The sequence below is a fragment of the Vigna angularis genome, chromosome 2 (genome assembly GCF_016808095.1).
Source record: "Vigna angularis cultivar LongXiaoDou No.4 chromosome 2, ASM1680809v1, whole genome shotgun sequence".
Taxonomy (NCBI): domain Eukaryota; kingdom Viridiplantae; phylum Streptophyta; class Magnoliopsida; order Fabales; family Fabaceae; genus Vigna; species Vigna angularis.
Genome location: NC_068971.1, coordinates 8,418,856 through 8,490,944, shown reverse-complemented (window position 1 = coordinate 8,490,944; position 72,089 = coordinate 8,418,856). Strand labels below are relative to the sequence as shown.

Sequence of the window (72,089 nt, the reverse complement as noted above, 5' to 3'; positions counted from 1 at the left end):
GCAAAGTTGTAAGTTTGGGGGTATTTTAATAATGCTAAATTATACCATATTTTAAGCATCATTTTAATGGCAAAATCAACTCCTTTCTTACTTATAACTTGCTTAATCCTCTTGTTTTGTCTTATTTTCTAAATAATTGTGTTTTTGGCTACTTTGATGTACTTTCATCAATAATCCCTTATTTTGTAGCTAAAAATGAGCTTGGAAGACTCTCCAACAATGTCTAAGGCTGAACCAACCACTAGAAGCAAGCAGATCTGCAGAAAAAGTGAAAATGATGCAGTGCTGAAAAGTCAGGCCCAAGCCCCCCCTGGTTGAGGGGCGCCCAAGCGCGACTGAGAGGGTGCCCAGGCGTGACTTTTTCCGAGAGGCTTGCGCCCAGGCACGACTGAGAGGGCGCCCGGGCGCGACTTTTGCTGATGTGTCAGATCCAGCTTATTTAACCCAGAAACGCGAAGGGGTTTTGGTCTTTGGTCATTTGGAGGCGCGATTTCACGGGTGGAGCTCATGGAGGGCGTGAGGAGCTTGTAGGAACATCTCCTCCTCTTCCTTTGGGTCTCCTTCTTCTTCCATCTTCCATGTTTGTAAGCTTTAGGGTTCTCCATGGAAATGGAGAGCCAAACCCATCTTGTTGGGATTAGTTGTATGTTGAGACTTTGGCAAGTGTACCAAATCGTTCAAGTAATAAAACCGGTAAGACCGGATATCGTTTCCCAAGAGACTCGTGTCCTAGACAATCGTATAATATCTAACTAATTTAGACTAAAGAATGATTCCATGTTTTTGGGCTTTTCATGCAATTAAAGTAAAGATAAAAAGTAAATGGTAAAAGTGATCTTTGATAACGCAAACACTTAGAAATGGAAAGATTAGAAATGATATGGAATGATATTGTTGGGGGTTGATTTCACCTACTTCACTCTTATGTATAGAAAATCACTTCCTCTTCAATAATTAGCCAATGTCAATCTTCTAATTTACTCAAACCCAATCCCTTGGTAGAGAGAGCCTAGACTTACTTCTTAAACTCCAATCCCTTGGAAAACCTAACAAGTTCATCCGCTTTAAGAATTGAGATTCAAGACAACCAAAGGTCCTAGTTCTATCCCTAGATACAATTTCCTTTAGGTGTTTAATCCAGTTCTAGATTCACCCAATATTTCCCAATATCAAACAAACCCTAAAATCATGATATGGTTGAATTACTCATACAAGCTTTAAGTAGAGGAATTAAACACTAACAATCAATGAAAGAGGCATATAATCATTCAAAACAACTGTAATTACATAAAAGATCCGTGGTTACATCAATCCCCAACAAGAATGAAACTAGCTCTCCATGAATGGAGAGCTTGAGCTTACAACAATGGTGGAAATGGAAGAAGGAGGAGGACCCAAGGATGAAGAAGGGCTGTTCCCACAGCTCCTAGCTCGCCTCTGGACGCTCCAATTGAGAGAATTTGTGTCCGGGATGCCAAAGATGCAAACCCCTTCGCGTTCCAGAACTAAATAAGCTGTTTCTGCCAGATCAGCAAAGGTGGCGCCCGGCGGCCCGACAGACAGGCGCCAGGCGCGTCCTCGGTCAGCATTGTCACGCCCGGCGCCGCCTAGGTCAGTAGGCGCCCGGCGTGACTCTCTGCAGCAGCCTGGGTTCTTCATCTTTTCAGCTACTCTTCTCTCTTTTCTTGGGTTTTGGCAATGTTCTTTGGTGAGTATCTTCTCCCAGCTTCTTTGAATGGGGATTAGCCATCAAAAGGGCTAATTACAACTTATGATGTAATCACTTACAAATACAAGAAATTGAGTTAAACAAGACTAAAAGTAAAGGAAGAGTTGACAAATTCCATCAATTTGATGTTGGATAATGAAGTAAAATTGGTCATTATCAACTCCCCCAAACTTAGAACCTTGCTTGTCCTCAAGCAAAAGGTAAACTATTCTAGAATACAATCATTTAAATGCATTGGTTTCAAATTTGAGATATCCTTTAAGTTCAAGAAGTGAAAATCCTGCGTTAGCATCTAATAGAAAGAACATAATGGATATATACAGCTGTCATCAATCAAGCACAACAGAGGTGTTCACCTATCAACAATTATGATCACAATGCAAAGGGTGCAAAAGAAATCAACAAACATGACAGAGTGTTTCACTTGATGTATGGAATCAATCCTCACCTGGAAAGTGTTTCACTCTAATGCACTGGTGTATAGGGGTGTATAGCGCTCACTCTACAATCATATTATCACACAATATAACTTTGCCTTTCGTTTCAATCAATTCAAAACAATTTACACGCAAGTTGATGTCACAAGGACTTTGATTGGCTTGTGTTGTGGTTGGGCTAAGAAAGAATCATGGTTTTTCTGGAAATCAACGGTTCTTGAGCTGAAAAATTACCTAATTCACTTCATGCATATAAGCTTCTCCTTTGCTCCTCATGTATCATAACCAATTTCAAACTTACACCCAACTGTTTTTCATTCAGTACTTTTCTTTTTCTCTTTTTCTTACTTTTCCATCTTTGTCTTTTTCTCAATACACCATCATTTCCCCCCAAACTTGGATTATTCTGCTATAATGCAGATGCATGTTCTATTCAGCTCAAGGTAAAAGGTTCAGGGAATTTTCAATAAGCTTAAGGTACAAAGAGGAAAGATCTTTTTACATTTATGGTTGAATGGCTAATGTATATGTAAGGTGAGAAAAGAATGCCTTGATCAAATTCAACAAGCAAGTAGATAGTTCAAATTATAGAAACTCAGGCAAAGTCAATTGTGATCTAGCATGATAGCAATCACACAGCAAAAGAATATGAGGCACTAAATCTCACCCTGTTAATTATGATTCCATAATCTGCTAAACACAATGTCATGAATTTTGACTGCAATCGACTCCCCAAGCATTAGCATAACTCAGTGAACACATCAACAATCAATGCTCAATCAAATAAGCTATTTCCACACGTTCAATCACATACAGAAAGCATAACAACCAGATTTTCACACATCAACTCATACTGTCAAACCAAATGCATAAAAGATGTTTATGAACCTAAACGTAAAATAAAGACTGAAAACAGAAAAAAAAAATAAAGAAAAAACGACTCCTGCTGTGATGGCTATTAGTCAGTCTGAGTCCTCGTCCTCGTCTACCTCGTCATCGTCATCATCCTCCTCCTCGTCGTCATCGTCATCCTCATCCATAGCAGCAGTGCCAGCCTGAGGTCTACCCCCCCCAGCAGGAAAGGACTGGTCCCCAGGCCAAGCAACGAAGGCGCTGTATTGATCCGATGTCATGAAACCTGGATGGGATGCTGCATAAACATGCCTCATCATCTCTGCATGGGCCTGGCCAATCCGATTTACCGCCTCCAACTTTGCATTAATCAATGCAAGGCTCAAGTCTGGCATCTGTGAAGGATCAGCTGGAGGTGATGGTGGTGGCGGAGGACGTCGGGGAATAGGTCGCTGTCTGGCATGTCTCCTCGGCGATCTCGGTGGTGGACTGGCAACTCCATCATCTGCATCCAAACAAAATTGGGTATAATACCCCATATCAATAGGTCTCCTAGGATGCTCGAATGGTGGAATAGTGATGTCCACTCCTTCTTGTTTACAGAGATGGGTGATAAGAGAGGGATGTCCAAGGGGAGCTTTTGTAGAATTCGCACAGTTGCGTATCTCATTTGCGATTAGCTTCCCCAAGTTCACAGAGCGTCCAGTGAGAATGGCATAAAGGATGACCGCTCTGTTGACTGTGACGTCAGAGACATGCGTGCATGGTGAAATGTTGGAATGCACCAGAGGCATCCATAGGCGGCTGAGAGAATGCAGGTGCACTCTCTTGATATGAAGAGGTTGCTGCTGCCTATTTCTTTGAAATGATCCTCCTGCAATACATAGGGTCTGTTCAATCTCTTCATGATCTAACTCAGTCGCCATCAGCTCGGCGTACCCGCATAGCTCATCATCATCTTCCCACTCTGTGTTTAGGAACTCATTAATAGCGTCAGCACTAAATGAGATCCGCTGACCACGCACATAGCTCCAGAAAGGTTCTGAGTCCGGAGAGAAGGATTTTGCATTGGCATAAAATTCCTGGACAACTGCAATATTGGCGGGATCTGGGTACGTGCATAAGGAGCTCCATTGCCTCTCCAAAATCTCATTGGAGAATTCTGGCACATCTTGAGGGAGGAGGGTTACTTTTCTCTCCATTAAGAGTTTTCTGCTCTGAACATTGGAGAAGTGCTTCTTATGTTCTGGGGTTAAGAAGATAGCAGAATATATCTTCTCCTTCCTTTTGTTTTCCCTAAGACCAGCAGTAGTCTTGGTTCGCTTAAACCCAGATGAAGAAGCCATAGCTGCAAAATAAGGTAGAGTTCAAGAGGATAAATGTGTTTAGATTCATGAGTAAATTCATCATTAGCTTACATCATGATGTACCAAATGCTTTCAATGGTATGCACACAAACCACACAGTCAAAACATATCAAAGAAAAGCCCTGATCAGTGAAGAAATGAAGCCAAAGCAGCAAAACAACAAAAATTCTGGTTGTTGTCAGGGGTGGTCACGCCGGGGGCCGCACAAGTCAGTAGGCGCCGGGCGTGACAGCATTTTATGCAGATTCAAGCTTTTTGCTTCTCAGCTGCTGGATTAGTTTGAGTGAATGAGATTAAGCTTAGATGATGTAATGATGCATAACTTAGTGAAAACAAATCATCAATAGCCAAGGCACAAGCAAAACTCCATGAATCAACACACTTTTGCTACTTTAATATAGGTCAAACTCAGATATCATCACAGCTCAGTCAAAATTTCAACAAAAACAACAATTAAACAACAAACAAAAGCTGCAGGACACACCACAACAAAGTTCCAAACATGGGCAGAGGAAGTCGCGCCCGGCGCCGCACAGCCTGAAGGCGCCTGGCGCGACATGCAGAATTGGGGAAAACCCAGATTCTGCATTCCAGCCACTGTGATTGTGTGTGTGTGTTCGAATCAGACAATGAAAGCAAGAATTTGAGTCCTAACCAGCAGCTATCACATACAACACTCTAATTGAACTGAAATTAAACTACCCTAGGTCAAATTCAAACCATGTACATGATGAACAACCAAGGCTAAGCATTGTGAAGGAATAAACAATAGAAAAGAGTGAAAAGCTTACTTGATGCACAGAGAATGTGATTAGGTTGGTGTGTGGATTTTTGAATTGGGAGAGTGCTTGGGTGGAGATGGACCGAGAGTGAGTAAAGAAAGAATGAAGGGGTTCAAATGGTGGTGGCAGCAGCAATGTGGTGTGTGGGCTGGAAATTTGTGAGAAGGAAGTTGATTTAGGTGAATTGGAGTGGAGAAGAGTGAAAAACGTGAAGTGGAGAGAAATTAGAAGGAATGATAGTGTGTGTGAGGAGTTTCTGAACTGAGAGGAGTGTTAGGGTGAGTGTGGGGTGAAAAGAATTTGATGGGCCAAGCCCACTCTGAACTCAGACTTAAGTGAAAATAATCTGCTGCAGAAGTCGCGCCCGGTGCCTAATGGGTCATGCGGCGCCGGGCGTGGGATCGTGACCCAGCCAGATGCTGAATCTGAGAAGTGATGGTCAGAGTGGACGAGCTGGCGCCAGGCGCCCTCTAGTGTAGGAGGCGCCGGGCGTGAGTTTCTGCAGAATTATGCAGAAACTGATTTCCAAGCTACCTAACTCTGGTTTTTGTGAATTTGAACTTCAAATCACTTGAGATGCTCCAGAATCATATATTATCATTAAACAAACTTGTTCAAAACCCAAGGAATTGAATTTGAGCACTCAAGTTGGAAATTGAAGTCGATCTTTCAAAGTTTTGAAATTCCACAAGTTAGGCAACATTTTTGGCTCTTGGCTTAAGAAAGGCACTTTGAAAACAAGTTAAAACAGCCCAGAAAACAGCCAAAACAGTTTCACATCTCTAATTCACATCAATGCACTATATCCTTCAACAATCTAACAATCAACTCAAAAATTCACCTTGGTTGTTCTTCACACAAGCATGGTTCAAAACAAAGACAACACACTACACATTAAAACATACAATCAAACAATCAAACAACACTCAAAAATTAAAAACAAACAAGAGAAAAGGGTAGAAAGTTGGGTTGCCTCCCAGTAAGCGTTTGTTTAACGTCATTAGCTTGACACCATTAAGCTCAAGTTTGATTTTTGATGTTGGAATGCTTCTTCTTGTCATGACACCAACATCCTCTCAGCAATTTCCTAGTCACCACCTTGACTCTCCTAGAATATGGAGCCTCTATCTCAAGCACTCCATTTATCTTTATGTTCTTGATGACCCATAACCTATTCTTGAATCTCACTGGTTTGCCAGGTTTGGGTTCATCGCTTTCTATCACAGAATTTTGGTGGACTAGTTCTTCTTCTTTTTCTTCTTCCTCTCCCTTTACTCTTGGGGATAAACAGCTGAAGCTCCTCTTGACCAACTTGGCAGCTTGCTCTGTTAGACTAGTAATTGATAAAATTTCATCTGTAGCTTCAAGACTAGTCTCTTTTTCATGATTTGGCTGCTCAACCCCAAAGACGTTGAAAGTCACCTCCTCATCTTGGTCTTTCAATTTCACTGTTCCTTCTTCTACATGAATGACAACCTTAGCTGTCTTCATGAAAGGTCTTCCAAGGATGAGTGGTACATCTGCAGATTCCTCCATGTCCATAACTACAAAGTCCACTGGGAATTGGAGTTTGTCTATTTTGACCACCACATCTTCCACAACACCATAGGGATACTTGATGGATCTATCCGCCAGCTGCAGCATCATTCTCGTAGGCTTGACTTCAAGACCACCAATCTTCTTAAGCATAGATAGGGGTATCATATTGATACTAGCCCCCAAGTCAACGAGAGCTCTACCTATCTCCTGGTTTCCAATAGTGCATGGAATGGTGAAACTCCCTGGATCTTTAAATTTTGGAGGAAGAGTCTTCTGCATGATGGCACTGCAATTTCCCTGCACTTCAATTGTTTCCTCATCTAAATACTTATTCTTTTTGTTGAGGATTTGCTTCATGTACTTTGCGTAGGCAGGAATTTGTTGTAGTGCTTCGGTCAATGGCATGGTAATCTCAAGTTGATCAAATATTTGCTTAAACCGAGCCAATTGTTTCTCCTTTCCTTTAGCAGATGGAATTTTTGGGTAAGGAAGGTGTTTCACAATCTCTTTCTCTTTTTGATTTTTTTCTTTTTCTTTCTTTTTATTCTCTTCTCCACCTTCAACAATCTCTTCTTCAATTATTTCTTGATCTTCCTCTTCATTCTTTTCTTGTTCTTTTTCTTCTGGCTTTACTTTTTCTTCTTCTTTTCTTCCAACCTCTTTCCCACTTCTTGTGAATATTACATTACATTCTTCCTTGGGGTTGACTTGCGTATTTGCAGTAAATTGTCCACCCTGTTGGTTTGCTAATTGCTTAGCCAGTTGACCAACTTGCACTTCCAGATTCTTTATAGATGCATCAGTGTTTTTCTGGTTTTGGATGGACTGCTGGATGAACATTTGCAAGGTATCTTCTAGCTTTGATGTCCGATCATTTTGAGATGGATAGTGTTGAGCAGGTTGATACGGATTTTTACTGCTAGAAGCTTCTTGATTTTGTCTCCACCTTTGATTGGAAGGATTAGGGAAATGATTGTTTAAGAAGTGTTGTCGTCCTTGATTTCCCATATAGTTAACTTCTTCAGGTTGGGACGTACTAGGACTTTGACAATGACCGTTGGGATGGTTATCTCCACAAAAATCACATCTCATTACTTGATGATGTGGTTGAGGTTGAGCTTGCATTGCCTGCAACTGCTGAGGAAGCTTGGCCATATGTTGAGTCAGGAGCTCCATTTGTTGGGCAAGAAGCTTATTTTGTGCAAGTAGTGCATCCTGAGCACCAAGTTCATAAACTCCTCTCCTTTGTACTTGCATTCTCCCATGTTGACTCCGCATGTCAGTGGAAGCCATATTTTCAATCACCGCAATGGCTTCATCAGCAGTTTTAAATAGTACTGAACCACCAAAAGATGCGTCTAATATCATCTTTGTATGAGGTTGCAAACCATTACAGAAAGTTTGCACTTGCATTTCTAGACTGAATCCATGGCTGGGACACTTTCTCAATAAAGACTTGAATCTTTCCCAGGCTTCACATAGTGGTTCCTCTACTCCTTGTACGAAGGTAGCAATGGCAGCCTTCACCTCTGTGCTCTTTGATGGTGGAAAGAAGCGTGCTAGAAATTTATATTCCACATCCTCCCAGCTCGTAAGACTTTGATTAGGCTGTGACTGGAGCCAAGCCTTTGCTTTGCCATTAAGAGAGAATGGGAAGAGTCTCATGTATAATGCTTCTTCGTCCTCCCCTTGTACACCCATAGTGCCACACAACTCATAAAAGGTGACCAAGTGCGCATGAGGGTCTTCATTGTCCAGGCCAGAAAATTGGTTTGAACTGATGAGCTGGAGTAGAGCAAGCTTCATTTCTGCCAGCTTGTCACTCATAGTGGGCCTCACAATGCTTGAGAAATTCCTCGGGCTTGTGTAGGTTATTGAGTCCCCTATGGTTCTCCTTGGAGGTGGTCCTGCGCCAGCCATCCCGTTCACAGAAGAAGAATCAAAAGATTCTATTTCTTGATTGTTGAAAGAAGATGAAGATTGCGGGGCAGCTTGTTGACTTAGAGCTCGCTGTCTCCTGGTGTCGCTATTGTTTCTACGAGCTGTTTTCTCGATCTCAGGATCCACAAGGAGTGGTTCAGATGACACAGTCCTCCTTGTACGAATGTTTCCCTGCATACACTAGAAAACAACCAAACTCGTGCCACAAGTGAGCCCAAAAATAAAGATAATAATTACAAAAAGATAGGAAATTATACACAAAAAGATAAAGTCTAAAACGGTTAAAAATCACACAAAAGTCTAGTTTAACACGGGTCCCCGGCAACGGCGCCAAAAACTTGTTGAGACTTTGGCAAGTGTACCAAATCGTTCAAGTAATAAAACCGGTAAGACCGGATATCGTTTCCCAAGAGACTCGTGTCCTAGACAATCGTATAATATCTAACTAATTTAGACTAAAGAATGATTCCATGTTTTTGGGCTTTTCATGCAATTAAAGTAAAGATAAAAAGTAAATGGTAAAAGTGATCTTTGATAACGCAAACACTTAGAAATGGAAAGATTAGAAATGATATGGAATGATATTGTTGGGGGTTGATTTCACCTACTTCACTCTTATGTATAGAAAATCACTTCCTCTTCAATAATTAGCCAATGTCAATCTTCTAATTTACTCAAACCCAATCCCTTGGTAGAGAGAGCCTAGACTTACTTCTTAAACTCCAATCCCTTGGAAAACCTAACAAGTTCATCCGCTTTAAGAATTGAGATTCAAGACAACCAAAGGTCCTAGTTCTATCCCTAGATACAATTTCCTTTAGGTGTTTAATCCAGTTCTAGATTCACCCAATATTTCCCAATATCAAACAAACCCTAAAATCATGATATGGTTGAATTACTCATACAAGCTTTAAGTAGAGGAATTAAACACTAACAATCAATGAAAGAGGCATATAATCATTCAAAACAACTGTAATTACATAAAAGATCCGTGGTTACATCAATCCCCAACAAGAATGAAACTAGCTCTCCATGAATGGAGAGCTTGAGCTTACAACAATGGTGGAAATGGAAGAAGGAGGAGGACCCAAGGATGAAGAAGGGCTGTTCCCACAGCTCCTAGCTCGCCTCTGGACGCTCCAATTGAGAGAATTTGTGTCCGGGATGCCAAAGATGCAAACCCCTTCGCGTTCCAGAACTAAATAAGCTGTTTCTGCCAGATCAGCAAAGGTGGCGCCCGGCGGCCCGACAGACAGGCGCCAGGCGCGTCCTCGGTCAGCATTGTCACGCCCGGCGCCGCCTAGGTCAGTAGGCGCCCGGCGTGACTCTCTGCAGCAGCCTGGGTTCTTCATCTTTTCAGCTACTCTTCTCTCTTTTCTTGGGTTTTGGCAATGTTCTTTGGTGAGTATCTTCTCCCAGCTTCTTTGAATGGGGATTAGCCATCAAAAGGGCTAATTACAACTTATGATGTAATCACTTACAAATACAAGAAATTGAGTTAAACAAGACTAAAAGTAAAGGAAGAGTTGACAAATTCCATCAATTTGATGTTGGATAATGAAGTAAAATTGGTCATTATCATTGTAGCCTTTGAATTCTTGTGTAATTGTTGAATGATTTGATTATATATATGCCTTTTCTATCAATTGCTAGTATTCTTGTTTCCAATCTTAAAGCTTGCATGTAATGGGAACGTTCATGGCTTGATTTTGGGGTTTTATGGATTATGGGAACGTAAGATGAAATCTTGAACTGAAATAAGAGTCCTTGTGGGTCATTGATTCTAGGAATGGAAGATGATTCACATGTTGTCTTAGATCCCAATTCTTTAATGCGGGTTTTACTTGTTAGATTGCCAAGGAATTGGGGTTTGATAAGGAAAACCTAGGCTCTTTCACCTAAGGAATTAGGACTAGAGTGTTTTAGTGGATTGACTTTAGTAAATTGATAGAGAGGAGATAAAATTGGTTATACACAAGAGTGCATTGGTGAAAACTAGCCTTAACAATGTCATTTCATACCATTTCTAGTCTTTTCCATTTTCAAGTGCCTTCAATACCAAAGTCCAACCTTGTAATTATGTATGAATTTACATTCCTGCACTTGTTCTGTATATTGTTGTTTTGTTATTGAGTCTATGTAAGTTGTTAATCGCACAATTCTCTAGTATTACTAGTCTCTTGGGAAAACGATACCCGGTCTTACCGGTTTATTACTTGAACGATTCGGTGCACTTGCCGAAATCGAGCCCAACAAGTATTTTTTGAGCCATCAAGTTTTTAGTGTCGTTGCCAAGGATTTGGGGATTGAACCCGAGTCCTAGCAACGGCTAACAAGTTAAATTGGGCCTCATCAATATCCGGTCTTACCGGTTTTATTACTTGAACGATTTGGTACACTTTCCAAAGTCTCAACAAGTTTTTGGTTTTTATATTTGGGCAATAAGTACTAGGCTGATGCATACGATCGCACGAGTACTCATATCGAGATTTATTACATTAAATGTTTTTTAAAGTTTTATATATTTTTTTATTATTTATCATTTTTTTTTCCTTTTTTGAAATAAAACGAAATGAACAAATTCACTAAAACGAAGGGGTGTGGGGGTATCTTACAAGGGGTTACATCAGTAAAAACTAATAACCAAACAAATAATAATAAAAAAAAAAGCGCCAAAAACTTGTTGAGACTTTGGCAAGTGTACCAAATCGTTCAAGTAATAAAACCGGTAAGACCGGATATCGTTTCCCAAGAGACTCGTGTCCTAGACAATCGTATAATATTTAACTAATTTAGACTAAAGAATGATTCCATGTTTTTGGGATTTTCATGCAATTAAATTAAAGATAAAACATAAAGGGTAAAAGTGATCTTTGATTATGCAAACACTTTGAAATGGAAAGATTAGAAATGATATGGAATGATGTTGTTGGGGGTTGATTTCACCTACTTCACTCTTATGTATAGAAATCACTTCCTCTTCATTAATTAGCCAATGTCAATCTTCTAATTTACTCAAACCCAATCCCTTGGTAGAAAGAGCCTAGACTTACTTCTTAAACTCCAATCCCTTGGAAAACCTAACAAGTTCATCCGCTTTAAGAATTGAGATTCAAGACAACCAAAGGTCCTAGTTCTATCCCTAGATACAATTTCCTTTAGGTGTTTAATCCAGTTCTAGATTCACCCAATATTTCCCAATATCAAGCAAACCCTAAAATCATGATATGGTTGAATTATTCATACAAGCTTTAAGTAGAGGAATTAAACACTAACAATCAATGAAAGAGGCATATAATCATTCAAAACAACTGTAATTACATAAGAGATCCGTGGTTACATCAATCCCCAACAAGAATGAAACTAGCTCTCCATGAATGAAGAGCTTGAGCTTACAACAATGGTGGAAATGGAAGAAGGAGGAGGACCCAAGGATGAAGAAGGGTTGTTCCCACAGCTCCTAGCTCGCCTCGGGACGCTCCAATTGAGAGAATTTGTGTCTGGGATGCCAAAGATATCAAAGCCCTTCTAATTTGGGGTTAAATAAACCCAATCTGCCAAATCAGCAGCAGGCGCGCTTGAGACCGCGCTCCAGCGCGCAAAAACAGGAAAAAGGGTGCTCCAGCGCCCTTTTGTAGGGGGCGCTCCAGCTAGCTCCAGTCCTGGTGCAGAGCCCGCTCCAGCGCCCATGGAAAAAGGGCGCTCCACCTAACTTTTTCCAGATTCTGGTTCTTCATATTTTTGTTGTTTTCTTGTTTTCTCTGGTTCCAGCACTCTTCATTTGATGCAGAGACTTCTTCCAACTAATTAACTTGTATAAATAAAGGGGTTAATGATCAATTTATCTAATTAAAGCTTAAGATGAAACCACTTCTTAAACTAAATGAAAACTAGGATTTACAAGGTAAAAAGGATGAGAAAGAGTTGATATTTTCTCTAATTCAATACTGAATTCATAGTAAAATATGCCACTATCAACTCCCCCAAACTTAGAACCTTGCTTGTCCTTAAGCAAAAGGTATCTGACTGTCAACAAAACATATTTCAAAGATTACAGTTGGATTTATAATACATTGCTTAACGTGAAACAACTAGAAATGTGTATCATGTTAGTTTTCCACTATGATGCTCACAACACGATCAATCAATCAAATGCCATAGTTTATAAGAGATCAACAGTCATGGCAGGATGCTTTACTAAATTATGTAGAACTAATCCTCACTTAAGATGGTGTTTCACTCTAATGCACTGGTGTATAAGGATGTGTGTCTATCACTCTACTATCAAATTGTCACACAAATCAACTTTGCCATTTGTTTCAACCAAATTAAACACATTCACAAGTAAGTCAACATCACAAGGACTTTCATTGGCTTGTATTGTGGCTGGGCTAAGAAGGAACATGGTTTTTCTGGATAACAAAGCACCTTGAGCTAAGAGATTCAACAATTGCAATCATGAATAAAAGTTCTCTTTTGCTTCACTTAGATTACCACCAATGTCGAACTTAAATCCCAACTTTCTTTCATTCAGTTCTTTTTCTTTATCTTCTTCTTTCTTCCTTTGTGTTACTTTTGTATCTTTCAAATTTTTCTCAATTCATCCTTTCATAACAACTCCCCCAAACTTAAATCATTCTCCTGTAGTACAGATGATTTCTCTATTTAGCTCAAGGTAAGGAAAATAGGGAAATTTCATACCAAAAACTTGATGATGCCCAATTTAACTTGTTAGCCGTTGCTAGGACTCGGGTTCAATCCCCAAATCCCCGGCAACGGCACTAAAAACTTGTTAACTCAAAAAATACTTGTTGGGCTCGATTTCGGCAAGTGCACCGAATCGTTCAAGTAATAAACCGGTAAGACCGGGTATCGTTTTCCCAAGAGACTCGTAATACTAGAGAATTGTGCGATTAATAACTCATATAGACTCAATAACATAACATCAATATACAGAACAAGTGCAGGAATGTAAATTCATACATAATTACAAGGTTGGACTTTGGTATTGAAGACACTTGGAAATGGAAAAGACTAGAAATGGAATGAAGTGACATTGCTAAGGTTAGTTTTCACCAATGCACTCTTGTGTATAACCAATTTTTTCTCCTCTCTATCAATTTACTAAAGTCAATCCACTAAAGCACTCTAGCCCTAATTCCTTAGATGAAAGAGCCTAGGTTTTCCTTATCAAACCCCAATTCCTTGGCAATCTAACAAGCAAAACCCGCATTAAAGAGCTGGGATCTAAGACAACATGTGAATCATCTTCCATTCCTAGAATCAATGACCCACAAGGACTCCTATTTCAGTTCCGGGTTTCATCTTACGTTCCCATAATCCATAAAACCCCAAAATCAAGTCATGAACGTTCCCATTACATGCAAGCTTTAAGATTGGAAACAAGAATACTAGCAATTGATAGAAAAGGCATATATATAATCAAATCATTCAACAATTACACAAGAATTCAAAGGCTACAACTAATCCCAACAAGATGGGTTTGGTTCTCCATTTCCATGGAGAACCCTAAAGCTTACAACATGGAAGATGGAAGAAGAAGGAGAACCCAAGAGGAAGAAGGGAGTGTTCCTACGAACCCTAGCAGCCCTCCAAGCTCTCCTCTCAGTGAAATCGCGCCTCCAAATGACCAAAGACCCAAACCCTTCGCGTTTCTGGGTTAAATAAGCTGGATCTGACACATCAGCAAAAGTCGCGCCCGGGCGCCCTCTCAGTCGCGCCCGGGCGCCCTCTCAGTCGCGCCCGGGCGCGAGCCTCTCGGAAAAAGTCGCGCGTGGGCGCCCCATTTCTCACGCCCGGGCGCAAGCTTCTCGCAAAAAGTCGCGCCCGGGCGCCCCTTTTTCACGCCCGGGCGCGACCAGCACACAAAACTGGCACCTGGTCACTTTTCTGTGCAGAAACTGGCCCTGGTGCAGTCGCGCTTGGGCGCCCCTCAGCCAGGGGGGGCTTGGGCCTGACTTTTCAGCACTGCATCATTTTCACTTTTTCTGCAGATCGGCTTGCTTCTAGTGGTTGGTTCAGCCTTAGACATTGTTGGAGAGTCTTCCAAGCTCATTTTTAGCTACAAAATAAGGGATTATTGATGAAAGTACATCAAAGTAGCCAAAAACACAAATATATAGAAAACAAGACAAAACAAGAGGATTAAGCAAGTTATAAGTTAGAAAGGAGTTGATTTTGCTACTAAAATGATGCTTAAAATATGGTATAATTTAGCATTATCAGGCTTTAAGGTTCAAAAAGAGTCATTTATCAATCAAGGTCGAAAGGTTTTGAATTGGTTTCTTTTGGCAATATGTGGAAGAAGTAGGAGAGCAAGATGGCCTTGATCATGTGCAACTAACAAGCAAATGGTTCATATCAGAGAAACTCAGGCAAAGTCAATTGTGATCAAATATGATGCAAGAAAATTCTAAGGCACAACATCTCACAAGGTCAACTCGAGGTTCCACAATAACATCAAGCAACTGCCATGAATAATGATCTCAGTTAAGCATACAGCATTCTCAGACTTTCTCATGAAGGAAGCAATACAATTTGAACTAAATTGACCCATCTCAAGCATCATTTCATATCAAACCATAAGCATTATGAATCAGCATAAGTCTAACAAGCCAGATAACTAAAACAACTTAACTAAAATTGAAAAACAAAAGCTAACTAGCAACCAAAGTAAAAGAAAGCAAAATAAAAGGTCTAGTGACTCATGATTTGTAGCTCATTGTCAGACTCCTTCATTTTCTGCACCACCTCCCCCAATAAATTGGGTTGGTCCCCAAGCCATGCTACTTGGGTCGCATATTCCTCTGTTGACATCTCTACTTTGTGGCGGCGTTTGTTTTTATTCTCTTGGATTTGGATGAAGAAGTCATTTCTGCACAAAAGATTGAAAATAAAGTTTGCAAATGTGAGCTCACAATGTATGTATTTGTAACAAACAATCATTAGATCACATGATCATGAGTTCACAAGGTCAAACGCACACTAAATATGCAAGAAAAATCACGAAACACAGCCTGAAGCATGAAAAATTTGAAGCAGAAGAGAAAAATAGAGTTGCTGAAAAATCTGGTCTGGTTGGAAAAAGTTAGCTGGAGCGCCCCTAAGCAGAGGGCGCTGGAGCTAGCTATGGGTCAGAATGCCAGAAAACTGGATTCGTGCTGAGCGCGCTGGAGCGCCCCTGAGCAGAGGGCACTGGAGCGCCATACCAGATTGCAGATTTGCAGAATTTCACAACTACACCTACGATTTTTGGAATTTGGCACTTCTTGATGCTCAATTCAGCCCAGATTAACATGTTTTCACTATACAAACTTGATCAAATCCATAAGGATTGAAATTGAGTGCAAGAATGCCAATTTAGGTGCACACTTCCAAAGCTTTCTAATTCTACAACTCAAGGCTTCAAATTTTACACTTTAAACATACCTAAACTCAACATAACCATTCAGAACATACTCAATCACACTAGAACACATAAAGACAGATTGAACAATTCTAAAACACATCAATACACAATAAAACTCAACATTACACTAGTTAACCATTAACAACACAAAAACTACAATTGAAACTAACATGCTCCAAAATAACCAAATCAAATCAAAACATTCTAAAGTAAATTCAAACAATCAAAACACACTCAAATAACAAAATCACACATATAGAAAAGGTTAGAAAGCTGGGTTGCCTCCCAGTAAGCGCTTGTTTAACGTCATTAGCTTGACACCATTAAGCTCAAATTTGATTTTTGATGTTGGAATGCTTCTTCTTGTCATGACACCAACATCCTCTCAGCAATTTCCTAGTCACCACCTTGACTCTCCTAGAATATGGAGCCTCTATCTCAAGCACTCCATTTATCTTTATGTTCTTGATGACCCATAACCTATTCTTGAATCTCACTGGTTTGCCAGGTTTGGGCTCATCGCTTGCCATCACAGGATTTTGGTGAACTAGTTCTTCTTCTTTTTCTTCTTCCTCTCCCTTTACTCTTGGGGATAAACAGCTGAAGCTCCTCTTGACCAACTTGGCAGCTTGCTCTGTTAGACTAGTAATTGATAAAAGTTCATCAGTGGCTTCAATACTAGTCTCTTTTTCCTGTTTTCGCGCGCTGGAGCGCGGTCTCAAGCGCGCCTGCTGCTGATTTGGCAGATTGGGTTTATTTAACCCCAAATTAGAAGGGCTTTGATATCTTTGGCATCCCAGACACAAATTCTCTCAATTGGAGCGTCCAGAGGCGAGCTAGGAGCTGTGGGAACAGCCCTTCTTCATCCTTGGGTCCTCCTCCTTCTTCCATTTCCACCATTGTTGTAAGCTCAAGCTCTCCATTCATGGAGAGCTAGTTTCATTCTTTTTGGGGATTGATGTAACCACGGATCTTTTATGTAATTATAGTTGTTTTGAATGATTATATGCCTCTTTCATTGATTGTTAGTGTTTAATTCCTCTACTTAAAGCTTGTATGAGTAATTCAACCATATCATGATTTTAGGGTTTGCTTGATATTGGGAAATATTGGGTGAATCTAGAACTGGATTAAACACCTAAAGGAAATTGTATCTAGGGATAGAACTAGGACCTTTGGTTGTCTTGAATCTCAATTCTTAAAGCGGATGAACTTGTTAGGTTTTCCAAGGGATTGGAGTTTAAGAAGTAAGTCTAGGCTCTCTCTACCAAGGGATTGAGTTTGAGTAAATTAGAAGATTGACATTGGCTAATTAATGAAGAGGAAGTGATTTTCTATACATAAGAGTGAAGTAGGTGAAATCATCCCCCAACAATATCATTCCATAGCATTTCTAATCTTTCCATTCCTAAGTGTTTGCGTTATCAAAGATCACTTTTACAATTTATGTTTTATCTTTAATTTAATTGCATGAAAATCCCAAAAACATGGAATCATTCTTTAGTCTAAATTAGTTAAATATTATACGATTGTCTAGGACACGAGTCTCTTGGGAAACGATATCCGGTCTTACCGGTTTTATTACTTGAACGATTTGGTACACTTGCCAAAGTCTCAACAGTTATCCATCGTGACGTACCTCTCTTTCCTAGAAGTCTACTCGACAAGTTTTTAACTTAAATCCTATTAACAGATTTTGCACTGTTAAATTATTGTGCAATATATCTTGTTGGAATGGAAATGTCTGATGAATTCATGTTATTGTGGTAAATATGAAATTATGAATTATAATTGTGATGATTGTATTTTATTATATTGCAATTGAATTTATGCATCTGATCATGATATGAGTATTATGGGGAGATTTTGTAATGGTATAATGTGAGTTGAAGAATATGAGTATGATATGAATCTCATGGAGAGATTCTGTAATGTTATGGTATTAGTGTATATGTTGATGTTGAGGGTCCTGTAGTCGGAGGTTATCCTGATACTCTAATAATCATCCAATCTCAAGTAGAGAAGGATGAATTATGTGGTGAGAGGAGCAGGAGGTCCTGGTCTATGTGCCGGTTTTGGACATAGTGAGGGGACTAACCTTGTGAATGGTATGAAGTATTTTGGAAGTGTATTTGTAAGAAAAAGTAGAAGTCATCACAAGTGCATAACCTCCCGTGACCGCTCATCAACGTATCATCCGGATGAGTGTCTATTGGGTATTGTGACGTTTATTGGGGATGGTGGGATAAGTGTCTTATAGGAATTGTGGTATGATGGTATGAGGATGTCTGACATAAATATTAGATGATGTTTATATCAAAGCAATTATGCATGTTTTATAAATGATGTGTTGCATGTTAGCTCACCCTTACTTGTTTGTTTGTGCCGAAAAATCTTATCTGTGCGATAATCGTATAATTCGTTATACGGGAGCAGATGGAGGATTGTTGCGTGATCCCGTGCAAATGAAGAAAGAAATGTAAGAACAATTAGAAGGATTTAATTTTATATTTGCAGTTAAATCTGAGCTTAAAACATATGTATAGATTTAAGTGTGAGATTACGGGGTGTTACCGTAAATGTATTATTATTACAATATTTAAATTTTGAATTTTTAAAGTGTGAATTTTTGGGATGTTACATTAATGGTATCAGAGCAGTTCGTTCATAGGATGACCTCTGTGTTGTGGGTTTGTCGTGTCTTCTCTGTGAAGAATTGAGTGTAAATGGTATGATTTACCATTTCCTCCGAGTCTATATAGTAAGGTGTGTATCTAACTAGAAGTTTTGAGAACAGAAAACGTCTTGATAAGAGTAATGAGGGTGCACACTCGTGACTTTTACCATAGATGATTTTCCTTTCTTAATTCTGAAGGTTAGAGTTAAGAAAGAGTTAGAGTTTCAGTGTTGTTTCCTGTAGTAATTTCTGTCTTGTTCTTGCTTTTGTGGTAGTGTAATATGCTCTATAGTAGTAGAGGAATGCATATTCAAGGACAACTTGAGTTGTATACCTTTATTAGAATTGGTTTAAGCCTTTGAGACAAATTCTTGCCTCGAAGATAAGGAGTAGAAGACTAAAAGTTTAGGCTTTGGAGGACGAGTGAAGATATTGGAGTTTAGAAGTAATGATTTGGGTGAAGAAGTTTTCAAGAACAAAGTCAGAAGGTCATATATCGTACGTTTCACAAGAAGGGGTTGAGTTCAAAGGCTAGATTAAGAGAAGCTTTGGATAAACATGGATGTAGCAAGGTTTGAGAAATCAGTTTGGTTTAGTATATGAGTTACGTTAGAAGTCAGAAGAAAGGAAAGTGTTGGTAAGAAATGGAGTGGCATTGTGTGAGATTGGTAACATGGATCGATGTATTAGTGATTGTTGGAATTTGAATAAGAAAGTGGTGGATGGCCTAAAGTTCAAGTTAAGAAAGGAATAGGAAATTCTAAAGTGGACTAAGGGGAATAAGTATCAAGAAAGGAAGTAGAAGAAGAAGATTTTGAGAGGCAGTCAGATAAGGCATAATTTTCAAGTTGAGAGAACATAAGGTCTTTGAAGAAGAATGAAGTATTGTAAGGATCTTAAGTTAAGTGAAAAATTTGAAGGACATGATCAAGTTTTATCAGCAAGTGGATGGTTCAGAGTCAAGTTTAGTTGGGTGTTTCAAGATTAGTAGTTCACGCAGAAGAAATGTTTGAGCTTAGGCTAAGATGAAAGGTTTCAAATGATAAAGGAAGAAGTACCTTAGAATGTCGGTTTGGTAGGAAAAGTATAAGATTAGAGAATTAAGAGCACAATAGAGGAAGAAAGGAGAAGAAAAAGGTTTTAGAACAATTGGTAAAGGGTGGTTACAGTATAAGTGGTGAAAGAGGGCATTGTGAATGATCAGAGTATGGGTTGGTTGAGACATTCATAGTTATGAAGCTGCATGTGGTGGTAACATCAGTTTTCATCAGGTGTGGTTATGGTTTTAAAAAGAAGTGTTGAGTTTAAGGAGAATAAATGATAATATATCAAAAGCGGATCAAGTTAAAAACATGTAGATTAGGGATTGTAAAGTCAAATAGAGTTTAATGAAGATAAGTGGAGAAGAGAAGATTTCTCAAGGTTTTTGTGAGGTCATTGAAGTTTTGAAGAAGGTTCTTCATGGGTGAACATTTTTCTGGTTACAGCAGTCATAAGGGAAGTGTCCCTTGATTCGACTAGTAAGTAAGGGAGTTTGAGGATCAGAGTAGCGTAGTGGATGATGGTGAGCATGTTATTGTCAGTAATAGGCATTCATGAAGAGCTTTCATAATGATGGATTGCTGGTTTGTGAGGGACGAGTTCTTTGAAACAATATTGGTGTTGTTATATGAGAATGAGTTGGGAGGGTTTGGAAATCTTTAAGAGTCAGAAGTGAGTTTAGGTATGGAAGAAACAGGTATCAGGCAGATAAGATGAGTAAGCCTACGGTTTCAAGCTACATGATCGACTTTAAAGTGAGGAACTATTAATGGTTTTTTTTTTTTACAGGAAGAGTGGGTCAGTTGGCGAAAGAGAAAATTTGAGCTATGATTTTGAGTTATAGTGGATTTCTCAAAATGGTTGAGAAAGCATAGTTGGACAATCCTAGCTTGAGATGTATCATCAGTTGGCTTGATACTAATCAAGTTAGTAATCTCAAGTCGAAGAGGTTACAAATCTAAGTATGAGTGCAGGCTAGTGGATCAAGAATTGCTTATGGTTCAGGCTGGCAATTTGAATGGGTGGAAGTGGAGTGTTCACTTTGTTTTGTTGTTGCAACGGAGCAGGATTTTGATTTATACTACTCGAGACTGTAAATTAGAAAAATAATGCGGAGTCTTTTTGGTGGTCTGGAATGAAGAGGGATGTGGCCCAATTTGTCGCTTCTTGCTTAACGTGTCAGAAAGCTAAGGTGGAGCGTCGAAGGCCTGGAGGTTTACTGTAGCCGTTGGATATCACGGAGTGGAAATAGGATAGCATATCCATGGATTTCGTCACCCATTTACCTGCACGGTGCGAAGTCATGATGCTATATGGGTGATTGTATATCGGTTGACCAAGAGCGCTCATTTCTTGACAATCAACATGAGAATGTCTACGTCGAAACTGGCGCAACTGTATGTTAAGGAAATAGTGAGGTTACATGGGGTGCTTTCGAGTATTGTATCAGATAGAGACCCGAGGTTCACATCCAAGTTCTGGCAAACCCTTCAGAGCGAGATAGGAAGCAAACTACATATGAGCTCGGCTTATCATCCCCAGACAGATGGACAGTCCGAAAGGACGATCCAGTCACTTGAAGATTTGTTGAGAACTTGTATCTTGGATCACTTGGGGATTTGGGATGAGGTATTACCCTTGGTGGAATTCACCTATAATAACAACTACCATGGTAGTATCGACATGGCACCATTTGAGGCTTTGTATGGAAGATGTTGTAGAACACCTCTTTGTTGGTGATGAACGGGTCGCACCGCACACAAAAGTTGAGCATAAAAGAAATGCAGTATAACTAGGAAGTGACTCCTAGGTCGTCTCTCAAGGACCAATTTTGGTGGTTCAGTCTCAGATTTATCACGAAGTGGGGGGGTTGTGAAAGTTTTGATGCAGAAAATTAAATAAATGCAATGAAAATAAAGTTGATGAAAATGTAAATCAAGCGGTGCAGTAAAAGTAAAACTGAAAAACATAAATCACAGAAATAGTAAAATTCAGAAAACGGTAAAAACGAAAACGGTAAATTCAGAAAATGGTAATTTGCAACAACCAATAAACTTTTGACAGAATGTAAAATGCGCAATTGGAAATAAGGCATGAACTGAGATGAAATTGAATTGAGCAGAAACTTGCAGTAAATTAGAAAATGGCAGTGATTTGATCAAAGCTTTAAACGTGCAGATGAAATTTTAAACACAAGGTAATTCGCAAATGAAAATAAAGATTTAACAACATTCAACTGAAAAATACACTGGAAATTAAGATTCAACTGCTGGAAAACAAACCCCAAAACCTCCCCAAGGGGGAGGGGGAAAAATCAAAGCCAAGCACAAAACGTAAATTGCTTCCTAAATCCTACTCCTAAAATCTACTGAGTTTTTCCTTCTCTGCCTGCTGCTTCATTTATAGCCCAAAACTCATACCAACTCCCGTGACTTCTCATCTTGCCCGTGACCTTCCAGCTTCTTCTCATTTTGCCCGTAGCTTTCACGTTTGTCTCTAATATGCAACTCCTTATATGTGCCAAAGTCAAGAAAGTGGGACCCTTACTTGTCTTCTTCCTCGGCCGTGAGCTACTCCTCTTTTCCAGCCAACCATTTGCAAAGAAACCGTGAGTATCTTCTTCTTCCCAAAACCGTGAGCCTCCTCATCTCACCAAGCTGCCGGGTTTTCTTTTCTCCAAGACCAAGCCGTGACCAAACTTGCTGCTGCATCTCAAAACCGTGATCTTCAACTCCTAGGTGGTGGCTGGAATACAGCACCGTTTTCCATTTCAGTTTTCACACGTCAAGCCCCTCTTCTTCAATCGCCGTAGCTGCTTCCTTTGCTGGACTTGCTTGCTTTGTGGTGCTGTTATGGAGTTGCTGCTGGATATTGCCTTTTTTAACTAAACCAACCGAAGCATCTCCTCTGCTGCCATGGCTTTGCTGGATGTGCTCTCTATTCATCAACCGTGGAATCCCATCCAAACCTCCGTGCCTTCCTCCCTCTTGGTGGCTGGACTTCTTCTTCAAACTCAGCTGCTGGACGTTGTTGCTGTGTGAAGGCTGGTTGTGACAAAACTGCTGCTCTTTTGGTGGTTCCTTCCCAACTTGACACCACACGCTTCTTGCTTCCAGCCGTGACAACCTTCCTTACCGTCCAGCCAGTTTCCAAAGTAAACCATGCCTCCACTTAACCGTGTGCAGCTATCCATGTGCATCCCATGCTCCTCTTTAATTGCTCATGGACCATGTTGAAGCTTTGCTGCTTTATAAATTGGAAATAAGACTTGAAAGGTGTTCCCCAAGTTCCGCGAGGGTGGCGGCCAGCTGCCAAGCCAATGATAGTGCTTCTACAAAAATACTTGACATGATTCCCCTGGACCGTCCCTCTTTTCTCCAAACTTTCCCTGTCATCTTCACTAAAAATATTAAAGAAAGGAAATATGGCTGCCACCTCTTTGTCTCCTAGCAAAAAAAATGAATATTAAATAGTATAACATGTGGAATGCATGCACGGCTGGTGTGATGTTATAAGCTAAATGATTATTTAAAATTCAAGAAAAGAATTGCTTAGTGCTTGCTTTCTCTTTCACGTAATCATTTTCTTTTTCAAAATAAAATCACCTCCTCCTAAGCAATTAAATGCACGGTGCTGCTTTCTTTTTAAAAGAATATGAAATTCACATCTTCTCAAGCCATCTTCGAACACATAATTAAATAAATTTTCAATTTCTCATTTTAGTTTAAATTGTAATTTATGAGAAATTTCACTTTTGAAGTCCCAAAATATTATCCAAAATTTTCTCTCAAATTACTCATACAAATAATTAGCTCAGATAATTCAAAATAAGTAAAATAAGAATTTCTAATCGGATTAAGCTCAATTCAGTAAAATAGGAAAATACTGGACAATTAAGCACAATTCCGTGATTAAATCTAGCACAATAAACTAAGTGCAGTGAAGAAAATAATGATTCATCAGTTGGCTTTAGGAGGAAGAAGCAGTGTTGACGGGACCAGAGATAGTTTAGCAGACTACAGAAAAGTGAAGCTTATACAAGAGAGGATGCGGGCATCTCAGAATAGGCAAAAGTCTTATGCTGATCGGAGGCGGAAACCGTTGGAGTTTGCCGTTGGGGATCATGTGTTCCTTCGAGTGACTCCTACTACTGGTGTAGGAAGAGTCATTCGTGCTAGGAAACTATCTCCTAGGTATCTTGGTCCGTATCAGATCCTACGACGTATAAGACCGGTAGCTTATGAGATAGTCATGTCACCCCGGTTAGCAAACTTGCATCCGGTGTTCCATGTATATCAATTGAGAAAATACGTATCCGATCCTTCTCATGTGCTTGAAGTTGAGAATGTGCAAGTCAGAGAGGATTTTTCAGTTGAAGCGCAACCAGTAAGGATTGAGGAGAGCCAAAACAAACAACTTAGAGAAAGAACTATCAAACGAGTCAAGGTCATCTGGAATGGTATAACAAACGACTCTAACTGGAGTTAGAGGAAGAAATGAGAGAGTCATATCCTCACCTATTCACTGGTAAGTTCAATTTTCGGGGACGAAAATTTTTGTTGTTAGGGAGAATGTGATGACCTAGGGAGAGAGTTTCATTTTTTCCAAAACCACTTCCTCTCTCTAAAACTTCAACACATACTTCCTCTGACTTCTCTCTAGATTTCCAGCACCTTGAACCATAGGAATTCAATTCTGGTGCTACCAAGGCGTTCCCGGAGTTGAGGGCTTCATTTCAACCGAACGTTTTCGTCGTTCCGATCGGGGCAGCGTGAGTTATTGGTTGTATGATAGTTGTGCTTGGAGAAAACCAGGTAAGGGGAGCTAGGTCCTTTTCTATGGGTTGTATGAACATTACATGTGCTGATCTATGTGTTACTATATTGTTTGGGTTGAAATTGTAGTTTTGTTACTGAGTCCTCTCGGTAAAATCTAGATCCTGACCTATTTACCCGTTAGATCAACATGAAAATTTAATATATGCCCCCTAAGATCTATTACCACACTTTGACCGTTCGGATTTTTAATTGGAAGTCTGTACTTAGAGAAATAAATTCTGCATGTTCGAGTAATTACCCCTGCAATTTTGTTACTGAGTCCTCTCGGCAAAATATAGATTCTAACCTATTTAACCGTTAGATCAACCTGAAAATTTAATATATGGTCCCAAAGATATATTACTACATTTTGACCGTTGGGATTTGTAGTTGGAATTTTGTACTTGGAGAAACAAATCAGCATGTTTGAGTAAATTAATCACCCTGCAGTTTTGTTACTGAGTCCTCTCGGTAAACTCTCGCTCCTGACCTATTTAACCGTTAGATAAACCTTAAAATTTACTATATGCTCCCTAAGATATATTACTCCACTTTGACCGTTCGGATTTGTAATTGGAAGTCTGTACGTAGAGAAATAAATCCTGCATGTTTGAGTAAATTAATTACCCCTGCAGTTTTGTTACTGAGTCTTCTCGGTAAAATATCCATTATGACTAATTTAACCGTTAGATTGAGCCCAAGCTTTAGTATCTAGTTCAAAAGATATATTAAGTCATCTTGACCGTTCAGATTTGTAATTAGATGTCTGTGCTTAGAGAAATTAGTTCCGCATTTTGAGTATAACCTAAAACCACTTAAAATTCTGCACCTGGGTTACCTCGGTAAAACCTCAATATCTATCTAGTTAACCGTTGGATTCACCTGAAATTTTAATATGTAGTTTTTAAGACATATTGAATTATTTTGACCGTTCGGATTGGAAATCGGAGTTGCAGATTTAGAGATATTAATTTCGTATCTTCTCAGGGATCTCAATATTGCTTAATCTCTGTTTTTTTTTCTATATTGAAATTCGGTGTAAATTTTATATGATGTTGTTTTGAATTTGTAAATAAGAAATTTGTTAAAAACTAGTTGAGGAACACTTTGCCTAAGGAAAGACTTGGTGCTTAAGTTATCCATCGTGACGTACCTCTCTTTCCTAGAAGTCTACTCGACAAGTTTTTAACTTAAATCCTATTAACAGATTTTGCACTGTTAAATTATTGTGCAATATATCTTGTTGGAATGGAAATGTCTGATGAATTCATGTTATTGTGGTAAATATGAAATTATGAATTATAATTGTGATGATTGTATTTTATTATATTGCAATTGAATTTATGCATCTGATCATGATATGAGTATTATGGGGAGATTTTGTAATGGTATAATGTGAGTTGAAGAATATGAGTATGATATGAATCTCATGGAGAGATTCTGTAATGTTATGGTATTAGTGTATATGTTGATGTTGAGGGTCCTGTAGTCGGAGGTTATCCTGATACTCTAATAATCATCCAATCTCAAGTAGAGAAGGATGAATTATGTGGTGAGAGGAGCAGAAGGTCCTGGTCTATGTGCCGGTTTTGGACATAGTGAGGGGACTAACCTTGTGAATGGTATGAAGTATTTTGGAAGTGTATTTGTAAGAAAAAGTAGAAGTCATCACAAGTGCATAACCTCCCGTGACCGCTCATCAACGTATCATCCGGATGAGTGTCTATTGGGTATTGTGACGTTTATTGGGGATGGTGGGATAAGTGTCTTATAGGAATTGTGGTATGATGGTATGAGGATGTCTGACATAAATATTAGATGATGTTTATATCAAAGCAATTATGCATGTTTTATAAATGATGTGTTGCATGTTAGCTCACCCTTACTTGTTTGTTTGTGCCGAAAAATCTTATCTGTGCGATAATCGTATAATTCGTTATACGGGAGCAGATGGAGGATTGTTGCGTGATCCCGTGCAAATGAAGAAAGAAATGTAAGAACAATTAGAAGGATTTAATTTTATATTTGCAGTTAAATCTGAGCTTAAAACATATGTATAGATTTAAGTGTGAGATTACGGGGTGTTACCGTAAATGTATTATTATTACAATATTTAAATTTTGAATTTTTAAAGTGTGAATTTTTGGGATGTTACACTCTTTCCAAATTCATTAAAGTACTGAAAGCCTAAAACATTAACAGTTTCAACATAATAATTAATTCCAATATTATCACTTATTCTTTCATCTCGTAAAGTTGACTAAAGTTCAGTTCTCAACATTAAAACTGTCATGAAAAATAAAACCACCTATTTTTTTCCATCATTTAATTTTCTTATGTATCCTAATTTTTTAATTTTTAATAATGACGTAAAATTTACTTTACCCAATTATTTTCACTATATATTTGAATTTTAACACTGTTTACCGAACTTTACTAATTACTATTATGTGTCATCCAATTTTATTTTATTTTAATTATTTAACTTGTTTTTTAATTAATTTAATTCTACTATGCTATTTCATTTATAAAATGAAATATATACAAAATTACATAATATACAAATTTGTTATATAAATATCCATATAATATTATGTTGAAAATATTTCCTTACAATAATTTTAATTTATTTTTATTTTTATAATATAATGCATAAATATAACTCTCCTTTTCTATTATATATATATATATATATAATAAAATATAATTAAGAATGTATCTAACTTATCCATAGATACCATACTTTTTATCAAAACTTACTGTGTATATGCTTTTTCATAAAATTATATATGTAAACACACACACACACGTATATATATATATATATATATATATATATATATATATATATATATATATATATATATATATATATATATATATATATATATATAATAGAGTGATAGATAGATATTTATTGATTCCTTATTTTTACAACTTTTGCTCACTCTAGTTATATATAGCATAGTGTAGACTTTTGGGAATAACATTATATAAATAACAATGATTGAGAGAACAATATAAGTATACACAACATTTTACCACATCAACTCCATTCTCTTTCCCAATGAGCATCATATTCAAATTCACGCTCAATATATGAATGGTTTGAGATTTGTTTAATTTCTAGATATTTCAGACTAGGAATCCAAATCTTCAAATCATGTAGGTAGACATTCAATTGCTTAAGATACTTCAGACGCAATATTTCCACACAATCTAAAATAATGTCATCCATACATTCCAGTTTTCCTCCAGTTATATATTTAGCTCACGTGCTAGTATATGTGATCTTCTAATGGACATTGGAAAACATCCTAGAAGACTCTTTCCAGGAAAACATTCAAGATGCAACTTTTTCAAACTTACTGGCAAATGGATACCAATTTTAGCATACCTTGGGTCAGACACACTCCAAGATATTTTGAGATGCTTTAGTGATGGAAAATTTTGCAAACTTCGGAACTCCCCACCCCATATCACGGCCTCACTTCCAATACGTATGCTGAGTCGCCTTAAATTTGTCAAATTATAAGCAAGATCTGATATTGTGCAAGGAGTCTTTTCATAAGCAGTTATTAAAAATCCTCTGAGTACTTGGAGATTAGTGAGCTTCTCAATCCCCTTTGGCATTCCCTCCAGCAAGCAACAGTCAGACATAATCAGATGTGTCAGACTTTTCATTGATGAAATATCATTTGGTAGTCTTTCCAAATTATGACATGCCTTCAGATCAAGAATTATTAGACTCTCAAGTTCACCAATGGAGGATGGCAGCTCGAATATGTTCGAAATCCCACGAAGACTCAGATATTTCAACTTCTTTAAATATCTCAACTCTTTCAAGAATTCTTGACTCCCAACTTCAATGTGATGCAAAGCTGAATCTTGCCAACGTCCTAGTTGAAGCACCTCTAAATCTTTCAATTCATCGGTGACCCATTGCGGTTTAAAATTTAGGTAACTTGAACCAATATTAAAAACAGTACGTATAGTGTGACCAAAATACCGATCACCTAGTTTAACTCTTTTTTGCTCAAGCTCTAACCCATCTGCTTTAATTTGCGGATAAAAAGCTCCATGACGGATGTCAGGAAGAATTTGAAATTTTTTGACAAGGGGATCCTTTCTATTACCATAGTGTGCAATCACCTTCAATTTCAAAAGATTATCAACCACAATCTCACCCAATTCCTCCGCTGTTTTCTCCTTCGTATTTTTAATCAAACTCTTTCCGATCCACAAATTAATTGCATTTCTTTTCCTTATGACAGCGTTCTCAGGGAAAACTGAGAGAGACAACAAGCAAGCTTTTAATAAATCGTCTTGCAAGTTAAAATCTTCTAGAGTCCAGCGCCTCTTCGGTTGGAGTTGCACCAATTTTTTTAGTAAGGCAAATATTTTTCCACCCTTGTGATCCTCCTCCACAGATGACTCATCGAAAACAAGAGTTGGGAGCAACGTGAGAGCAGAATCTTTGATACTCTTGCAAATGCCCTCCATGTCTTCATCCAGCTTCTTACGGTCTAACCTGTGAAGATGGTTATACACCTCTGTCAATGTGTCAAGCAGTTTTTCTTCATTCTTCTTCACTTCCACAAACACATCCTTTATATTGTTCAGAACCAACCGCAACTTCTCCAACTCCCCATCAAACGATTCATCTCTTCCTCTTTCATGGAATTTCCTCCTTGATGTCGTCAACTGCTTCATCAACACACCTATGGCTTTCATCTTGTTTGTTCGAATTGACATTTTACTGCAAACAAACCAATATACACAATGTCACCCAATTTTTCCTACTTCGATTTTTTTTTCTGTGTATCTATACACTCACACCTACCTCTTTAGAGGCGAAGACAAGTATGAAAAAAAAAATAGAAAACAACAATTACAATAGCAAACACGTTCTGGAGATATGCTAGACTCTTTCGAATAATGTCAATAAAATAAAAAGCGAGCATGAGTATAAAACTTGCTGGTAGATTATACATCATGCATGAACCAACTATAGTTTTCATTGCTAAGCTATATAAAAGATCAAGCTTATAAGAGTATCATCAAGATGAATAAACAACATTCTTGATGAATACTGTAAAACATAATATAAATAAGCTAAATAAAACTCAGATCAATCTTTCTCTACAAATAAAACAACATAAATTATACGCTCAAAATTATTTAATTCAAAGGATATACAACAGTAGAAAGTTTGAACTCTAAGATCTGACAATAGGTGTATGGAGTAACAAATGATATAAAAATCTTTAGAAGCATCATCGCACAAAACATTATTATTTCTAATTAATTTCAATAACAAAATGGATTTGAACCTCTGAAAGAATTGGGTCCAAAGAAAAGCTAGATGTAGGAATGTATTCAGTCAAAGAGATAATCTCGTCCAACTCTTTTCAGTTACACCCTGCTACTCACAACAACAAAAATCTAGCTTTAGAAAAAGTGCAATCGAAGCTAGTCATATGATTGAAAAATGGACATTAAGAAATTATAATAATCAATCATAAAGCAACAAAAGAGAAGTTGAGGTACATTTACCTCACACCAGGAGGAATTTGAAGAGAAGGATCCTATTTTAGCACAGAAATTGGGGAAAACATCTGCAAAATGTTGTGGAAGATCGCGGTTAGAACAAGCTCATCAGATTGTTAGATGCTTTAAATAGTTAAAATATAACCTAAAATAATTAAAGATAGTTTTGAAGGAAAGTATACTTGATATGGAGGGACTGCACATTCTGAGTTTAGTGATCCAAAAAACAAAGTATGTTTCTTCAAGCTTCGTTCTTTTCATAAAAGAGACAGTCTAAAATATTTGTTATGCTTTGGATATAAAGATTTTGATTAGTGACTTTGAAGATAACTCAGCAAACGGATAGGTTCTAATCATGACTCTAATATCATGTTAAGAAATAAAGTTTAAGTTTAATTCAACCCCACAAAACCAGCTTATAGAATAAGGTTTACATCCACTTATAAACTATGAATTAACCTTAATCGATGTGGAACTTCCAACATAACCCACTACTAAGTGCAGGAACAAGAGCTTGTGATTGTAGAGTGTAGCCCACGCATTCTTATTGGGGTTCATGGGCCCTCTTCATCTCCGTTTATTAAGTTTATTAAGTGTAAGCATTTCTCTTTTATAAATTAAAAATTATTAATATTTAAAATAGTTTTTAATTTTAAAAATTATAGTTTTTTTTAATTGGAGTCTAATATCTAAAATTAACTGCCAAGATTTTAATAATTTACTATTTTTTTTTTCTAAACTAGTCTCTATTTTAAATTAATTTTAACCATAAAGACAAAATTATAATATTACAATGTTATCAAACTTATTAAATCACTTACAAACTTTTCTTTTATTTATTTACACTATGTTTTTCTTAATCCAAATAACTTTCCGCTTGTTAACCAATTTTTTCCCAAGAGGGATATTATATTTATATAGGTTATGAAAACCTCAGCCTACTATAGATCAATTTTGAAATTCATTATTTATCATATTGATGTCATCATTTTCACAAAAAAAAATTGCATATTTTTCTCCAGAGTGTAGACATTGATTTAATAAGTTTGTAAGTTGCACACAACTGGCTTTTGTGACATTTTCTATTCATACAACATTTATCCATAACAAATTGCAGCAATGATTTGAGTCAATATTATCAAGTTTTTATTGTACTATATATTTTATGTACCTTGTGGAGGAAAAAAACTGAGATTACACATTAAAATGGATGAAGTATACGATTTAAAAATTGAAATTATATATATAGTTGTCATTGACCAATGATTCTTGCATACCATGCAGCATGTAACGTCAAAGTGAGTGAAGAAAATAGTAAGATGCCAAGCTTATAATATGAAAGGTAAATTGAATATTATTTTAAGTTTTTAGTGTTCATAAGGGTTAAAGAAAAACTAAAATCAACTCTGAAAAAGAGAAGCAAGACTAGCAGTATTTTGCTTAAGTCTTTGTTTAATTACTTAGAGACAAAAGCCACATCAATCTTCTTCTTTTCATCGTTTTCAATTCATTATTTTTTTAAGATCTTTCATGACTTAACGAAATAACATTATCTTTATTTATTTTTCTTTAAATTAAATCCGGAGACTATTAAAGGAAATTGTTGTCTTTGGTTTATATGGTCTTATATCAGACAACCCAAGGGACAAAACAATAAAACTTAGGGTTTACTTTGACTTTTCATTTAGCACCATTGAAAATATCATACCTAACTTATATTATAGTTTATAATATATATATATATATATATATATATATATATATATATATAAGTGTGTGTGTGTACACGTAATTATTGTTTACAAAAGTTTTATAAGGACGTCGATTATAAAATAAATAAGTAATTTTTCTATTAGAAAATATGGTTTTGGGATATTATTCGAAATTTCGAAAAAATGTCTTACAAAATCGTTTTTTTTTTGTAAAATAAATATTTTTATTCCTAATTAATGTTTTAGAATATGTTTATTTCCGGATATAATGAAAAAGAGGAAGAAGAAGAGACTTGAGCAATATATATTATAAATTTGCAAAGTTTTAATGGTACGCAGTATTACTATTTTTAGGTCAAGTATATTTATAATGGAGATAGTTCCTTAACTCTTTAAATATAGACTTTTCTATATACAAGATTTGAATCTGAAATTTATTTAAGAAATTAAATACACAATTTGAATTTTTATTTGATAAGGCTAGAAAATGTCATAAAAGAAAAGGATGTAATTACAGATTTCAAACTAGAAAAAAAAACATATTTTCCGTGAAAATTTGACTAGCAAGAATAAAATATTGTAAGAATATTTACAAGGTCGTTTATTTTTTTTTATGTAATTACAAAACCAACGAACAAGTATAGTAAGAAAAATGGTTTAAAAAAAACGTGATGTGATTGGATAAGAGATTAAAAAAGATATTATTGTAAAAGTAATTTATATATTTCTTGTTGTAAACTTTTGAAGGGAAATCATGTGTATGCTATTTATACGAAATTTCAACTCATTTTGAGTTAATTTATTATTTTTTTATTATTATACTAATACAAGTAATTATTGATTTTAGTAATAGTTATTCTCTAAACAAAAAACTTAATCAATTTCTTCGTAGAAGTTTTCATTTTAACAATCCTTCATCAAAAAACTTGAGCACAAAACAGCAAACTTAAATTCAATTTCGATCAAATCAACATGAAATTGATCCTATATATGGTATATTACTATTATTTTCTATATAAAGACAAACGTATGAAAGCAACTTCAAATTAATGTTTATTTTTTAAATTCAATATTCTCTAAATATAATCCATTATCCACCTTCCCAAGAAGATTATCTCTGACCATCTCTTATTATATCACTCTTTCTAACTTCATCCCTAATAATATATATATATATATATATATATATATATATATATATATATATATATATATATATATATATATATATATATATATATATATATATATATATATATATATATATATATAAAAGGATTAACTTTAACAAGTATGAATATAATACAAAGAAGATTAAACAAAAAACTTATGATAAACCACACAAAAACAATAGCTATGATTATAAAGAGTCAACATGAAAGAGATAATGTAATGTTATATTTTTATATCATTAATAAATTCAAAAGTTATTAAAAAAATATTTTATTTCATTAATTTCAAAATAATTTTTATACAATGCTCGAATATATTTTGAATTTTAGTTTTGGTTCTTGCAATGTTTCTCTTTTTTCACCTCACAAGAATTGGAAACTAATGTTATTTTTTATAAAATAAATAAATTTTGTTTTTGATCATATTGTAATTTTTTATTTTGATTTGTTTCTTTAAAATGTAGATAAAAAATATTTACTTTGAAGATCTAAATTTATTTCATTTGTCATGTATAAGAATAAGAATAAGGATTAATAGAACATGAAATACTCATTTGATTTTATGTTAAAAGCATATAACTAGTTAAGGATAGTGTAAGGAATAGATTTTTGCATTAAGGAAACAAAATATCTTTTTTAGTAAAAAAGGAAAATAAAATTATATATTTGTAACAATATATTTCTACTCTACCTATAATTACATTTTAAAATTACAAAAAAAAAATAGATTATGTAAATACTAAAAATAACTACACATATTTTAATGGCATAATATATTCCAAATTACTCATATTTTTGATATTATAATTACATGTATTACAAACCGCCCACTATATTTTATTTAACCACCATTACTAGTTTTATATGTTTTAAGATAAAATAAAGGCAATGTTGAAGTCACCATATAATCGCCAATAAAATTATTACGTAAAAGTAAACGTCAATTTTAGATATTTTAGGGATAAAATTATAGAATTATTTTTATCTAGATCACAATCGTATAATTTAAAAAATATAATTTTGGTTTGAAGTATATTGCTATTTATTTATTGTGAATATAAAATAAGAAGAAATAGTAATAACAGCGATAAGAAGAAATAGAAATAACAGTAATAACTTGGACACGTGTAAGAGAGGGGTTGGGAGAGAGAAACTGAAACGAAGAAGGTTGTCTTAAACAACAGAACAAACTGAAACAGACGACAGTTCTTACAACTGCCTTCTCTCTCTTTCTCTTTCCCAGCAAATATAAAAGACATTAGACAAATTCAATTGCCTGGTCCATGTTTCCAATTTCACTCGTTTTCAACGAATTTCTCCATTTAACGTGCGAACCATCCCAGAAGTCGCTTCCTTAGCCTTTTCCTTGTTTTTTAAGTCTCTGCCTTCATCTCTCTGTTTTTTCCAACCACTCAAAAGCCTTATTTTTCTTCCTCTTCTTCTTTCAGCTCTTACTTAAAACTCCCAGGTGCGTTTCTTTCCGTTTTTCATTCTCAGTGTGTGGAACATTTTGCTGATTTCTAATTGGATTTTGTGTCTGGTGAGAGTATATAGTCTTCAAAGCTTGAATCTTTTCGAGAAAGTATCCGCTTTTAGTATCTGATCATGTCTCGAATAAGACTGTATCAGAAGGAATATAAATGTGAGAAACAAAAAAGTTTGAGCTTTTCGATGTTAAGGAGTGGGATTGTTGGTCATTGAGAGAGTAGTCAAAGCTTTCCGTGTTTGCATAAAATGTGTACGACAGTTTTTGTTTTTGTTTTGCAAAGGTTCAATGGAAGTTTTTCGCTCTTCATTAAAGAACCTACTTCACTGATACTTTTGACTTTTATTTTAATTTCAGTTTTGTAAATTTTTTTGGGTGTTTGTTTTCAGTTAGAAGGCTTAAACTAGAGTAGAACACAAGGGACTAGTTTAGTTCCATGCTTGGAGTTCAAGAATCTTTTGAATGTTTTTCTTTTGCTTCATGTAACCTGAAGCTTTTTGTCTCAATCTCCTGTAATCAGGTCAACACACAAGGAGTCTGCGCCTTTTAGTGTTCTGTAATAAGTATAAAACAAAAGGGTTATTTTTTATTCTGATATTGTTTTTTGATCGCGAAGAAGACAGTTGAGGGATTATTTGGTTGATACTTTCATAATCTTCCCTGCTTTAATGTCCTCTATTAAGTTTACTTGTTTTTCACGACAATTTTCCTTTCCTTCTTTTGTTATGTCTTTCCATATTTGCTTACTATTTATGATTGGAAAAACTATTTTAACAACTTTTTTTACCATGGATTACGTATTACTGTTTTATTGGTCATGTATTTGAAACAGAACATGTATTTGAAACAGAACAATCACATGCTGCCACAAAAGCAGTTGTAAAAAAATTGTGAAAAAAAGTTGTTAAAAGAAAGTTTCCTAACAGTAATTCACAGTTCTTGTTTTTTCTTTCCTATTTTAGATATGATATCAACTTCTTAGATGGGTATTGACTGGGGTAATTTATGCTTTCACATGATTTCTAACTATTACTGCTAGAAAAAGAAGACCAAATAAAATAAAACTGAAAACTGAGCATTCCATAGATATATATGTAATGAGTCAAACTATGGTAATTTGTGGACATCTCTCATTATGTTATTAGGATGTTTACTCATGATGATTCCTCTGAGCATTTACCTGTTTCATCCAACCAACATGCTGCCTGCCTATGTCAATCATTCCACTGAATTTGAATCTGACACTTGGTTACCTATGCACTGCCTGATAAATAACAAAAACTAGGCTGTTAATTTGTGATTGATGCATTATAATATTAATATTGAAGCTAACTGGTTTTTCTTCCCTCCGGTACTAATCTGTATATCTTGTCTCTGTCGGACTTTTGCTGGCAGCTACTGATTGGCGATGAACAACCTCAAACTAGGAGTAGAAGTTGTGAATGCTCATGACCTTGTTCCCAAAGATGGGAAAGGTTCATCTAGTACTTTTGTGGAACTTCACTTTGATGGCCAGAGATTTCGGACAACAACTAAGGATAAAGATCTGAGTCCTGTGTGGAATGAAAGCTTTTACTTCACCATTACTGATCCAAGCAAGTTACCGAGCCTCACTCTTGATGCATGCATCTTCCACTACAACAAAAGCAATGCCTCCAAAATACTCCTTGGGAAGGTCAGGCTCACTGGAACCTCATTCGTTACGCATTCTGATGCTGCTCTTTTGCACTACCCTCTGGAAAGGAAAAGCCTTTTTTCCCGCTCCAAAGGAGAGATTGGTTTGAAGGTTTTTGTTACAGATGACCCTTCTATAAGAGCCTCAAACCCTCTTCCTGCTGTGGAATCCTTTGCCGATAAAGTCCGAGATATAGCACAAGACCAAACACCACCTCCAGCATCATTTACAAACTCAATCCCCAAGAACAGGTCTAGAAAGAAAACTGAGTCGAGGCACACGTTTCATAACATTGCAAAATCAAGTAATGAACAAAAGCAGCAGTCAAAGCCTGCAGCAGATGCCAAGCCAAGTTCAACCTTTGGGATTCATGCGATGAAATCCTCACAGGCTCCTCCAAAAGTTGTTCAATCAGTTCCTGGTGCACAAGACTTTGTAGTGAAAGAAACAAGCCCTACTCTTGGAGGGGGCAAAGTTGTTGGTGGAAGGGTCATTCCTGGGAGCAAGCCAGCCACATCCAGCAGCTATGACCTTGTTGAATCAATGAAATACCTTTTTGTAAGAGTTGTAAAAGCCCGTGACCTTCCTTCAATGGATATCACAGGTAGCCTTGACCCCTATGTGGAGGTCAAGATGGGGAATTTTGTAGGAACTACCAATCACTTTGAGAAAAACCAAAACCCTGAATGGAACAAGGTGTTTGCCTTTGCCGAGGAGAATCAGCAATCCTCTATTATAGAAGTTACAGTCAAAGACAAGGACCGAATATCTGATGATATTGTTGGAAAAGTGTCGTTTGACATGCTTGAAGTTCCTAGACGTATTCCACCTGATAGTCCATTGGCTCCCCAGTGGTATAGGATTGAAAACAGAAAGGGAGAAAAGAAAGGGGAGTTGATGCTTGCTGTTTGGAGAGGCACACAAGCTGACGAGTCTTTTCAAGATGCTTGGCATTCTGATGCAGTAGTCGTCCCTGATGGAAGAACTATATCAAACTATTCTCAGATTCGATCAAAAGTTTATATGTCCCCAATATTATGGTATGTACGAGTCAAAGTGGTTGAGGCACAGGACTTGGTTGCATCTGACAAGTCTAAACTTCCAGATGCCAGTGTTAAGGTACAAATTGGAAACCAGATTTCAAAGACAAAGCCAATAAGGGGCGTGAACCCTCAGTGGAATCATGAGGCGTTTTTTGTTGCTGCATATCCTTTTGAAGAGTCTTTGATCTTTACAGTTGAAGATCGCGTTGGTAACAAGGATGAGACTATAGGCAATCTTGTTCTTCCTCTAAGTAAAGTTCATAAGCGCACTGATGATAAGGATTTCTCAAGGGATATTGGTTGGTTTCTTCTTGAGAAGTCCATGACATCTGCTATGGAGGAGCAAGGGAAAGACAAAGACTCAGAGAAGGACAAGGACAAGTTCTTCAGCAGAATCCATGTCATTGCCTATCTTGAAGGTGGATACCACGTCCTAGACGAGTCAACTTATTACAGTAGTGATCTCATGACATCCTCAAGGCTGCTTCATAAGAAAGCAATTGGTGTCTTAGAACTTGGTATTTTGAATGTTGATGTGTTATTACCACCCAAAACTAGGGATGGAAGGGGAACATCAGATACATACTGTGTGGCAAAGTATGGCCGTAAATGGGTGCGCACCAGAACCATTGTTAACAATCTAAAACCAAAGTTCCATGAGCAGTACACTTGGGAAGTTCATGATACAGCTACAGTTCTAACCTTGGGGGTGTTTGATAATGCCCAGATTCACAATTCTTCAAATGGTAACAAGGATTCTAAGATTGGAAAGGTTCGGATAAGGATCTCAACTCTAGAAACTGACCGCGTTTACACTCACAAATATCCACTATTATCGCTGCAAAACTCTGGTCTCAAGAAGTATGGTGAAGTGCACTTGGCCATACGTTTCTCATGCAACTCAATGTTTAACATGATGAGTTTGTATTTCAAACCCCATTTGCCAAAAATGCACTATACAAAGCCCCTTAACATTATTGAACAGGAAAAGCTGAGAATTCAGGCTGTGCTCATTGTGGCAGCTAGATTAGGCAGGGCAGAACCCCCTCTCAGAAAGGAAGTGGTTGAGTACATGTCAGACACAGACTCTCACCTATGGAGCATGCGGCGAAGTAAGGCCAACTTCAACCGTCTGAGAGAAGTGTTTTCCTTCGTATTTGACATTGCAGATTGGTTTGGAGAAGTTGCCAAATGGAAGAACTCTTTTGTGACAGTGCTGGTGCACATTCTGTACTCAATGTTTGTGTGTCTCCCAGAACTTATTCTACCGACAATATTCCTATACATGTTTGTGTATGGAATGTGGAAATGGAGGTTCCGTGCAAGATTCCCTCCTCACATGAATGCTAAGATGTCTTGTGCTGACATAACAACTCCTGAGGAGTTTGATGAGGAGATGGACACTTTTCCAACCACAAAGAGTGCAGATATAGTGCGTTGGAGATATGACAGATTGAGAAGTTTGGCAGGGAGGGTTCAAAGTGTTGTTGGACAGATAGCAACTCAAGGAGAAAGAGTCCAAGCTCTTCTGAATTGGAGGGATCCACGTGCCACTTCCATATTCATGGTGGTGTGCCTTGTGACTGCCATAGTTTTGTATGTGATACCACCAAAATTGCTGTTTATTCTATCAGGACTTTACCTAATCAGACACCCTAAGCTTAGGGAAAAGACACCAGCTGCACCAGTCAATTTCTTCCGCAGGTTGCCTGCTCTCACAGATACAATGCTGTAAATATAGACCCTTGGTTTCTGCAAACAACTTTTTCTGCCATCAATATTTAAATCTGGTGTAAGCCCTTTTGGCAAGTCTTTTGTTCCCTGACTCATGATTGTTGATTCAAATCTACACTTGCTGTGGACAATTCAAATATAGTATTGTTTCTCTGTTCTGCATTAAGGATTACATCAGATCAGATGCTTGTAGTGAAATTGTTGGCAGGTAAAAAGAAGAAAATTGGAATATTTTGAGTAAAGAATTTATGAACAGTCTAAAATATATCTACAGTACTTTAATCTAATAAGAAAGTATCAGATATGTTAAGAAATTAAACTGATGATTAGAATGTGGACAATAGAGGCTAAATAGACAAATAAACACACACTTGTTCATTTTTACAATTTTCGTGAAAAGGACTATGGAGTGTGATGTTTTACCAACTTTTCATAGAGACTGCATCTTCATTTTTTATGCGGATTGAATTGTTGAACTTTGATTATTTTGTTTTAATTTAATGTGCAAGTGTGATGTTTGAGTAAGATGTATACTTATCACAAATGGCTATATACGTAACAGGTGAAGACCAAAGAAATATATTTAAAATGCCGACATAATGTAATACATAAAATGCACAAAAGTAACAGAAGTTTATATGTATCTTAAACAACATTTGTTAGCTTATATATACAAATTTCTTCATCCATAAGCTTGCAACGCATCACCCAAAAAAAATAGTAAGGGAAAAAGGAACCAACTATCATGACTTGTTCTGTATGATTTGCTAGAAAAGCAAATTCAATTTTTTCTTAAAAGAACAAGAATCAATTAAAAATATTATTTTGTTATTTTATTATAAATTTATAATTATTAATAATTCTTCATGTATATTGTTAAAATTTCAATTTAAAATATCAAACATATGTTTAATATATTTTTTTAAATATTTAATAATATATGAATTTCTAGTGAATTTCCATGTGACTTATTGTCTGGTGCCAATATCTTGTATGAATATGATTAAGCTCTTAATTTTTTGTCTTTATATCCGTAACAATGTGTATATATATTTTTATTTATTTTTTAGTCAATGTGACTTTCATAAAAAAAAAACTCTACGAGATCGCGTCAAGAAGAAAATATAAGAATCAAATTAAAAATAAATATATAGAAGAACTATTGAATTATTGATACGATAAAAATTCAATATAAGAATCAAGTAAAATATAAATACAGAAAAACTATTGAATGATTGATACAAAGAAAAAAATCTATTAATTTTAAAGTTAATAATTGGTTTTAATAATAAAAGAAAATTGTATTTCATAGCCAAAGTTGAGTGTAATTTCCAATAAAATTAAAGTTATAAATATACTTATTATTATTATTATTATAATAATATCAATATTGATAATTATATACTTGTTTGGTATATAATATTGATAATTATATACTAAACAAGTATAAAAACTAAATTAATAATTAAAATAAGAGTTGGATTTCTATTTTATTAATTTAAGAAAATATAAAGTTCTCATTTATTAAAAATTATATTTGGTAAAAGAATTATTACGAAAATAAACAATTTTTTTATGATGAAATACTAATAACTAAAGAGCAATATGTTTTTACATAATACTTTTTCTAAATTTAAATATAAAAATGTATAATTTTACAGTGATTGAAAATCCAACTAAGTTTATTAAAAAATACTGCATTTATCAAAATACTATCAATCATATTTTCTGGATATCATACATTTAATATTTTTTAAATACCTCAAATGTGTTTCTTATAGATCAGTAAACGCTTTACTCTTGTAAAACACAATTACAATTGATTTTGTTGGATAATTGGATTAATTTATTGGGAATTTGTTGGGCTTTTATTTAGTGCCCTAGAGATTGGTTCCTGAGAAATCTATGTGAGCGTGTATTCATAAAATTAATTTTAACATAATTTTTAAATATAAATTATAAAGTATGTATGTATTTTTTAAAATAATACTTTTATTTAAAAAATACAATTATTATTTTATAAAATAATATTTTGGTTATTATCAATGGAAACTAAAAACAATGATGGTATATTAAGTTAGACGTAAAGAAAATAAAGTTATAGATACTTAATTATTTTAATATTATTAATTCAATTTGTGTGTTTATTTTTCTACGATAACAAAAAGTAAAAAAAATATTACTATAATAATTTATTAAAATAAATATATTATTAAATTAAAAAATCATAAAAATTAGTTATAAAAACGAGTATAAATATTTAGATAGCTTTATTTGTTTTATAGATAATTTTTTAATTTAAAAAAGTATCATTTAAAAGATAACATAATAAAAATTGATGTATAAAAAGATTTATTTATTAATGTTATAAATAAATATAAATATTTTCATAATTTTGCTATTGATAGTTTTATTTATTTTGTAGATGATTGTTTTATTATATTAATTATTTTAATTTAAAAAAATGATTGTAGAAGATAAAAAAATAGGATAGGGATACTATTAAAAGAATTCCTTTATTATTCTTCACATTTAACTTCACCCTAGTCAAACACCTTTTTGTTTTGGTTTTATGAATTAGGTTTTGTCATAGTCTGAGGCTCAAGGTCTTGTTCATTGGTACATGTTTACAGTTGCACTTTGAATTCGCATCAAACTTCTCAACTCTGTGGTTTCGCTAATTTCAGGTACTCACTATTTCTTTTCATCAATTTCTCTTTCGATTTTTCTGCATTGATGCTTTTGTGCATGGGAGCTTCTCTCAGTGGCTTTGAATGTGGCCGGGGCTCAGAATTCGGAAAATGAGAGAGTCGAGAGTTTTATTGTGTACCTATTCATCGATTTGCACTTTTTTTTTCTTTCAATGCATTGCGTTTGGGCTTCATATGGAGAGCTTCAATTGTTTGTTCTTCCGGATTAGCCCTTGAGTTAAAACATGATTAGGAAACTGGTTGATTTAGTTTATGTTTTGACTAAAGTTGGAGGGGGTAAAAGTTTATCTTGTTTTCTCTTTCCCAAGTGGTACATTTTTGCTAAAGTTTTGGCATTCTTGTGTTTTAACCCTTTTATTCTGCTTCCTTTGGTTTTCCAGCAGTGCAAGGTTGACAGTGCAGCTTTCCTCTTGTTTCTTCTTTTTGAGTTCACTCGTTCTAGTATTTTGGGTTCCCCAAGGTGGGGCGTAAAGGATTGGGATTTCAATGGAGATTGATAGACCTGACGGCCGGAGTCCTAATCAACTTAGACCCCTGGCCTGCTCATGTTCTGTCCTGCATCGTGCCCATGGCTCGTCCAGTTGGGCTCAAGGAGAAACCAAAGTGCTTGCTGCTGTTTATGGACCCAAAGCTGGAACCAAGAAGAATGAAAATCCTGAAAAAGCATCCATTGAAGTTATTTGGAAACCGAAGACTGGACAAATTGGTTGGAACAATGCTAAACTCATCTCTTTCTTTTCATTTTAAAGTAAAAATTTAATATCTGTTTTCCTTGGTTTAGGAAAAGTGGAGAAGGAGTATGAAATGATATTGAAGAAGACTTTGGAAAGCATTTGCATTCGAACGATATATCCCAACACCACAACTTCAGTTATTGTCCAGGCGAGTTTTGTTCTCAGTATTGGAAATGTGGTTTGTTACATATTTTATAATTAGTTAAACTCAAAAAACTTGGTGCAATGCAGCTATGTTTTATTTTATTTTATTTCTTACTAGGATAATAACTATTCTCTTCACCTGTTGTTTTGTGTGAATGTTGTCAGTTAAAATTAGAATTTTATTTGCTTGTAAATATATTATGATATATGTTATTTGTGTTTATTGATAACTTAACTTTTCACTCATTGATTCTACTGCAGGTTCTCAATGATGATGGTGCTGTATCCTACTTAAAAGTTCAGTTCTAATATGTTTGATATGGTAATTGTTTTTTTATGATATGTTTGGGTGGGGGAAGAAGTGGAAATAGGGTTGACGAATTTGAATCGGTTGTTTGGTATATTATAGAAATAGGAAGGAGAGAATTAAAAGGTGAATTGGTCCCACCAATACTTTTTCACTCTATTTTTTTACCTTAGTGTGTTCTTCTCTCTCTCTCTCTCTCTCTCTCTCTCTCTCTCTCTCTCTCCTGGTTTCTTCTCTATTTCTCTCCAACGAAATAAAATTAAATTTTTCTTTATTTCTCACTTTTTTTTTCAATCATCATTTTTATATTTATTCACTTTATTTCTACACCAAACAGACCCTTAAGGTTATGATATTGTGTACTTTTACTTCAACCTCCCTTTTAATTTCGGCATTCTTCACTTTATGGTTTGATTTGATTCATTGTGACATGTATTCCCTTAGGATTTTAGTCTGATGGTGGAAGGACAACACAACTTGTGTTTCTATTTCAACGCCATTTTAAGTGGTTAATGCTGGACCATTATTTTACTTGACCATTGTTATACTCTCTTCAAACTTGAAGGATAAGACCAATTCTCTTGATGCATGTGGTTCTGTAATAGTTCTTTATTTCTCTGTGAAAGATTACTGCTATTTTTCTAATCCAATTTTATGGGTATTTCTGAAAGAACAAATTAGATAGGTGTTGGGTAGTGGACTGGTATACGGTCATTCTGTTCAGGGGGGAGTTACTACATGCATAGGACTATGAAAGAACAAATTAGATTACCATCAATTCCATCAAATACTTTTCAGTTTGATTTTATTGTTTATTACATGGCGGGTGGATACCTAAAGAGATCAATATTTAAAATATATGCTTCTGGATTTTTTGCTCCTTTTTCTTGACTTAGCTGAATATATAGCTTCTTCCATGTGCAATAAATGCTGCATGTGCTGCGCTTGTTGATGCTGGAATTCCCCTAAAGCATCTTGCTGGTAATCTAGACTAGTTAGTTTGTCTCTTGGTTTATTTCTCTGTTTTCATTCTATTAATAATAATGAATTCTCGTACTTGTCTCTACAGTGGCAATATGTTGTTCTGTAACAGATAGTGGTTCTATTTTATTGGATCCAACCAAAGATGAAGAGGAGGTCAGTAGAATCGCTTTTGGTTAAAATGTCATTTTATTTCCATCTAATTTCTTGGAAATTTAGTCAGCTGACTAAAATTTGGCCTACATTTTACTCATTTGTATTCTACATGCCTTGTGGATAATATTTGAAAATGTCACTAAACCTTTGTTTCCCATTTTAGTTATTGGTGTCATGACCAGCCTTTTGTCATTGGTGTTATAAGGATAAATAAATTACGTTATCCTCACTTTAGGGGTGATTAACATTAATGCTCTTATTGAAAACAGAAACAGTCAACTTTATTCTTGATGGCACATCATTGTTAAACTTTTTATAAACTAATATTATTTAACCTTTTGCCTTTATGTGCTTCTGTGATATTAGAAGATATGGTCAAGCACATTGTTCAGTAATACCTAGTTCATTTGCAATGCAAACTCAACAGATCTTTATTCTTCCATGTTAAAACTATAAGATTGGAGTCTTTATATTCATGATTAAAGGGAATTTGGTTTTCCTTGTAATATTGGCAGCCTTTTTTACTTTGGCAAAGGCATACTCAACTATGTGTTAAATTAGATACTAGCAGTCCACATTCTGACTAGTAACTAATTGTGCATCCAATAGTCAATTTGTGTTTTATCTTCGAGAAATCCATGCATGCATTTAGTTAATGACATGCTGCGAGGCTTAGTGGAACTCAACTCATGATATATATTTTTTGCCATAAACCCATAATAATTGTATAGTTAATGTTTTCTTGTCCTTGTAGCACTGGCGATTTCTTTTACTGGAGTCGCAGGTCTCATGCTTCTTGTACATAAATCTAATTCAATGCTTTTTAATATTATGGCAGAAACTAAAAGCACTGGCCAATTTAGTTTTTCCAAATGCTATTGTTTCAGTCCTACCCGATAGACCATTGCAGGTGGGTAGTGAGCCTATGGCACATGGAATCATGACATCTGTTACACAAGGTGCCATGTCAGGTATTCTGCAACACTTTCTTTAACTTTTCATATTCAGTTCCTTCAGTGGGAATTGTTTGTGCCATAAATATTTTAACTTTACCTAGTATTGCTTAAGCATATGCTTGCATAGACTGTGCTTGTGTTGGTTTTCTCTTCTACTGTGATTGTTGTGACAATGAAAATGAGTGGAGCCACCACCAATTTTATTACATTCTGGGAAAACGTTGGAAAAAACAAAGGGAATTAATTGTATGCAATGTGGAAATTAAACTGGGCCCTATACCACGTCCCTTACTCCTGTCCTGAGACAATTACCCTAAATTAATTATGCAAATAAAAACTTCAAGCTTTTTGACATGCATTTTTAAGTCTATCAAAACAAAAATTAAATACCTTTTATCACCTAATCCTAATGAGTGAAAATCAATGTATGGAGTGTTTATTGTTAATTTTGTTACTAATTCTAAGGAATAAAAATCCAAAGTAAATCACTGAAATATTTTTTGGACCATTTTTTGTTAACCAAAAATGTTCAATTTAAGATCATAGGAATATATTTTTTTTTACTTAATCAAGTTATTTTCTAATTTGAATTTCCTCTAATGTTAAATCAAATTCAAATTATTGAAGGTGATTTTTTGTAAAGTTCATACAAATAAATGTAATGCATTATATTCACCAAACCACAAGATGAAACAAACGACGGGGAAGAATTGTATTTTTCTCTTTTTGGAGAGAAGGAAAGTACTATTGCTCGCGTTTAGCTCTGGAAAGGTCAAGTTAGCAATGATATTGCCTGTATGTATGATCACGATGAAGTGATGGCTGAAGTGGTGGAATTTAAATAGGGTTCTAAAGGCATTACTCTGAATTATGATGCAAACGTAATATGATGATGACATTTTTAGTAACATTAGAAGAGCCTCTTATGTCCAATAACAACACTGGCATAAAGAATTATTAGAAAGGTCACCAAAAAGGAAGAAGAAAAAGGGTTGGCTACTTGCAATTCTAACCCTTGTAGATGCTTTCTACCTGCATAGATTGTACCTTAAATCTTGCTCCACTTTATTTTTCTTCTATTGATGCTACTTTGGCCTGTTTCCTCCCTTGTAATGGATGCATTTAGGGTTTTCTTATTTATCACATCTACCATATTAATTAGAAATTCCACTTCCTAAAACAAAATACCAACTACCATGTGTGGACTTGAACACATGCTAGTCATATCAGCTATGTTACCAACGCCGTCTAAGCCTGGTGACTATAAACATCATTTTGAAAAATTGGAGGATTAAAAAGAATAGTACTCCCTAATGGAAGGAGTAAAAAATATAAGGAATATATATATATATATATATATATATATATATATATATATATATATATATATATATATATATATATATATATATGCATGAATGTGCTAGGCCTGATAAGCTATAATAAGTATAATTGTAATAAAATATGATAAAATAAAAATAGGGTGTTTACAATTATCTAATAAGTTTTCTGTTTAACCTTTTTGTAGCGGATGATTATCTTCACTGCCTAGAAAGAGGTCGTGCTGCTAGTGCAAGGTTGTCTGAATTTTTGAGGAAGAACATAGGACCGAAATCTACAAGTGAGGGATCTTAAGCAGGGTGATTTCCTATCTTTTTGGATGTAGTTTATTAGTGTCTAATTTCCCCCCTGCAGCAAGGGGGGAGGATGGGATATCTCCGCAGATAGTGTTGCATATATGTCCCATTCATGAAATTTTCATTGAAATGATTAAAGGATTTTGTTCGTGGTTGATTGTAAAATTGCGAAAGCCAATCAATCTGGTCTTTCCTGGTCTCTTGGTTAGTTGTATATTATCTGTCCTTAATGTATTTCTGTGTGAATTTATAAGTTTAAGCAAAGGATTGCAATCAGGTGCTCTCAAAGAAAAATGTTTGAAATAATTTGTAGAAGTTGTATGATCCATGATTATGATTTCTTCGCGTCATGGCTCCTGTTACAGCAAATTTTGTACGACCTATGAAAGACTAGGGATAGAATTAGGTCCTGACGTTAGTGTTCTGTTTTGTCATCTTTGTGAAAAAACTGTTAGGAACCCAATTCAATGTAGGTTGAAATTTGTCTTATATATTGAAAATAAAACTTTTACAGAGAAGAACCCCTATAATCCCCAGAGCATAAGCTCCGATAGAAACTATTTCTCTGCCTAATAACAAAGAACCCCAATCCACCCCCAGACACCTCTCACGTTCCCTCTATATGTAACCCCGTTTCTCCTCTCCTCTCTTTAACTATTTCCTCCTTCGGTTTTCCCTCTAACGGACCCTCAACATTGTCCTGATTCATTAAAGCTGTCAGAAACCCTTTTGCATAAAACCTTTATTTCTTGTGTAATTCAAATTGTGAGATGACTATTAACAGTTTATAAAGGGAGCCTCTCCCCTTTGTTTTTCATAACCAGGCAGGAAAAGAGTCCTAGGGTTGTATGCACATTAAGGAGAATAGATCAAATGGGGTAGAGGCAGAGAGAGATTGGGGACAAGCTATTTATAGGATTATGTTAAAGATCTAAAAGCCAATTTGTTTATTAGTATGACTTGCTACTAAACATTATAACGGCATTTGATTTAGGTAGCTGACTTCTGTCAGTGAGAAAAAGCTTTTGGTAGTTCTAATTTTGATTGGTTAGATCACTTACGAAGGGAAATTTGGAAAGTTGAACAAAACGCATAACACTTGCAATGAAAGTATTTATTGCACGAATGTTCGTAATTTACAATCTAACACAGGTGATTATAGAAATACACATTCCTTGAACAAAACACATTGCAATGAAAGTATTTACTGCAAGAAATTTCATAATTTACATTATGATGACCACCAACATATACCTGATTATAGAGTTAACAGAATCAATTAAATTACAAAATAGAAACGCCCATTCCTTCTTACAGAATATCCGTTATATGATCTTTTATTGTCCCTAAGAGCACCCCATTGCTAACGAAACACAGCCAAGTCTTTCCACAGAGCCTATGGGTTACGAAAGAAAGGATACACGATAAAATAGAAAATGAGAAGAGTAAAGTAGTAGAAAATGAAATGATTGTTTGGTTGTTTGGTAAAACTGAAGAACAAAAGACAAACAAATGAAGGGAAATAAAGTAATATATTTAGAGAATGGGAAATAAAATTAGGATGTAATAATTTTGTTTGTATATATGAGGAATAATTTTTATGTGTGTATTCTTTTTAGCAAACCAAGTGCAAGTTTAGTTTGATATTTAGATCTATGCTTTCAATTTAAAAAATATTTATATATGACATCATCGAGTGAGCTGTGCAGTTTGATAAATATATGACTGAAAGAATTAAATGCAGAGAGAAACGTAAATGGCTGTTTGAAGAATTAAATATAGAGAGAGAGAAACGTAAATGACTTTTAATGGTTGAAGAGAGAGATATTAATGTATTGATTAAAGAGAGAATATTTCTTTAAACACTACCCAACAATGCATCAGTTTTATACACTCACCTCCAGATTCCACCCTATATCACCCTATATACTATTCCACTCAATAATAACTGAAAAATGATATAATTTTCGAAACCCATAAAACTAGATATTTCACTGTTAGGACAATATCAATATAACTAAAACAAAGAATCCTTGCTTATTGACAACAAAACTGTGACCATTAGATAACCTCTGCACTTCTCTCATCAATCTTTATATCTTCAAAGAAAACTCCTTTAGCTTCCCTAGACTTATTTTATAGACTCAAAATTTAAAATATGCACAACGAAAACCTTAGCCTGTAACCCTTCACCATTCTTATAATCCACCCATGCAACCCCAAAATATCATTTGCGTACTTTACCTATCAACAAGGGACATAGCAGCACATGCACAACAACAATTTCATGCACTTGGTATTAACCATATTATGATTTCGCTCCCAAGGTAGCTATCATGAAAACCATTAAATGCCAATATCAAAAATCCCTTCTAACTCTCAGGATTCCAACGTCTACACTAACAGGAAGAAAATATAATATTTTTCTTCATCTTACCGTGGCCCCACATGCATTGAAACTCTTCACTTGCAAAAAGATACCCAGCTAGTGGCTCCCCCGCACCCCCGAGTCTAGCCGGATTCCCTTTAGTACCCACCGGAATACGTCGGTGCGGTTCCCCACCGGTCTCGGTCCGATAGTGGTGGTGATGGCGTGATGAATGCGTTGAGTTATTTGACGAATATTGTCACTTCGAAGGTCTACGACGTAGCAATTGAGTCCTCTCTACAATTGGCGCCAAAGCTTTCTCGGAAACTCGGGGTTAAGGTTTGGCTCAAGAGAGAGGATTTGCAACTCGTTTTCTCATTTAAGATTCGTGGAGCTTATAATATGATGGCAAAACTTCCCAAGGAGTTGTTGGAAAAGGGAGTTATCTGCTCTACGGTGATTGTTATGTGAAGAGGGTTAATCCAAAGGTGAGGATTATTGGGGTGGAGCCCTTTGATGCAAATGCAATGGCGTTGTCATTCCATCATCATTAGAGAGTGATTTTGGACCAGGTTGGAGGATTTGCATATGGTGTGACTGTTGGGATTTGCACCTAACTTACGTCATTTTAATTTTTTTAAAATATTTACACAGTGCAACCTCTTCAAACGTGCCACGTATTCATCAAACTGCAATACTCACTCAAGTTTGGCCACGGTGGCATTTGCATCGTTATGTTTTTAACGACGTGAGCGAAAAGGACCAGATTGAACATTTTTTAACGAAATATGGGGTCTTATTAAACTTTTTTAAAAGATAGGATCACTTTGAACCAAACCCCTAAAAGTAGGGAACAAATGATGTATTAAACCTAGAAATAAGGTTTTAAAATGATAACTCATTAGTTTTTAATTATTGTTGTCAAAATATGTTAGAATTCGCAGATTAACCTGGTCCACCACAGATTCAGACCGGATTGAGTTTGAAAAAAATAATTTTTTTATATGGGTCAATTTTCGCCTAGTTTAATTTAATTATTTTTTATTTTTTATTTCAATATTATTAGTTATCATTTTTTTATTGTATCATAAAGGGAATAAAGAAAAAAGATGTTTGAAGAGAGCAAAATATTATAAATTTATGCATTCAATACACTAATATTATAAATGGATAAGTGATACAAAAATTATCAATATTATAAACTTATTTATTCGTTTTTTGGGTTTGCTTTTGGATTACATTTGAGTTGTATGTTAATTTTTTTATTTTAAATTGTCTTTGAAGTTCAACATCTTTTAGAATGAAATTATTTAAATTTGAATTACAAAAAAATTATAATTTTTTTTGGATTTTAAAAAAAACTTGTAATTAAATGAGATAGTGAGCCAACCCGTTTAACCCACCAAGCCCTGATGGATCAGACCAGGTTCAATTTTTTTTGGCTCGCTAATAAATAAACAAGGTTGGGTTAGCTCACTAGATGACTAACTCGTAATGGACTAAGCCGGATTGGACCGAATGACCTGGTTTGACATCACTTGTTTTTATAAATATTATTTACTTGTTAAAAGTGATACAATTTTAGTTACTCGCCTAGAATTTAAAATACATTGTTAGTTATATATTTTCAACAGTTAAAAGTGAACAATTTATAAATAAATGAAAAACAAGATAATTTTCAAAATCAACAAGTATATTTAAGGCAATTTAATAAAGGAGTGTCAACCTCTAATTGCATATCACACTAGTAAGTTGAGTTTGCAGTCAACATCTACACCTACTTCTCAATAAATCTTAGAACGTAAATTATAAATCTAACTCATGATTTTGATTATTTCATTTGACCATACTTAGTAAATTATTGGTTGGTATTGACTAGCACAACACAAGTTACCATTCAACAACCTACACCACAATTACCTAAACAAATTGCAATTTTAGTTCCCAACTTTTGACATGTCCTTTGGTTGTTTCCTCAAACTATGGAATGCAGAGAGCGAAATACACAAACTTTTGGATACTGTAAATTGTCATTTTGTGAAGTAACAAAGCAGAACATAGTTGTTTCTACCATTTTTCTAAAGGATCACTTCCTATAACAATCAACTACATCTTGCTGTTAATTGTCATATAGTTTAAACATAGTCTCTTTAAATAAGCTTCTCATTCTGGCATCAAAGTACTCAAAAGAACAGAGAGTAGAACCAAACTATCAGCATAGAAAATGAAGATTAATTTTTTCACAAGAGCAACCTTTCCTTTTTTGGTCTTTCTCTTCCTGTCAAATGGTTTGAACATTGAAGCTGAAAAATGCCAACCTAGTGGCAGAGTTAAAGGAGGAAAGATGCCTTCAGGGCATTGCAATGAAGAGGATGATTTGTGCTGTGTGCCAGGAAAAACATATCCCACATACACATGTTCACCAACAGTGTCTAGTCACACCAAAGCATATCTCACTCTTAATAGCTTTGAGAAGGGTGGAGATGGCGACAGCCCTTCAAAATGTGACAACCAATATCATTCTGATGACACATCTGTGGTGGCACTTTCCACTGGATGGTTCGACCACAAGAGCATTTGCCTCCATAACATCACCATTAGAGGCAATGGCAGAAGTGTGGTGGCCATGGTGGTTGATGAATGTGACTCATCACAAGGATGTGACAAACATCATGGCTATCAACCTCCTTGTGCCAACAACATTGTTGCTGCCTCAATGGCTGTGTGGAAAGCCTTAGGCATCCCCATGAACCAATGGGGATGGATGGATATTACATGGTCTCATGCTTAAATCTTATTGCACAAATTGGTGAAAAATTCATTTTAGAAATCAGTTTTATAAAATTGAACTATGCGTAAATTTATCTTTTAAAATTATATTGATAAATAAGTTTGTTTCTTTATATTATGTATCGGTTATGGTTAATTTTCTATAAAATGTAAACCTTTCATTTGTTGATAATGTATTGACTTAGCTTATTCATTGGATTGTGGTTTAGATTTTATATTATTTCTTATTCATCTTTTAGCTTAACAAACTATGGCGAGTGAAAAGTAATGTATTGTATATTATAGTTTTGTACTTAGATTTTGTAAAATTCATAATTTTAATACCCATCACCCGGTTTAATTTCTAGTTTATAAAAATCCTCATATCATCCCTTCAATTAAGAATGTTTTTCAATTCGACTCATTTGACGTGTTATTCTAAAAGTATTTAATATGCTATCCCAAAAATATTAATCGAAGTTATTTTTAAAATAAGAAAGTAAAAAATATATTTTAAATACTTTCAAAACTATTCTTTTTTAAATAAGAAACTAAAAGATAACTTCCAAAGGTTGTGTTGGAGCTATCAAGGCATCTATTAAATTTTATTAGGTTTAATACATTATTTGGTCCCTAGTTTTTGGGCTTTTGTTCAAATTTGTCTTACGTTTTAAAAAAGTTCAGTTAGATCCCATATTTCGTTAAAAAATGTTCAAAATGATTTTTTTGGCTTACGGCGTTAAAAACATAACGATGCAGTTGTCTCTGTGACCAAAACCGAATGATGTGTAAACTTTTTGCAATATGTGGCACATTTGTTATATTTGAATGTGTAAATTAAAAAAAAAATATAATGCTGTCAGTTGGGTTTAACGAAATGGGTTAAATCAAATTACCCTTATCTAAAAATCCTATCGCGATTTCTGGGTTTAACAATCTGGTGAAACTTGTCTTGTAATCACTGTGGCGTAGTGATTCCTTAAGGGTGTGTTCATTTGGGGTTGATTGGAGGAGATGATTTGGGGGAGAGTGATTGAATGAATTTGAGGGGATTTGAGGGTAATTTTTTTGTGTTTATTTGAGGGGATTTGGAGGTGATTGAGAGTAGATTTAGAGGTAAAGTTTGTGAGAATTAGTGTAGGATTTGATTGATGTGACAGTTTTAAAAAAATTGTTTAATTGGTAGAAATTATAGATTACCAAAATGCCCCTAGGTATTAAGGTGATATAAAATGATATTTGTTTATGTTATACTTATTTGTAAAAATGTTTATTAAGAGTAAAAAATTACAAATAATTATTAAAAATAATTTATAAAAATTAATTAAATTATAATTTAGTAAAAAGTTTTTTTTTAAATGTAGTATTTGTTTTGAATATAATGTAGTTCCAAGTAGTATGAATTTATTTGTTATAGAAGTGAGATTTATTAATTTTTTATGAAGGCGATAATTAAACGAAGTTATACTAATACATAACATAATATAAAAACAACGAACATAATAACATAGAAATATACTCCATATAGATCATGATGAAATTGCTTGAGTGAGGTTTGTAAGCAATCAATCACATAAGTCAAGTACCAGAAAAAGGTCATCTAATACACTGACGAAATAGTAAGCAACTTAATTGTAAGATCCTTGAAAATATTTGTTAGTTACTAGAAAAAAAAAATTAGTGAATAGTAAATTGTGAATAGTAAAAAGTGAATAGTAAAAAGTGAATAGTAAAAAAAAATTATTTTTGGAAAGGATAAGTGTTACACGTAGCTTTGAGATCAGAATTCACCAATTTGCAAATAAAAAATTATTTTTGCAATAGTAAAATGAATAGTAAAAATGAATAGTAAATTTTTTTACTATAAATAGCCAAGGGGGGGAGGCTGGAAATTTACACCAAAATTCTAGAGAAATTGTGAGAGAAGAGAGTTGGAGTAAATTCTAGTTGAAGAGGGGAAATTCTGGAAGTTTCTGGAGAACGGTTTGAGAAGAGGAAACTAAGTCTGGAATAGAGGTAAGGGGAGCTAACTTTGAGTATTTCCCTTTGTATTATCTTGAGTCTTGAATATGCTATATTTTGCTTTTGTCTAATCTTAAATCTTGAATATGAAGTATTTTGTTTCTGTATGATCTTGAATTTAAATGAGAGTATGCTTTCGTGTTGATATCCAAGTGTGATAGTTGTAAAATGTGATGTTGATTATGTTATGCCATTTGTATGTTATTATTTGTTTATTTTTGTATTTTGGAAGGATTAGAAATTGTCTAACCGGCTCTGCCAGATTCAATTTCTTGTTTCCCCAAACATTTTATTGCTTTCCTTATTTATTTATATTGTATTTTTGGATGGATTAGAAGTTGTCTAACCGGCTCTGCCAGATTCAACTTCTTGTTTCCCCAGACATGTTAATGTTCGTGTTATTTAATTATATTGTATTTTTGGATGGATTAGAAGTTGTCTAACCGGCTCTGCCAGATTCAACTTCTTGTTTCCCCAGACATGTTAATGTTCGTGTTATTTAATTATATTGTATTTTTGGATGGATTAGAAGTTGTCTAACCGGCTCTGCCAGATTCAACTTCTTGTTTCCCCATAAATTTTATTGTCTTATCTATTTTTTTTATTGCATCTTTGTGGAAGGATGAGAAGTTGTCTAACCGGCTCTGCCAGATTCAACTTCTTGTTTCCCCTGAATTTTTATATTAATATTATTTTGATGGTAAGGGCAACTAATTATTTTTGTATGAATTTATAAATATACGAATGTTGAACTGGTGTTCTCTTGCGAAACTGTTTTATGACTTTTATTATATTGGGTGTTATAACTGAAACTGTTAAATTGTACATGTTGAGATGCGATGAATTTATTGAATGAGTTTGTTGGCTGAAATTGATCTTGTTGGAAGGTCTGGAGTAAGGGTTCTGTAATTGCTTATATATGAGTATTAAATAGATATACAGATACTGTTTGAGGTTGTTGTGAGAGGAAGTAAAAATATTAAAATTAGGCATTTTAGATTTAGAGCATAAGGCAACAAGGTAGATAAATTAAATAAATAAATTGATTAATTATTGAGGGCCTCCGTTTGTTGGTAGGATAGAGGAACCTTAAAAACCTGAGTTGGCACATCTCTGATCATAGAGCAGCCCTGGCCTGGTCCAGTCAGTTGTGACTAGTCATATGTGCTGGCGTCGAAGGTGAGTTTGATGCGTTCAGACATCTGGGTCCTCTCCGGTGACCAATTGGAGTAAAGAAAAATTTCTACTAGGATGAAAATAAAATAAAACAAGTTGATTGTAGATGCATAATATTATCATGGTAAAAATTTCATATATATTTTATTTATTATTACATTGAGCCTAGACTTTAATATGTAGTTCCTACGATATGTTGATATATTTTGGTTGATCCATGATCTTTGTTTGGTGAAAATATGTTGAGTCATACTCGTTATGGGCAAAATGAGTTTATAATATGAAGCATAATATATGGTAATATGTTTAATTTATTGATACCAAAACGGGTTATTATGAATTCTTGATTAAAGAATGAACATGATTGAGTTAGGTGGATAAGAGGGTATGAATTGTTGGTTTTATGAAATGTTGGAGTGGATATGAGAAATCATTACTTATGAAATGATGTTTACTACCGGGAGTAGTATGTTCGAGTTATACTATGAGAGTTTGGTATGAGCAAAGTAACACCTGAGGTTTATGAAAGCAGGCAGAAAGTAGTCTGACCATAAGGCTTTGACATAAACATATGATTCGTAAGTTATATAGAAGCAGGCAGAGAGGGGTCTGACCATAAGGCTTCAGAAAGTAAGACATAGTATATAAGTGAGGCTTAAGGAAGCAGGCAGAGAGCGGTCTGACCATAAGGCTTCATGAGTAAGCATGGTACACTTGTAAGATTTATGGAAATGGGAAAGATGACTTTGATAATGACGAATTAATGACATCGGAATAATGATATTTTATCAATTGCAGAAATACGTGATTAAAATATTTTTATTACAAGTTTAATGATTTTATGATAAGGTTGGCTTACCCTTATTTGTTTGTACTATGATCATATAAACTCATGTTATATGTGATTAGATAATGTTGCAGATGCGGTTGAACAAGCTTAGAGATGAGAGAGATGCGGGGAAAAAACTTTCAGGGATTTTTGTAAAAAGAATAAATTTGTATTGGGAAGATTATGTTGTGTAAAACTTATAAGTTGAAATTTCAATGGTGAAGACTATATTGTTTAAAGTTTGTAAGTTTGGCATTGTACTTTGGATTAAATGAAATAAAGTTTGATTGTTTATAAGAGATATCAAATTAATTTAGTCTCTACTATCAGTAATACCCTTTAAAATAGTAGGGTGTTACATTAATCATCTAACCGGTGAAGAATTAAGTTAACATTTTCATTCAGGTGAGCAAATTGTCGGTTCATGTCGAGAGATAGGTTTGTCAAGTTATCTTCAATATGCTAAACCCGCACCTGCATTTGTTCCATACCCTGCATTCTGTGTTGCAAGTCTTGTACCCGTTCCCACATTTGAGTCATCATATTAGGATTTGAAAGATGTGGAGGAGGTTCCACAGGGTTGGCATGATGGTGTGGTTGCTCTTCTTCTTCATCATCGCCGACATCGTGTTGCCAAACACCGTTGACATTAACAATATTCAACCTCTTCAAAGAATTAATTGAAAAATGATCTCTGGTCCCAATATGAGTGCTGACATTGGCATCAACATTCACTCCACAATATTGCATGATTTGGGTGATAAGGACACCGTACGGAAGGGGTGTGTCACCGGCCTTGCATTTAAGCATATGTTGCATGATGTGATGAGGCCAATTGATAGCTATATTATTTTTAAGCACCCATATCATAAAGATATTCTCCTGCAATACCCTTGCAAAATTTGCAGGTCGTGGAGTCAACATGTGCACAATAACATAATGCAGAAGTCTATCATTAATATTCAAAGATCCAACTGTTTTAACACGTTCACCCTGCATTTCTGGTCTAACCATAGTAGCTAATGCCATATCCCGATCATAGGGAAAGTCGTCTGGGATAGTTGAATAACACAATTGTTGGCCCTCATACTTCATATTAGCAACATTCAACCAATCAGCAGGTTTCAATCGATTTCTTGTCTTGTTGACCTCACTGACCAAATATCCATTACCAAAAATCTTTAGATTTGAATAAAAAACTTTGATCAAATCCGGATAGAAGGGTGCTTGCAACGTCACAAATTCAACCACTCCTTGAAACAGAAGATGATGAGTAAAAAATAAGTTTGAACCGGCAAATGATTCAAAATTCATTATTTTTGGCACAACAATATTCCTTGTGTAGAACTCAGCTCCGTAGTTTTCCATCTGATGGCTATGACTGAAGAAACAACGCTGATCTAATTGTTCTGCAATAGATGGTCGGACATCGGCTGCATCTTCTGCCTGAGTTACAGATTCTTTTCCCTTACGATTTTTTGTAGGCCTTTTGCTTGATGATGAGGCCATTTAACAATTTCTTCAACAAAACCATACATAAAAACATGCACAAGTTAAGTCATAACAAATTACAATATATTAATAATTACAATAATTAAAGACAAATCATTAGATGATAACCATAACATTAACTTCAATATTGAACATGATGAAGGCCAAGATGTAATAGTATAATTGAGAAACATGACTACAAAGTAAGGAAAACATTCTAACATTCACCACCCGATATCATTTTACATAACTTGTTCCACCTCTTGTGCGGTGGAAGTCCCATTAACCTCTTTGTACATGTGGGGTTTGAACATAAGAAATCATAACATTGATCGAGCAAGTTTTCATCAGCAATATTCATAGCACTCAACATCTCATAAATGTCGCCCTCTGTGTATGTGTATGTGGAGCTGCGACATAGTATTTGATTTCTATCTTCCATTGCTGTGACTTGACGCACCGCAGCACCAGAAATTACATCGAAGTGAACATTTGTAGAGTTAGGTACATTTGTGAATCCATCGAGGCTGGTGGTCAACTTGTCAAATTGCGCATCTATCACATCGACCATAGGTTCCTTCCTTTTGGAACCTCGTGAAGATGATGTTCCTCCAGATGGAACGGATGACACAGATTGAGTCTGCCCTGGACTATACTCATCCACGGATGGAGGAGGTGATGGTGGAGTTGGGTCTCTATACTCCTGATAGGTAGGCTCTTTAGGAATGTACTCCATATTCTGATTCAGATCAACCTGTACACGAGGCCCAACCTGCTGACGACGCGCTTGTTGTGCCTGTTGTGCCTGTTGTGCTTGCAAAACCTGTACTCCATACTCAGCCTGTTGTGCCTGTTGTGCTTGCAAAACCTGAGCAATCTGCCGCATTGCTTGCGCCAGCTCTGCAGTAGCATCTACTGGAGTAGGATTTCTTGGTCGTCCCGACATCCTTTTCATTTATAATGAAAAAGATAAGCAAGGAAAATAACCACACAAAGAATATCAAAATTACGTCAGCGTACTAGTCGAGCTCACTCCCCAAAAGCCCCAAAGAGATTTTTTTTTTAAAACCTAAGCTCTGATACCAAATGTAACACCCCTTATCAGGGTGCCACTAGAAAATAACGAAATCAAAACTTTTACGCCAATTTTTTTTTTCAATTAACATCGTAGAAATAAACCATCAAAAGTTTAAGCGTCTTACAACATAAAGTTTAAGCGTCTTACAACATAAAGTTAAAACCTTACAAATATCAAATTCAATATTCAAAAACATAAAATTACTTAAAACATGATAAGTCCCCCATAGTCATTCCCATAACTCTCGTCGTGCTACTTCATCTCTGCCTCATCTGCAACGCCATCTACTCCCGTACAAGTACGATCATCGTAGGTGGAAACCACAACCACAACATTTCAGGGTGAGTAACGAGGAACCTAACATAGCATATAATTTAAATATCAAAATATCATAACTTAGATTATCCTAGTCACAACCTTACAATACAACACAATGTTCAACTCGTAACTCAGACCATCACCACTCAGACTATCAAGATCATAATATTACAATACATCACAAGATTAAGCTCACAACTCAATCATTTACTCAAGCTTCTGTTGTTTCCTTGAATTTTGTCGTATCAAACCTGTTTCGCAAAACAGGGCGATTCGAGCCGTCCTCCATCGCAACTTCAGACCTATCTCCCCGACCTCTCAAGGAATTACGAGTAAAAACTTCGGTTAGGCGCACCCACCGAGCACTATACTCACACGAGCCGAAGTCGTTGGGCGAGACATTCAACCCCCTCTAGTCCCCGCGCACGAGGAAAGGGTGACACTCGAATCTCAGTCTCCGCAGAGACTCAACACACTATCGTATCGCAATACGAACACCATTGATTCGACAAGAATTCTAAGGAAATGACAGAACGCTTGCTCTCACAGTTTCACCATCACACTCGAACCTCAATCTCTTTCAGTCCTCTCATTCTCATAATTCATTCTTTCCTCTTCCAACAATGGAAGAGGATTCTCAATACCCTCTTACCCACACTCTTGGCCAAAGAGTGTAGATAAGTATTCCCAACGAGTAAAAAATTGAATGTTGTCCACACTGACCTTTGCTTGTTATTTTACTCATAATTCTCTGTACATAACTTCAAATGAGTTCATTTCTTTTTTATTGGAAACTAGACTCAAATATCTTTCTTTGGACATATAAATCTAAATTTTTGGACTACAGGGCTAGCTGCAGTAGAATTATTAAAAAGCGGAAACTTTCACCACGCTCTGGTCTTCTCAGTTTTAACCTTTGCTGACTGTTTTACTCATAAATCTCTCTACCAAACTCCAATTAAGTTGGTTCTTGCTTTGTTGGAAACTAGACTCAAATATATTTCCTTGGACATATAAATCTAAATTTTTGGACTACAGGGCTAGCTGCAGTAACATCATTAAAACGCGGAAACATTAATCACGCTCAGGTATGTTCAGCTTTGACCTTTGATGACTCGTTTGCTCATTACTCTCTCTACCGAACTCCAATTGAGTTGATTCTTGATTTCCTGGAAACTAGACTCACATATATTTCTTTGTACATATAAATCTAAATTTTTGGACTACCGGGATAGCTGCAGTAAAATCATTAAATCTCGGAAACATTAATCACGCTCAGGTATGTTCAGCTTTGACCTTTGATGACTCTTTTGCTCATTACTCTCTCTACCGAACTCCAATTGCGTTGATTCTTGATTTCCTGGAAACTAGACTCAAATATCTTTCCTTGGACATATAAATCTAAATTTTTGGACTACATGGCTAGCTGCAGTAACATCATTAAAACTCGGAAACATTAATCACGCTCAGGTATGTTCAGCTTTGACCTTTGATGACTCTTTTGCTCATTACTCTCTCTACCGAACTCCAATTGAGTTGATTCTTGATTTCCTGGAAACTAAACTCAAATATCTTTCCTTGGACATATAAATCTAAATTTTTGGACTACAGGGCTAGCTGCAGTAACATCATTAAAACTCGGAAACATTAATCATGCTCAGGTATGTTCAGCTTTGACCTTTGATGACTCTTTTGCTCATTACTTTCTCTACTGAACTCCAATTGAGTTGATTCGTGATTTCCTGGAAACTAGACTCAAATATATTTCCTTGGACATATAAATGTAAATTTTTGGACTACAGGGATAGCTGCAGTAACAACATTAAAACTCGGAAACATTTATCACGCTCAGGTATGTTCAGCTTTGACCTTTGATGACTCTTTTGCTCATTACTCTCTCTACTGAACTCCAATTGAGTTGATTCTTGATTTCCTGGAAACTAGACTCAAATATCTTTCCTTGGACATATGAATGTAAATTTTGGGACTACAGGGCTAGCTGCAGTAACATCATTAAAACTCGGAAACATTAATCACGCTCAGGTATGTTCAGCTTTGACCTTTGATGACTCTTTTACTCATTACTCTCTCTACCGAACTCCAATTGAGTTAATGCTTGATTTTCTGTAAACTAGACTCAATTATATTTAATTTGACTACTCATAAAACGGATTTGGATATCGGGAAGGGTCTCAAATAAATCTGGGAACAATCGCAACAGTTCAGTTTTAGATTCTGCGTTTTATATCCAAAACTCATGTTATATTCAAACTCATAAAACTCACAACCAAGAAGAAAAACACATGCTTCAACATGTTAAATTTAATCTCAACACACAAGGAAGAAAGCATGAAACAGTTTATATGGTTACTTTCTACCCATCATACACTATGTTATATCCCAAGTTAAACCCCCTTACCTTTTGCCTTGAACACTTTAACTTGATCTCTTCCACAACCTTGGTAGAACTCTAGTTTCTTGGAATCCCTCTCTTCTTTCACAGGTCAAGACAACCTCCACACTTAGCACACTTAGAAATTTCGAAATACTCTAGCTAAGGGCCTTTCTCTGCTGTCCAAAACACTCATTCAGCTTTGGAATTAAAGGAAATGATTCCTAGACACACTAGGACCCATGGAATTGTTATTTAGCAATGATAATTGAATAAAACAATGCCCCATACTCCTTTCCAGCCCCAAAACATGGAGGGAATGTCTGAAAGGGTCCCCAAAATATTCTCACAAAAGGAACCGCAGCCAAGCCAGCTCACATTGCCTACAATCCAAAAAAATTTTTACTGCTCATGCAAATCCCCAGCAGCAAAATTTACCGCAACTTGGACAGTCCGGGTGACCCCCTTACCGAAGTCGAAAATATGCGTATGAGTACTCAAATCGAAGCTCTTTGAGTGTACTATCCAATAAAAGAAGAATCAGCTAAATTTATATTTTCTATAAAACGTTATAATTAAAATAGTAAACCATGTCAAGTCTGACAACACTTTATTTTTACATTATAACTTAAACTTTTTACAACTAGGTAAGTTCATGAGGTTCTAGGGTCTTACACAAACCATGTCGTATCCGAATACGCATGACTGTAACCAGATACAATTTGCCATCAATTTCTTCATTGACCGTGTAACCGGATACGCCCTCTCTGATCCGAATACGTTGGCACCGTTCTTGTTCTCCACCTTCACGCACACTCATCTTCTTCATCAAGGACTGTGTTCTTCATCTCCTCCACCGATCCAGTTGATGTCTTCATGTACCTCCATCACTTACAACATAAAAACGGTAGACAGAAGCTATAAACAACTACAATCAAAGCTCACCTTAGCTTTCTCTCTTCCACCAGCACTGAAACACACTTGCACTTGCAGCTCCTGAACTTGCACAACCCAATGCTAGTCTCGCTTCTTCAATTAACACAACCACACAATGCTCTTGTAGGTTCTACAAGAAACACAACAACAACCACACCTACCACTATTTAATCCTTCTTCGACACTGGAAAAAGCTATTTCAAAGTATGCACTGTTCATAATGCATGCGTGAATCTTCACTGTTCAATGTCTGAAGCAAAGGCTCAGGAATCTCTTCTGCAAATTACAGCTTTGAGTTACTCGCGTGAGTGCACAGTAGCTTGCAGCTTCCAAATATTATATAAAACATTAGCTTCCAATGCAATAGTGGAGTTGGAAATTTTTTAAATGTGGGGGGCACATGAGTAATTATGTTACGGATCCCTCCAAATCTTCTCAACCATGCAGGTGACCAAAAACATGCTCATCCCGCAATTCAATCACGTTTCTCGCTCGCAGATTCCATCAAGTGAACACGACTTTCGTTGCTTTCCATTGCTCGCTGATACTCGTAAACAGTGAATTACGTCCAAGTGAACACAGCATAAAGGTGAAATTTGAAGAGCGTACGTACGTGAGGTAATTGTTGCTAACCCTAGCCTACTTACTTGATGTTCTTGTTGTTGGATTTGGGGGTTAGGGTTTGAGGTGGAAATAGAGGGTGGAGTGGAGGTGGAAAGTAATGGTGGAGAGGAAGTGGATGATGGAGTGGAGGTGGATAGAGATGGTGGACTGGAGGTGGAAACTAATGGTGGAGAGGAGGTGGCTGGTGGAGTGGAGGTGGACAAAAATGGTGGATTGGAGGTGGAAACTAATGGTAGAAACTAAGCCAGATACCTTTCACGTGTTTTTCGTTGATATCCATTTAGGACCAAGTACACAGTTTTAAATTGAAAAGGGGACCACATTACACATTTTTTGACCAAAGGGGAAACTAAATTTAACATTACATATAAACACCTGAACGTAAAGATTGAGTTTCACCTTCACATTACATGAACACCTACACCTAAACGTAAACATTAAGCTTCAATCTAAGCAGACCCACATTGTCAAATATTCACCACAATAACAACACACAGAACTCCAACTAACAATTTTATCCTTTCTCTGACAATTTCACCATCTCTTTCGTCAATCTTTTCTTCATTACACCACTTAATAAAGTTACAGTACATCCCTCTTGAAGATTCACCCTATTATTCACCAAATAAGCCACCAAAATTGGTTCTAACACAGCAATCTATAAACAAATAAATTCCAAATTAAGTGAGACGAGTAAGCCAGGCGTGAAGTCCTTAGCGTCAGAGCCGAATGTGATCATCGACGTTGATGCATCTTTTCCAAGGCGCCTCGTTGGCTAGGAACTCCACTAACGTTACCACCAGCTCTTTTTCTCAATTATTGTTCAACGTTCTTCCTTCTCCTTGAATGGGTTTTTTCTGGCTGTGGGTGTTTGAGGTGAAGAAGAAGACAATGGGGTGATGGTTACCGAAATGTTGGGAGAAAGACGAGGTTTCTGATTTTTTGTGAATTGTAAATTGGCAATTAGAGTTTCTGATTTTGCACATGATTTTGTGAATTGTGAATTGAGATTCTGATTTTGAAAATTGCAATTGGGGTTTCTAATTTTACACATGATTTTGCACAAACCCTAACCCTTTTCTTTTACCTATTAACTTCATTTTTTTAACTTTTCCATGTACCTTACCAACTCAATTCACCTCACCTTGCCACACAATAAAAAACCGTACACATCATTCAGTTTTTGTCACGAAGGCAATTGCACTGTTATGTTTTTAACGCCGTAAGCCAAAAGGACCATTTTGAACCGTTTTTATCGAAATATCACTACAAAAAAAAGCTTATTTAGAGGGGTTTTTTTTTTCAATTTGCGGGGGTTTTTACCCTCCGCTAAATAAATTCCGGGGCTTTTTCAAACCCCCGCAGTTTGAGTCGCCACAAATTATCTGCGGGGGTTTTTTTCGCCCCCTGGTATCATATTCAATTTGCGGGGGGTTTTCTGCGGAGGGTAAAAACCTCCTCTATATATTCAATTTAAGCTTTTACTACAAAGGGCCTTAAAAAATGAGCAAAACTCCACCAAGGTTGCAGTGACATGGTTTGGTAACAAATTACGCATTGCCAACGGAAGTAATTACTCCATTATAATATGGCAATCGTGACTTTTTAGTCCTGATATTTTATGTTGAACATCATCAACACATCTAGAAATGTTACTTGAGTAACCATCAGGTACTAAAACATTTTTCAAAGTTTTGAGGAACAACCTTTTGGTATCACGAGTTAGTGAAAACAAAGCAAGGTGGTATCTTCCATTATCATCTGGCCAAAGATCCTGTCTTATGCCCATTTCCTTCAAATCTTTCCTTGCATTAAGATTGTCTTTGGATTTAGGCTTTTCATTCAACAAAGTATAGATTAAATTGTCAAATACATTCTTTTCAATGTGCATGAAGTCTAAATTGTGACGTAACAAATTAGACTCCCAATATGGAAGTTCAAAAAAAATGCTTCTTTTATTCCACTGTTTAACTTCTTGTCTGCATCTTTTTCCTTTACCATCCAAATGAACTCCTCTCCCAAATGTAACATTAATATTTTCCACTTGCCTAAAAATGTCAGATCCTGATAATTTTAGTGGTGGATTTCGTTCTTCAGTGCTTCCATCAAAGCGAACACGATTCAATCTAAATCTATGGTTTCTACTTAAAAAGCGACGATGTCCCATAAAACACCACTTCCTACTATGAGGAAGACGACAAGGTTCTGCATCAAAGTTACAAGTAGGGCAAGCTAAACCTGTGTGTGTGTTCCAACCAGATAAAATACCAAGGCCAGGAAAGTCACTAATTGTCCATATAAGAGCTGCTCGCATTCTAAAAGTTTCATTCAATGAAGAATCAAAGGTCTCCACCCCATCATTCCATAGCTCACGTAACTCATCCACAAGGGGTTGTAAGTACACATCAATACTATTTCCAGGCATCTGCTTACCTGGAATGATCATGGATAGGATCAATGAAGTGTGCTTCATACAAAGCCAAGGTGGAAGATTGTATGGAATTAAAAACACTGGCCAAATACTATAAGTAGAACTCATAGTGCCAAAAGGATTAAAACCATCACTAGCAAGGCCTAAGCGGACATTTCGAGGATCTAAAGCAAATTCAGGATGCATTACACTAAATGTCTTCCATGCCTCACCATCCCTTGGATGCCTTATAACTCCATCCTTGTTCTCTGAAGAATGCCATCTCATATGCTTTGCAGTCTTAGAGCACATAAACAATCTTTGCAATCTTGGTTTCAAAGGAAAGTAACGTAAAACTTTTGCAGGTTGCTTTTTTTTCTTCTTTGGGTTCCATCTAGATGTACCACAATGTTTTCATGTTTGCAAATCCTTTTCATCATCTCTTAAATATAACATACAATGATTTGGACATGCATCTATTTTGGTATTGTTAAGACCAAGTTTGTTGATGATTTTCTTAGCCTCATAAAAAGAAAGAGGCAACTTTGCTTCACTAAATGCATCTCTTAGCAAATCTAGGATCATAGTCATTGCCTTGTCACTTAATCCACACAAAACCTTGATATGATATAATTTGATTACAAACTCTAATTTTGTGTACTTGCTCCCGTCACACAATATTTGATTTCCGTAATTGAGAAACTCATTAAATTCATTATGATTCTCCCTTGGCCTTTCATTAATAACATCATCTTCACCCAATGGTTGTGATATGCCTATATTAGTACCTTCTTGCCTATAATGTCCAAATGCTTCATTTATCATTGTTTCCATTGGATTATCAAAATGAAATGTCTCTTGTGACTCATCTTCATTTCTAGAAATATCTTGTCTTTGCCTCTCACCATGAAGATTCCAAATAACATAATTTATGGGAAATTGTTTTAAAATCAAGTGCTCCTCAACTATGCCTCTAGCTTGCCATTTCACAAACCCACATTTGGGGCATGGACATCGAATTGTGTCTCCAGAGGCCCCATTCTCAAAAGCAAAATCTAAGAATTTTTGCAAACCAATTGAGTATTCAATTGTATTTCAGGGCTTAGTTATCCAAGATTTATCCATTCAAAAATATTCCTAAACAAAATAAAATACACTAACACATGAAAAAGAATACAATATTCATGGAAAATACAAATAAATAATGAATTAGAAAAAATGAAATACCTGTTTCTACTAACCTTGAAGCGGTGAGATTGCAATGCTTAAAGAAAAACCTGCAACATCAATTATGAAATTGGATGGGAAAAAGATTCATAAAGATAACAAAACATAAGTGACTAAGCATAACCTCCCGACAAACAGATCAAAGACCTATGTTTCCAAGGTGCCAATTTCTTAGAGAAATTACCTAGAATAGGCTTCCAATCAACCTCTCGAAGAGGATTTGCACCCAAAGCTACACCAATATAAATAAAAGGAAAATGTGAAACCTTGCAATTTAAAAAATTAGCAAACCTCTTCTAAAAGTGCTTATACTCTAACAAATTACAATTACATTGACAAAGCGACAAGAACAAACACCAGAAAACTAAACAAGAACAACATTGTGCAGCCAAGAAAATTTAGCTTTTCACTCTGTGTGTGTGTTGAAAGTGTCGAATTATATTTAATTCACAACAGTTTGCTAATTTCTAGATAAAAACACACATCCCCATACCTGTTCAAGATTTGTAGCAAGGGCTAGGAATTTTTCATCATCCCCCAAAACTTCATATCCACAATTTCTTCATTATATCCAACAAGTCTTTTGGTTAGATTTAATTGTAACAACTCTTCAGTGCATTCCAGAGAGTAAAATAAAAACTGATTAGATAAATAATATTTGCCTCATTCAATATTTAAACTAATAAGTTATAACAATCAATAATTGATCATATAAATATACAAATTTCATCATAAACAAAAGATGTATAATTGATTATATAGCAATTCAGAGTATATAATTAATTAATACAAAATATTTCAATTTATTTCTACTTAAGTATGAAATAAAATGACCAGACAAGGTAAATGTAGTATAGAAAAATAGGGCACGTTTTTCTTTCTTTTCGCATTTTTTTTATCAATTATTTTGTACATATCCGTGGATTTTATTTTATTTTTTGTATTGTTCCGAGTAACCACAATTTAAAAAAAATAAAAAACTAAAAAATTATCAATTCTCTTTTCTTTAATTTTTTTCAAACATTTCATGACCACCAAGCATAATTAAACTAAAATTAAGTTTGATTAATAAGAATCCAGGAATATTACGTCAAAATATTTAAAAAAACACTCTTAAATATTTAGACACTAGCCTTAAACATTAACAATTTTAGATGATAGTATATATAAGACCAAAAATATATTAAAAAGGTTATATAGTTTTTTCCTCTTTTCGAAATTACCTTAAGCACCCTTTACCTAACCCCCACCAAATCCAAATAACAAGTGCCAATCCAATATAAAAAAACTGCCCCACTCCTAAATCGTGTTCACACTATTCTCCTCCCAGTTTGTCGCTCCCCTAGATTAATTAATTCACCGTTACACACATAATCCATCAATTTTCTATCGCTACCTTAAACAAAATTCAAAGTAAAATTTATATATTTTTTCTAATGTGACTGATTTGTGATTGACAGCAGATAGGTGTTAAATTAAAACTGAAAACAAAGTAAAGAGACCCAGGTTATTAAATTCATGTATTCAAGTGAGTATGAACACATAATCCACCGTAACGTACGTGGAACACATCCATCTAAATGTTATTTTCTTGCATCCTTCGCACACACGATTAAGGTTGTTTTTCTTTAATTAATCAAGATATAATTGAGAAGATTGAATCGGGTTCAATCACCACCACCTATAGTAACCATTGCAGTTCAAGATCTTCCAATTTCAGTGAGAAAAATTGTTAAAGCATGTACTCAAAGGCAAAGGTATTCTATTTAAGAGCAATTGCTCTTAAATGAGTAATATCAAAAACAATATTTTCTGACAGTCTTGTTTGGTTTGCGGTGTGGGGGATAAAAGGTAAATACTTTTCCTGCCGTATTCTGAACCAGTGAGTACAATCTATTGCTGATCCTGTACTCTTTCTTGTGCTTCCAAATCTTAAAATATATGTCATGGTAATTATATTTCTAACATTTTACTGTTCAAGTGACAGAAATGGTTTGAAGTGGAACATCAAAATTTAGAATATACTCATTTTACAAGGATAGTAAATATTGATAAAGAGAATCTATTTAGCTACCTGATGTTAGAATATTGAAGATGACCTTTGTCTATCTCTTAGGTTTCAAGTAGAATATGTTATCGGTGTTAAATGAAATTAAATTCAATGTGCTGTGTTACTTTGGTGCATGTAAATTTACCATTGGAGTGTAATTCTCATTTTTTTGTGGCAATGTGCCTAATGGATGGGCTTGGGGGAAGGGAGGGGCAGATATTAATTAACAATTTTTTTTATACTCTTGCAGATTAGAGAAACTATTTTTGAATGCCTTCCTAGCCTTGATATCACCTGGGTCATTTCTACCCTTATTTCCATCTTTAGTAGACTTGCCAAGTATGTATAAATTATATTACTATCACCACTTATGTCTTGATTACCTTTTTATTTCAATAGAAAGATTAATATTTTCAATTATGATTGTTTGTCCTTTTGCATTTTCCCTCTCTTATTTTTCTTGATTACAAACAGCATAATTCAATTTATAATCAAGATTTTGAAAAAGTTGACCGTGCTAAATTTTTATGTTTAACTTTTCCAACTTATTGATCTTAAACACATTTTCCATAGCAATAACCATAATTATTGTGGGCCCCTTCCCCAATATTCAAAAATAACAGAGAAAAGGAGGAAGTATGAACTATTTTCTTCAGTAATTAATAAGGATCATCTGGAAAAATAGGTAGTTATTGAAGATGTTCTGTGTAATGAGTTTGATAATATGCTGAAAATCAGTTTCTTCTTATGTACCTTGACAAAATCTTTTAAATTCAATGTTTTCGTTCCCATATTTGCTAGTTTTGGTAGTAGCATTGGAAAAGGTGAAAAAAAGCTCTGGACCCTTAATTGGGAGCAGCAGAGCTTCTATTCAGAAAAATACTGCCCCTAAGGTTATCTGTGATTCTTTAAATTATAGTGATGTCTATCCAGTGTTGCAAAAGTGTACCCTATAAATATTTCCATAGGTATCGTTGTATGTTAACTTTTTTCTTGTTTGTCATGGTTGTTACTTCCATTTGTCTTGGTTCCTTTCGTCCTGTTATTCTAAAGCTAAAAGTTGAAGTTGTTGAGCCAGTTTTTCTCAGCCACATCATGTTTACCAATCAATAGTTACACAAGATTGATAATAAGTTTGCTTGCAGTAATATTGCTTTCTTTACATTGAAAGTTTAATGTTTGATGAAATGTTGAGTTCTAACTCTTTGATATTGTAGCCATATTACAAATTTGTGATTTTGTTTGGTATTTAGCTTCATTTAAATTCCTAAAGTAAATTCTATCATCTCTCATGAACGTCCCTGGTCATCTCCAGTGATGACTGCAATATTACAGACTTCAGTCAATAGTCCTTACTCTGATAAGCTGAAAGCAGTACTTAGCTTGACTCCACGTCTTCTTAATGTGTACTTCTCCATAGCATTGCAAACTATCAATAATTGTATGTTTTGTTCACACACACTTTCTATGCTTGTTTACTTTGAGGTTATTCAATAATACTGAGGATTTTGTCATTAGAATCTGTTTTTAAAGATATATGACTTGGCTGTATTTACAGTTTTTTTCTCTCTTATAATTAATTTTCAGCTCTGATTTGTGCATTGATTCCCTGCTCATGTCGAGATATGCTACAATATTTCCGCACAAAATATTTTCATATGAGGTGGTGTATTGAACTATGAGAAAAAAAAATTGAAACATTGAGTTGAATGTATTTCTATAACAACACGGGTGATTTATTTATATGGAGAAAACAAAATCAACCTAGTAAACAAAGGGGATTTGGTTTCATCTAATAATAAACATATGATACTAGAATAAAAAAGAAACATTACTATAAATACAAAAACTGAAAGAAAACCAAACGAACTCAAGTTACTCGTTGATTAAAAACATGATTGAAACTGGGAAGAAGATAACCCACTAAAGTGACGCAGAATGAACTCAATAAAACGCTACACCAAATAAAAGCACAAAGAGTTGTAGAACGATGTACCTCCGTGACGTTATGAGCTCCGCTGTCTGCCGGTCCGCAGAACCCCCGTTGCAGCTTCGTCCACCGACTGCGAATCTGAAAGGAAAAGGAAACACGGGCAATCCAAAGGAGAAATGAAAGAAATGAATGACAACAGGAAATAGAAGAAGGAAGAAAGGAAGATTGCGTACCTGCGAGGGAGAAATCGGATGGAATGAAGGGGGAACTGATTTTGCGGATGGAATTAAGGGGGAACTGATTTTGCGGATGGAATTAAGGGGGAACTGATTTTAGGGTTTAGTGGAAGGGAGAAATTGAATCAGAAATTAGACGAAAATATTGGGTTTAGGCAGATGGGTTTAAGATATGAAGGGAATAAAATTTTAGGATTGTTAAAAGAAAACTAACTGTAAAATTTTTAGAAGGAAAAATGTAAAAGAATTAGTAAATGAAGAAAAAAAATATATTATTATTTGAGGAGGTTATAAACCTCTCTTAAAAGGAATTAAAACTCCCACAAACATTGTCAGTTAAATAATTTAAATTAAACATCTTAAGTTGTGTTAATTTGAGGGGGTTTGTTATACCCTCTCCAAAATAACCCCCTCTAAATAAGATTTTTTTTGTAGTGTATGGGACCTTATTAAACTTTTTTAAAAGGTAAGACGACTTTGAAAAAAAGCTTAAAACTAGGGACCAAATGATGTATTAAACCATTTTATTAGAGTCTAAATTGCTTTTAGAAGCATAGCCGTATACACATTGAAAAGTTCCAATTTCAAATATGGTAGAAGCATGCAATAAAAAATTGTGCTTCTTGCAACATGCCACAAAGCTATATAGGTTACTCAAGTAACATAAACACGAATTATCTTAGTACCGAGTTATGCATAATTGTGAGATCCAATTTTTAAAGAATACAATAATAAAGAAATAGAAACTTTGTTGAACACAATAGATACAAAGTTGTACATACGGTGGGAACATCTTTCCAGGCCAATAATTGATATTTTGCAACTAATTTACTGAATATTTTATTGGACAACGGATATTCTTCATTGCAAAGGGGTTCAATCCATCCTCTTTAGGCTCACATCATCCAAGCCTAATTTGTATTTCAATCAATTCAATCCGACTTTGCATGACTTTTCTTAACCAAACTAAACCTTTCTTGGTTTGGAAGTTTAGTTACAAAAGATTGGCCATTTTTTTTTCATTGTTGGAATTGTATTCCCTCTTACAGGCAGACTTTATGTAGACACAAAGACAGGTAAATACATATTAGTGTTGGGAAACAGCGGTATTTGTTCCCTCCTCTGTGAACCCCAAAATGGACACTATGCGGAAGCGTAAAAAAATGAAAGCGTAAGGAAAGAGAAAATTAACACTGGAAATTTTAACGTGGAAAATCCTCTCGGAAAAAACCACGGGACCTAGTCCAGAAAATTATCTCTACTATGAAAGTAGGATTACAGTGTTTTCTCTCACTCTATGAGGATCTCTCTGTAAATATCTCACCCTCTCGGATGGTACACAAAACTCTCACACTCACACTCTCTCTATTTTTCTTCTCCTTCACCGTGGCTTCACTTCTCTCACGATGGATTGTGTTTTTGCTTCTATGTTGGTGTGTCTTCACTTCTTTGCTTCCACCCTTTTATAGAAGGGCTTCACACAAAATACCAAAACAACAAAACTTAAAACATGGAGTAAAGCATGGAGTAAAACATGGAGTAAACCATGGAGCAAAACATGGAAAAGCATTGACCCTTAATTTAGGGTGTGGGACCCATTTATGTTTATCCAACAAAACTC

The 72,089-nt window shown here is 35.4% G+C and overlaps 5 protein-coding genes and 1 long non-coding RNA gene across 7 annotated transcripts; 4 read left to right on the top strand and 2 right to left on the bottom strand.

Annotated features, from left to right (window-relative positions):
* Positions 1-23,745: 23,745 nt before the first annotated feature.
* On the top strand, positions 23,746-24,282 carry LOC108320705 (uncharacterized). The gene has a single exon (XM_017552219.1). The coding sequence runs from the start codon at positions 23,746-23,748 to the stop codon at positions 24,280-24,282; it is 537 nt and encodes a 178-aa protein (XP_017407708.1).
* A 3,587-nt stretch (positions 24,283-27,869) lies between these two features.
* On the bottom strand, positions 27,870-29,114 carry LOC108320706 (disease resistance protein RGA2). Its single transcript, XM_017552220.2, has one exon. It carries the CDS (start codon positions 29,112-29,114, stop codon positions 27,870-27,872), a length of 1,245 nt encoding a protein of 414 aa, XP_017407709.2.
* A 97-nt stretch (positions 29,115-29,211) lies between these two features.
* On the bottom strand, positions 29,212-30,247 carry LOC128195645 (uncharacterized). Its single transcript, XR_008247388.1, has 3 exons — positions 30,168-30,247; positions 29,945-30,033; positions 29,212-29,370 (listed from the first exon to the last, which is right to left on the bottom strand). It is a non-coding gene; the product is annotated as an uncharacterized LOC128195645 (long non-coding RNA).
* Positions 30,248-34,260: 4,013 nt separating this feature from the next.
* LOC108320703 (FT-interacting protein 3) lies at positions 34,261-39,236 on the top strand. Its single transcript, XM_017552216.2, has 2 exons — positions 34,261-34,513; positions 35,927-39,236. Exon 2 carries the CDS (start codon positions 35,940-35,942, stop codon positions 38,982-38,984), a length of 3,045 nt encoding a protein of 1,014 aa, XP_017407705.1. The 5' UTR covers positions 34,261-34,513; positions 35,927-35,939; the 3' UTR covers positions 38,985-39,236.
* A 2,281-nt stretch (positions 39,237-41,517) lies between these two features.
* LOC108320702 (exosome complex exonuclease RRP46 homolog) lies at positions 41,518-46,885 on the top strand. Of its 2 annotated transcripts, none has more exons than XM_017552213.2 (8): positions 41,518-41,670; positions 42,075-42,400; positions 42,476-42,576; positions 42,834-42,854; positions 43,788-43,860; positions 43,949-44,016; positions 44,855-44,987; positions 46,501-46,885. In XM_017552213.2, exons 2-8 carry the CDS (start codon positions 42,181-42,183, stop codon positions 46,605-46,607), a joined length of 723 nt encoding a protein of 240 aa, XP_017407702.1. In that variant the 5' UTR covers positions 41,518-41,670; positions 42,075-42,180; the 3' UTR covers positions 46,608-46,885. The 2 variants fall into 2 exon arrangements, with proteins under 2 accessions (XP_017407702.1, XP_017407703.1); XM_017552214.2 differs by having other exon boundaries at positions 41,533-41,670; positions 42,078-42,400.
* Positions 46,886-50,634: 3,749 nt separating this feature from the next.
* LOC108320707 (putative ripening-related protein 1) lies at positions 50,635-51,887 on the top strand. Its single transcript, XM_017552221.2, has one exon. The coding sequence runs from the start codon at positions 51,202-51,204 to the stop codon at positions 51,766-51,768; it is 567 nt and encodes a 188-aa protein (XP_017407710.1). The 5' UTR covers positions 50,635-51,201; the 3' UTR covers positions 51,769-51,887.
* The last annotated feature ends 20,202 nt before the right edge of the window (positions 51,888-72,089 follow it).

Bases quoted from the DNA above. Each gene is read 5' to 3' on its own strand.
- LOC108320707 (XM_017552221.2), top strand. From the start codon at position 51,202: ATGAAGATTAATTTTTTCACAAGAGCAACCTTTCCTTTTTTGGTCTTT.
- LOC108320702 (XM_017552213.2), top strand. From the start codon at position 42,181: ATGGAGATTGATAGACCTGACGGCCGGAGTCCTAATCAACTTAGACCC. The intron at 42,577-42,833 runs GCGAGTTTTGTT...ATTCTACTGCAG, and splicing joins CAACTTCAGTTATTGTCCAG to GTTCTCAATGATGATGGTGC. The intron at 43,861-43,948 runs GTAATCTAGACT...TTGTCTCTACAG, and splicing joins TCCCCTAAAGCATCTTGCTG to TGGCAATATGTTGTTCTGTA.
- LOC108320703 (XM_017552216.2), top strand. From the start codon at position 35,940: ATGAACAACCTCAAACTAGGAGTAGAAGTTGTGAATGCTCATGACCTT.
- LOC108320705 (XM_017552219.1), top strand. From the start codon at position 23,746: ATGATTCATCAGTTGGCTTTAGGAGGAAGAAGCAGTGTTGACGGGACC.
- LOC108320706 (XM_017552220.2), bottom strand. From the start codon at position 29,114: ATGGAGGGCATTTGCAAGAGTATCAAAGATTCTGCTCTCACGTTGCTC.